The sequence below is a fragment of the Callospermophilus lateralis genome, chromosome 3 (assembly GCF_048772815.1).
Source record: "Callospermophilus lateralis isolate mCalLat2 chromosome 3, mCalLat2.hap1, whole genome shotgun sequence".
Classification (NCBI taxonomy): Eukaryota; Metazoa; Chordata; class Mammalia; order Rodentia; family Sciuridae; genus Callospermophilus; species Callospermophilus lateralis.
In genome coordinates this window covers 115,673,016-115,745,104 of record NC_135307.1, presented here as the reverse complement: position 1 = coordinate 115,745,104, position 72,089 = coordinate 115,673,016, and the positions used below count along the sequence as shown (strand labels likewise).

Sequence of the window (72,089 nt, the reverse complement as noted above, 5' to 3'; positions counted from 1 at the left end):
ATCCTTTCACATCATGTGGTTATTTCCTTAGGATAAGTTCCAAGAAGTGGAACTGCTGGGTGAAACAGTCATTGAAGATTTTTAAAGCAGATCTTTGAAAAGATGGGGCTACCGCAGCAACCCTGGCCTACTGCCAGAGAGTTCTGTGGTTGCTCAGGTTCCAGGTATTTGGTCCTATGGCCACAGGATTCTGGGCTGCCTCATTCTGGGCAGAGATTCTCACTTAGGAGGTCTGCAATGGAATCCAGGAACATTAATTTTTAAACAGACTTCCAGCTAATTCTGATACAGGTGGGTCACGTTGCCATTGGTAAATGAACATTTGTCAACACTGGGTCCTCATCAGTGTCTCCTCAGAAGCTCTGAAAATACTCAATCCTGGCTATAACCCTGGAAAATTTCTTTTTCAGTGCATCTGAGACAGGGTTGGTATGTGCATATTCTGAACAGGTGAATGCAAACATGAGATTATATCATAACACATTCCTGTATTTTTCCTTTGTTCAGTTTTACACTCCGTCCTCATTTTCTGTCTTCATATGTCCCCCTTCCTCTTTCTCTCTTCTGCATCTTCACCTCAACTCCATCCCAGTCAACCTCATTATTAAATTTAATAATTAATGTGCAAGGTAATTTAATATATGCAAGAATACTATGCATTACATATGTGAATCAGCCAGGGTTCTTAGCAAGCAGCAGAAAACAACTCTAGTTGTTTTAAACAGAAAAGAAGATCTTAAAAAGATATTAAGTAGATGACAGATTCTCTGTGTGGTTAGAGAAACCGCCTGAAGGTTCTCCTCCACTGCCTTAGTTGTGCCCAGAGAAGATGGTGTGAATACAGCGTGGTTGCAGTGTACCCTATGGTCCTGACACTAAAAAGGAAAGGGCTACCTACCCCAGCAGATACTCCCACAAGCCTTCTTGGAAGAGTAGAAAGATATTGGGTGCTCTTCCTCTTTCTATTCTATTTGGCTGTAAATCTGATGGCATTTTAACTCAATTCTATGAACCGTTGCTGGCCTCCCTCAAATAAGTGGGCACTACCCTCTTCCATTTGTGTTTTTATCTTTATCTCTCATGTTGTGCTACTCTGTGATCTTTGGCTAATGGAGATCAGAATTTTAAGGCTGATTGGGAAGGCCACCCTCTCCCAACCCTATGTGGCTCCTAAGATGTGGCACATATCTGCTATGGGCTCTATAAGGGACTGGTGATACTTTGAGGGATTCTACCCTGAGCCTTTGTGTTCTGGGAAGAGCAGGTCTGTTTGACAGCTATAAGATCTGGGAGAAGGAACAAGCTAGCAGGTGCCAAAATCCAGAGCTCTCCTGGCTCCAAATTCTCAGCTTATTTGGATTTAGCCATACTTTTCTACAGAGCCCCTCCATGTTCTGCTTTGAAGCATCCAAATATCCACAGTTGTTAGATCTTCATTCTATTAGCTGGGTTCTCTCAATCTAGAAGCAACAGAGAGCCTGGGCATTGACCTGGCCACTGTTGGCCTTTTTAGAATCAGTGCTGGGGGTGAGGCAGGGGCAGTATCAGGCTTAATAGAAGGAAATTTCAGGAAACAACGATTAGAAGAGGAGTATTATAGTATGAAAAGGTATTTATTTTGTTCATGAGACTACTTGGGGGTCCTCTGGGGTAATAATACCTTGGAATGTGGGATATTTCTTTATGAAGAATTTGTACCAAATAAGTCCATGTTTCTTACGGCATGTTCAGGACAGAGAAATCCTGTTAGTCCTCTAGGAGGCATCTATCAAGACAGAAGTGCAAGAGACTTATTAGAGTGATACCTGTGAAGAATTACAGGAGAGAGGGGGCAATAGAAGGCAGGAAAGAGTGCAGACTGCCACGCAGGTCTGACCCTGGTGGAAGGCGAAAGGAGAAGGGAAGGTTGGGTAGGAAGAGCCTTAGAAAGTCTCTGTCAGCCCAGAAGTGAGCTCCAGGACAGAGTGCCCAAGAGGACTTGTGTGGGGGGCAGAAAATGTGGCAACTAGTGCCCTCCATGCTGTCATTGGCTGGCAGCTGCCCAGGAGGAGCATGGGCTTGGTTCAAAGACTGCAGGGGATCCCCAAGGAGCTGCAGCTAAGGCTGCCAGTAACTGCACTCCCCACAGCAGATGTCACCTTCTTTCTTGAAGGGAGATACAAGTGGCACACCTCCATGTCTGCCACAACAGGTTTTAGCAACATTTCCATCAACAAAATCTATAATTTCTTAAAATTAAAGCTATGCATCTGTGCCATAATTACTTTAAACATGTAGAAAAAAATATTTTTAAAATTAAGATTGCTACTATCCACCAGAGATTTTTCTATGGGTAATATATACAAATAAATGTTAGTTTATTTTTAAATGAGATCATGTTTTAAATCTTTTTTACTTAAAATATGAACATATTGATGTCCTCATAATTTATATAAATGTATATATTTTCTAATGACCACACAGTATTCCTCTGTGCAAATGAACCCCACTGTGTAAGTGGTCCCCTGAAGTCTATATTTTGGATGGTTCAGATACTCTAAGTATAGACAGCTTTACAACAACTGTCTTGAGTCTGTGTTCTGTTCTGGGGGGTCTCTAGGGATTCCAGAGCCTTTCTCAGTGACTCTGAAGCTCTATTGTTTTAACCGTAAAGATGTCCCACCCTAGAGTTCCCTTGTCAAGAATGCTGTTAGGGTTTGGATATGAGGTCTTCCCCAAAAGCTCCTGCATTAATGCAGGAATATTCAGAGGTATAATGACAAAATTGTAAGATCCATAATCTAATCAGTTCATCCTAGTTTAATGGACTGACTGGGTGGTAACTATAATCAGATGGTGCATGGCTGGAGAAGGTGGGCTACTGGAGGTATACCCTGAAAGGGTTCATCTTCCCTCAGGCCCCTTTCCACCCTCTGATTCTTTTTTAATTTTTAACATTTATTTTTTAGCTGTAGATGGACACAATACCTTTATTTTATTTTTATGTGGTGCTGAGGATTGAACCCAGGGCCTCACGTGTGCCAGGCGAGCACTCTACCACTGAACGACAGCCCAAGCACCCACCCTCTGCTTCTTGGCCACCTGGAGTGGAGTAGCTTTCCTGCACTATGCCCTTCCATCATGATGTTCTGCTTCACCTTGGGCCCAGGACGGTGGAATCAGCCCACTGTGGACTAAACCTCTGAAATGGAGCCAAAATAAATTTTCCTTCACTAAGTTGTTCTTGTCCAGTATTTTAGTCACAGCAATGTGAAGCTGATTAACACAGATGCAGTGTTGCAAAAAGAAGAACCCCAAGGGCTCAGTGATAGAGCACTTATCTATCATGTGTGAGGCACTGGGTTCCATTCTCAGTACCCCCATAAAAATAAGTAAATAAAATAAAGGCATTGTGTCCATCTGCAACTAAAAAAATATATATATGTATAGATGTATATAAAAAAGAAGGACCCGGAGAGAAAAGCATCTATGCCAGGTAGCTCTGAGTGTCCTGGCATAACAAAGATCTTGTCTCATGGCTTAGGGAAGAATCATTTTCTCCTGGTGCATTCCTACCAAGAATTATGAACCTTTTGGATAAGTTTTGTTTTGTCATATAACTACCTGCTGCTGTATGAGAATTCCCATGAGGAGAAAGAAATAAGGCGTATGTGTGTGTGTGAGTGGGGGGGCGTGTCTTTACAATTGAGGACCACTGGGAGAATTACATCATTGTAAGAATGGCTTTTCCCAATCTTACCTGGGAACAATCTCCATCTAAGAACAATATGAACACAGTTATCTTCAGTTTCCATGGTGATTTGCAGGACTGCTCCTACAGGGAGCTGGAAGACTGTAATCTATCCCTCAAACCCTCTCTGGTTCCCTTGAGTCTATCCCTCAGTCCCTCTCAGGTACCAGGATGTCACCTAACTGAGCCACAGGCAAAGAGGTTAGCAGTAGAGCATCCCTGAAGCTGGGGATCGGAAACCAAGGCAGCAGGAAAGAGAATACAAACTGGACTCCAGGGTTCTTTGCTTCCCTACAAATGAGTTTAATTTCTATATTAAGAACCATTTTACCAAGTTATGATTTTCATCTGAGTCAATTCAGACGTTTTCCCCCACCCTTCTCCCTGGGTTTGGAGCCGAGTTCTTGGGGATTCCATAGTGTCAAGTAAGAGAGTTCTTACTGGTCCTCAGTCTTTGTTGTATGTCCCCTGACATCTGCTGAGCTGAATATGATCCCTGCTGACCCAGCACAGATGTCCACCATGACATGTACACTCCCCATCTGCCAGGCAGGCCACCATCTATGCTGGTCACTCGGCAGCCTTCCATTCCTGTGCTTGCTCAATTTTCTTTAAATATGTAGCAATTTTGAAATAAGGAAAAAAGTTATTAAAATATTGTCATTAAGGGATTGTGTTTAGTAATGTTGGGTGTTGCTGTTCTGTCTTTAAAGGAATGGTTAGAAAGAACCCACGTGGGGTGGGAAACGCTCTGGATAAAAGTCGTAACTTGAGAACAAAACTAGAACAATTCAACCTGTTACAGATGCAAGACAAACCCATCAGAAGATGTGAATATTGACTTGCTGGAGATTCTTGCAGGATGCTTTGGCTTCATGGAGGAGTCCTGGATTTGTGTGCAAGAAGGGGAAGGGGACTGGAATGTGACTGAAAGCAAGCAAAGCTGTCCTGCCCTGCCCTGTGATTGTTACAGGGCAAAGAACCAAATTCAGGCTGGATCCGAGGAGGATAATACTGCTTGGCCTGCCTTCTGGGAAAACCCTGATTACAATGCAAATATACAATTGCACTTCCTCCTTCTATTCCTTTGAAACAGATACCCAGTTGGAGATTATGATTACTGTAGCTAAAACCTACTTTTGTGCTGTGTCTCTGACATTGCCCAGAGCAATGGATGACCTGACATGCCTGCATAAATGTTCCGGTTCCCTTGATCAGCCCTGGCTGAGGATGGGGCCCTAGCCTGATAAAGTTTGATGATACTGTACATTAAGATAAGGCGACCTATTATAAACCTTTCTAGAAAGCAATTTGTCAGCTTGTGTCAAAAGCCTTTAAAAAGTCCATACACTTTGATCTAGTAGCTCCTCTTCTAATCAGAGTCAGAAACTCAAACACAAATTTATACATACTGGTGTACATTGTTGTATTCCTCCAAATGGTAAAAAATGAAATCAACCTCAGTGTCAATAATAGGGGAGTAGGTTAACTAAATCATGTATGTATGTATGTGTATAATATATATATATATCAGCCTAGTAAGGAGCCATCTTACTGGTAATGAGAAATATTCACAGTATAAGTTTAAGAATTAGGATTCAGAACTGTGCAGACAGTAGTATTTTGATTTTATAAGATTAGTACTTTCAGATTCCTAAGTAAAGCATTAAAATGAAATATATCAATTTATGTGCATATGTGTACATGGACACACACACACACACACACACACACAAGAGTGGAGATCAAACCCAGTGGTTTGTATATACCGGGCGAGTACTCTACCACTGAACTATCTCCCCATACGTCACTCCTTTGTGACTGGCGATTTTAATTCTTGTCTTTGTATTTCCCACTAGAGAGGAGTATTTTTGTTTGGTATAAAGTTGTTAATTCTGTTTTTTAATAAGAATAGTTGAATATATTTGCTATTTTAACATACTGTTGCATATTGCAGGATTTTATTTAGTTTTAAGGCTGAATAATCTTTGGTTAGGTGTATATTTCATTTTTTCTTTCCCACTCCTATTTTAATTTTACCATTAGGAAACAATAATAAGAACATAAATCTATTGCCATTATATTTTTCATTATGAATTAATTGAGTGGCCTGATGATTGTGGTTTTCTAAAGTACATGTTTCAAAAAGAAGGAAAATCCCTGTCCTTGAGAAGATGGAGTGTGATGAGGAGAGGTTTTAAAAAGAATGCAAATATTCTTAACTACTATTTTCATCTGTCTCCCTATCAAGAAGAAATGCCATCAAACCAGAATGGAGGAAATCCAAGTTCAAGATAAAAACAGACAATGGAAAACAACTTTAGCTGAATATACAAATTGGACTCTGCCTCCCCTTTGGCTGCAACATGAAAAGTAACATTCCATTGGAAGCCACTGTTCAAATATTTCATAAGTGTCTTTGAATGGCTTTCAAATTCTTTTAAACCCTTAAAACCACAACGAGCGACTTAAGGGTCAGGGAGTGGAGGTAGGAGAGGGTGGAGGGGGAAGAGGCCTCTGGAGAGAATGGGTGGCAAGCTATGGGGTACTTCCCGTGTGTGTGTGTGTGTGTGTGTGTGTGTGTGTGTGTGTGAGAGAGAGAGAGAGAGAGAGAGAGAGAGAGAGAGAGAGACTTCAAAGAGAACAAAGAGAGTGGTTGAGGGGGAAAGAGATGGGACACAGTAAATAATGGTCTGATTCTCACCTGAAAGATCAAAATTAAGAAGGCTTTGAACACTTGTGAAGCCCAGGAAGTGAAGAACTGTTTCTGGAAGTGCCAAAGAAGGGCTTTCCTCCTCCTGGGCCTCACAGCACACCACACACACCTAGAGAAGTCGGCATGGCAGGTTTGCAAGCTGCTGTAGGAGGGAGAGGCAAACACAAAAGACCAAATGCACACCTTTCCATTAGCTGCAAGCCTCTTGCTTGCAGCAGCCCAGGCTGATGAGAAAAAGTTAACTTGAAACAAAACTTACAGTTTTGCTTGTTATATAAGAGGAGAATTTTAATCTAAATTGAGACTGTATTTGACAACTTAAAGTGATAATAGACCTTTTATTTATCATGAGTGATGTAATCAGAAAAGTCACTGGGCTAATGAATTTTCATTCATAGATGGGGAAAACTATGCCCTGCTGAACAGATTTTAAGGAGCAATAGAAATCAAAATAAAATTCCTTCTGGGGCTAGGGTTGTGGCTCAGTGGTAGAGCACTCGCCTAGCAAGTACAAGGCCCTGAGTTCAATCCTCAGCACCACATAAAAATAAATAAATAAGTAAAATAAATGTATTGTGATGAACTACAACTAAAATTTTTTTAAATCAATAATTAAAATTCCTTCTGCCTACATCCCAGCATATACATACTACATAGCTTGATTAAGTGAGTTTAAGTCAGTCAATACACAAAGAGGACTTCCCAAAGGGCAGCAAGAGTCACCTGTGAAATCTTTGAGAAAACTGGGAAAATCAGAGAGAGAAAGAGAAGCCAAAAGGGTGAAAATGAAACCGTTGTCCTGATTTTTAAACAGGGTGATAGATGAAATTTATAATTTGATTGACGAGTACCACCAGTGCCAACCAAACTCTACAAGGGATTATTAAACAGATGGTTTTCTGAGTATTTTAACAAGAAAGCAATGTTTGCCAGGAACTAGTATGGACTCACTAAGAACCAGTCTAATCTCATTTTTTCTTTTTTTTTAATTTTCTCTTCTTTCTTTCTTTTCTTTTTCTTTTCTTTTTTTTTTCTTTTTTTGTAAATTGTTTGATTAGTGGATTGGGAGGATTTCTTGAACTCTGTAGCTTGATTTCTGTGATGTTTTTTCCTACATCCTCAAGATTATCTTGTGCAAAGGTGGATGTGTGTCAGGTGGGACAAGAGGTAGACTTATAGTCAGTTGACAGTGGTTCTTGGGAAGTATTGATTAATAAGTCACTGTCACCTGGAGTGGGAGTCTCTGATGGCATTCCCTTGTGCTTCAATCTGGTTCTGTCCAGGTTAATCTTTATTTTTTAATGGACACACAAAAGTTGTACATATTTATGGGTACCATGGAATATTTCCATACATGTATGTATACTCTGTGTAACGTTGAAATCAGAATAAAACACACAAATCTCCTTAAACATTTATAATTTCTCTGGAATGAAAACTTTTAAAACCCTTTCTTCTAGCTTCTAAGAAATAGATAGGACATTATCATTATCTGTAATAACTTGGAAAATGACATAGGAACCAATTTTACCAAATGTGTGGAAGACACTAAGACAGAAGGGATAGTGAACACATTTGAATGACTATAAATCTTTTAAAATCTGTGATCACATGTACTGACACATCTTGGCAATGAAGGTTGAAATATCTGCAGCCAGGACCAAGCCTGCTGAGGGCTTATTCAAGCACAGATTTTTACCTCAGACAAATGCTAGCTTGCAGAACCCACTAACCTTGGGCCCTCTTGGTATGTGGATCTCATTGCCACCACCCCAGGGTCAGTGTCTGCCTTAATCTCCTCATTCATTGCACCGCACCCCTTGCTCCTCCCCACAAACTGCTCCCACCATTACCAGGCTGAAACTTCCCCGCCACTTGGACTCCTCAGGACCACCTTCCCCACCCCTGCTCTGGGGCCCCTGCTGTGACTCCACCAGGTTTTAATGCCCTGGGCATCCTGCCAGCTCAGGGCCCATTATCAGTGTCTCCAGAGCTCCAGGAATTCCTTTCCCTCCTTCTACCAAGTGTCTACTTGTTCCAACATCCTAATCCCATATATCCCTGTGCATAAATATACATGAACTTCCCATTGGTATGAAATCTTCTAGGGATGAATGTCAACTCTGCATTGTTTAAAAATTCAATTGCTCTAGTACAGAGTGGGGGAGACCTGTCTCAACAAGAGTCTATGTGGAGTCTTTGGACCAATTCTCCTAAGACCTATTTGCCTAAAATGAATTTGCTTAAAGTCTCAGCTAGTAAAAACACATATCCTAAGAGTACGTTTGTGGCATTTTACATAGAATAAAATTACTTTTTACACTTATAAGGCACTTTGAATGTTGGGCAATTCTTCCTATTTTACCTATTTTTAAAAATATAAATTATAAAGCAAACTTAAGGAATTTCTACCTTTATTTCACATTTCTATAAGTTATTTTAAAATTTACCATATATTACTTGGCAGTTTCTAATAAAGTTCTTTGCACCCTACAGAAACCAGTGTATTTTTATACAAAGATATTGTAACAGAAACAAAAAGTTCATACCCAGTCTTATTTTTAATAACCAAACACTGGAAATAAAGCAACTGTCTACTAACAGATGAATGGATAAATAAATTGTCTGTATTCATACAATGGATTACTATTCAGCAATAGAAAGGAATTAACTATGGATAGCTTTAATGACATGAATTAATCTCAAATATATTACCCTGAGTAAAAAAAGCCAGAGAATGCATAGTATCATTCCATTTAAAGTTTAAAGATGGTCATAAATTATAGTGAAAGAATTGGTACAGTTCTTATCCAGGGGTGAGGATTCACTAGGAATGAGCACAGAGGAATTTGCAAAGTGAGATGTTCTATTTTGTGATCTGGGAAGTTGCCATATATGCGAAAAAACATACATACAAAGTTAGAGTTCTACTCTTAAATTTGTATGTATAGCACAGCATGGTGGCAAATACCTGTAATCTTGACAGCTCGGGAGGCTGGGGCAGGAGGATCACAAGTTCAAGGCCAGCCTCAGCAACTAAGTGAGGCCCTAAGCAACGTAGTGAGACCCTGTATCAAAATTTAAAAATTAAAAAAAGGTTTGGGGATGTGGATCAATGGAAAAGCACCCTGGATTCAATCCCCAGTACATCCCCTTCCCTCCCCACCCCCGACCCCCCAAAAAAGATTTGTGCATTTTACTATATATAAATGAATACCTCGCCAAATTAGTGCTTAAAAATCTTTGTTTCATACAAGTTTAATCTCAGAAACACACCAAGTTTGCAGATTTTTTACCTCTGGTTTTCAGCTTAGTTCAGTCAGGTTTTTACATACTCGTGTTGTGCCACACAGATTTTTAGGGAGAATTAGCACACATATTTGGGGTGGCACCTACTTAGTGACCTCACTTCATTTGAATAGTAGCAGTGCGCTCCATCCCTCAGGCATAGTCAACTCCTTCACAGTTTAAGTTTCATAACTTCTGTTGGTGAATTCATGCTGGGTGATGAAACTGAGCCACACACTGCTTTGGAACACAGTGTCCTGATTTTAGGTAATTGGGAGTGTTTGCATCTGGGCCTGAGCCACAAGCAATTTTATCCAGGTTTCCTCAGTCCTCAAGGCCTCCACCCACATCCCGTGCTGATCCTAATGGAGGCTGGCCCGCACCAGCTCGTATCCTGCGCCCATCTTCCTGCTCTCTTGGAGAAACGCCAACTCACTGGGCACGCTTTGAGTAAGCATAACTTCCTTGAGGTTGCCAGAGCGATGCGGAGGTCAAAACTCTCAGTCTGTCTCAGGTTGGCTTGATTTGCTCCCTTGCTTGGAAAGGCCAGAGAGTAGGCTCTTCAGGGCCCACCTGGCTGTCCGTTTAGATTGCCCTCCTCCTGGGATGAGAGTACCCTGTGAAAGCAAAAGTCCGTTGGTCAGTCTTCCTGCCGTAACCATAATGCCAAACACAAGCCACACGTGAGGACAGTCAAACTCTTCCTCTGAGAGTGTTCACCTGATGTCTTATTAATATGTGTATAGTGTTGCTCAGGGCAATGCCTGGTAAAATCCCCAGCTGCAGCCTTGACCTCTGACTCTACCCAGGTAACATTCCTTGCTTATGAGAAGGAAAGGTATTGACCGATTATGACTATTCTTAAGTAAGGTAGGCTAAGTCCTGGTGCTTTTTTTTTTTTTTTTTTTTTGGTATTATATCAGCCTGGTAGCACTGAGGAGAAAGAGCATTACCCACTAATCCCTTGGTTAGAGACCCTTTTGTTAAGGAATCCTGCTTGCTTGCTCCTTTGCTCCATAAATAGATTAAGAAGAACTGTGCTCCTTTGTGTACCAAATAAGGCAAAAGGAAATTATAAACAGATTGCATGTTGGCCCTAATATTTGTCCTGGGAAGAAGAAAGAGAAAGAAGGACTTCTCCTTTTATCAGTTCAGGTGGAGGGTTAAAGGTAGCGTGGATAAATACTTTTATTCATTTATTTTACTTTATTTTTATTTTTTATTTTTTGAGAGAGAGAGAATGTTAATATTTATTTTTTTAGTTATTGGCGGACACAACATCTTTGTTTGTATGTGGTGCTGAGGATCAAACCCGGGCTGCACTCATGCCAGGCAAGCACACTACCGCTTGAGCCACATCCCCAGACCTATTTTTATTTTTTATGCTAAGTTGCATACAGGTTAGAGGGCTTTGGCTAGTCTCTCCAAACTTCCCCTGGGTGCAAGGAAGAAAGTCCCCACATTCGGCAGGCCTTGAAACAGAGGTCTGTAGCACTTTAGCCAATACCATGAGGCCCTGAGTAAGCAAGATGGCTCATTATCAAGGTTAGAAACATGATGTCTAGAGTTATACTGGCCCAAGATTGAATCCTGACAAGTCAGTTTACTAATTTAAGCCTCAGTTTCCTCATCTGCAAATTGAAGTTAAAAACTGCTTCACCAAGCTGGTATGATAATGCACTCCTATAATCCCAGCTACTTGAGAGGTTGAGACAGGAGGATCATAAATTTAAGGCTTGGCAGCTTAGCAAGACCCTTTCTCAAAATAAAAATGTTTTTAAAGGCTAGGGGTGTAGCTCAGGGGTAGAACATTTCCCTACCATTCATGAGGCCCTGGATTTGATCCCCATTATTACACAAACAAACAAACAAAAATCATGAAAGTTAAATGAGCTAATATGTGTAAAGAGTTGGGCACATAAAAAGTCTCAATATTATTGTCTTTAAATATGAGGAACAGTTGAGGAAACCAGGGATAATTTGCTGGAAGAGAAAGAATTGTCAGATATTCAAAGAACTACCCTGTATTCACACAGGGACTAAAAAGCCCTGTGCTAGATGGTTCCTTTCAACACTAAATGAAACTCCAGGCCCCTAAAGGGCTCTGTCTTAAAGGCAACAAGATTGGGGAATAAAGATGCTGACTCAGGATTGGTAGCTAGTGACATCCAAGGTCCTGGTTGAAGGGTGCAGAAGCAGACTCAAGCCTGCCCCTCCAGCTGAGCCCAAAGCACCTGGAACCCAGAACAGCCCAAGGAGGCTGGGGTGGCCGTGCGGGTGCTCTTACAAGTAGTGGTTTATCCCGATAGCAGCCTTTTAGACAGATCCTAATGCTATTCCTAGTACTTTGTCCACTTTTGGCGAGGCCATCTCAGGTCACAGGAGCATTCCTGCTGGGTGGAGTGGAGTTTGTTTCCTTGTGGTCTGGCCAGGAAGCACCAAGCCCGGTGGCCGAGAGGCTGGCTGCCTTGGCTGGAAGGCCAAATGACTGGCCAACTGGTGCATCTCCAGAAAGCAGACTGACCCTCCTTGACTGGCCAGTTCTTTTGCCACTGTTGCTGCCTACAGAACATCCCCCTCCAGCCAGCTGATTTCCTCATCACTAGACTTGTAAATAGTGTGATTTATGACTGTGCTCATCCCATGCTGGTCCCTGGGTATACATGCTTTCCCTTCCAGGCTAGGAAGTGCATAATGAATTAATCGCCCTGCCTTGGGTTCAATACAGAGCTGAGTGTTTGCAGATCTTTATTGTACTGTGCAAGCCAAGTCGAACTGCTTAATTTATACTCCTAATTCATTTGAGTTTGAGCAATTCTGCCTGTTCCTGGGGAGCTGCAGGCTCGTGGCTGCATGGTCTCTGAGGTAGCTTCACCTCCCCCTCCCCAACCCATTCTCTCCTATGAAGAGTGAATGCCAAAGATGTCTGGGTGCTCAGAGAAGCCACATTACTTCCTCACAGACTTCTTTCTGGGATATCTTTCTGGGATACCTGCTTGGTGCTGTTTAGGGCATTTCTCAGCATCCAGAGACACTAGCCTGTGTGTGCCTTGCACAGAGAAACCACACGGAAGATGTTTGTTGAATGAATGGTCACAGTTTCACCAACATGGAGGTTTTTTTCAAAACCAGTAGTTCATAGTTCTCTCTTCCCTTGTTCTGGTTCTGTAGGACTTTAGGGTAGAGTTTTACTAGGTCTCAATGCTGATGAGACCCAAGTGATGAGATAGGACAAATTATTCCTCAAGTTCACTGGGAAGCAGTGAGAGGTAAAGATTTGTGGTTTTACAAGGTTGGTTTGGCCATTTTTCTTCATGTTTCAGAAATCAAAGATATAAGCATGTACCTTTCACCCAATGCTTGAATATGAAAAGCAGGTGGGCCTTAGTGTTCTAGCGGGAGCAGAGCTAACACAAGCATCATCCTGAGGGACTCTAAGAAGTGGGCACATTTAGTCTGGGACATATGCTCCCAGATGGAGTGCAGCTCCATCGTGGCCTTGTCCATCTTAATCACCCAGTGGAGCAGGAATAGGGGAGAAATAATGCTGATGACAGGCCTTCCTCCTGCAAACTGCTACTCCCACAGAACACTGCAGGAGACAGGAGCAGTCCTGGCAACAGTGCATAGAGGGGTGTGGAGCTTTTCATGCATGCATCATAGAAGATCAAGTGGCTGCATCTTATGAAATCCAGCTAGACGGGGAACACTGTGCCTGTCCACCTGTTACCATGTGAAGCCAAATCGGTTGTAGAATGAAGCCTATGCAGAACTTCTGAGTTAAAATATTAGCAGAATATTAGTGATATAAGAATCAGAAAAAAAAATTAGAAAATCACATGGTATCCCTAACTGGATGTAAGAAGACATGATCTCTATAAAACTACAGCAGAAAAACATAAGCCAAGAAAGCACCAATTTTTATAAAATGCAATGGCCTGTGAAAAATTCAAATTGGAGTCAGAAAAAAAGGAGAACTGACCCAGAGAGGCCCAAATAGTGATATCAAAGACAAATTTGAGAAACTTTCCAAAAGGAAAGAAGGAGATATATGGGGAGAATAAAAAATGAAAAATAGAGATCTGCCTTAAGTAATATAGATATTTCTGGGTAAGAAAGCAGAGCATCTTGAGATGAGGAATAATTGAAGACTCATTAAGCAAAACACCCCTAATGGTAAAAAGTCTGGAGTCTTCATATTGAAAAATTTTATTACATCCAAAAGGCTATTCACGAAAGCAACATCAGGCACATCTTGACAACATTCCTGAATTATGATGTAAAGGAAGATATGCTTTAAGTTTATAGGTCTACAAAATCAGTTATCTACAGAGACAAAAAAAAAAATAGGTGGACTCAGACTTCACTCAATAATATTAAATACCAGAGAACACTGGAGTGACATTCACAAATATTTGAGGGAAAACTTTGTGACTCAAGGTCATTAAGTCTGGCCATTGTGACTTGTGTGGGTAAAAAAAAATCCATAGAAAGATATATATTATTAGAACATGTGTAATCCACCTCTCCTTCTTTACATATCTTTCTTTTAGAAATTACTTATAGATGTGCCCCTTGGAGACTACAAGATAGACCAAACCAAAACCTCAAAAACCAATGAGAGGGGGCTGGGGGCTGGGATTGTGGCTCAGCGGTAGAGCGCTTGCTTAGTATGGGCGGGACTGGGTTCGATTCTCAACACCGCATAAAAATAAAATGCATTGTGTTATGTCCATCTACAAAGAAAAGATATTCTCTCTCTCTCTCTCTCTCTCTCTCTCTCTCTCTCTCTCTCTCTCTCTCCTTAAAAAAAAAACAACAAAACAATGAGAGAAGACAGTTTGGCAGTTTCTTACAACACTAAACATAAATCTAACAATTACAGCTTTTGGTATTTACCTGAGTGAGTTGAACTTATATCCACACAAAAACATGCACACAAATGTTTATAGTTGCTTTATGCAAAAACTTGGCAGCCAAGATGCTCTTCGGTAGGTGTGTGGATAAATAGTCTAGTAGACATCCAGATAATAAAATATTACTCAGCAATAAAAAGAATCTACCTAGCAAGCCATGAAAAAACATGGAGAAACTTTAAATGCATATTACTATGTGAAAAAAGCCAATCTGAAAAAGTCCCATATTATGTGACTCCAACTACGTGGTTTTCTGGAAAAGGCAAAACTATGACAGTGGTTGTAGGAGATTCTGGGGAAAGAAGGGAGAGAAGGATGAAGAGGTGGTACACAGAAAATGTTTAAGGCAGTGAAACTATTCTGGATTTTACCATTATAATGGATACGTGATCTTTCATATTTATCAAAACCTGGAATGAACAATACAAAGAGGAAATCCTATTGTAAACTATGGACTTTAATTAATAATAATATATTACCATTGGTTTATCAATTGTAATAAATATACCATGTTGCAGAATTTTCTGCAAAATGGCCTCGGATGATTATTTCATGGTGAAGCCCTCGGCTGACAAGCCCTTTCTACTGGCCTGAAGGTACGCAGCTCTATAGAGTCCTATTCCTTTGAATAGACAGAACTTGAAGAAACAACATCATTTATTATCAAGAAAATACAAAGCCGTATCATAATGAGGTAAAAATATACATCCACTAGAATGACTAAAATTTAAAAGACTTATGATACCAAGTATTGATGAAAATGCAGAGCAATTAGAACGCTAATACATTGCTGATGGGCAAGTAAAAATGGCACACCATTTTGGAAATCATTCAGCAATGTCTTACAAAGTTAAAAAATAGTGTTTCCATAATACACAGCAATTCCATGACTTAGTATTTACCAACTGAAAACACTTGTCCATAGACACTGTACACATATCTTCATATAGCTTTATGAAAAATAGCTCCAAACTGGAAACAAGCCAAATGTCCATCAATAAAGAGTGGATAAGCAAATTGTAGTAGCAATAAAGAAACTGAACTATGGATTAATGTATCATTGATGAATTTCAAAACATCCCATATACACCCATATATGAAATTCTAGAGAAAGAAAAATTTATCTATAGTGGCACAAAGCAAATCAGTAGTTGCTAGGGGTTGAGGAGGGGGGCAGCCAGGAAGGGAGACTGACAGTTAAGGGACATTAGGGTGATGGAAATGTTCTGTATCTTAATTGTGGTGTTGTTGGTTACATTTTATTTTTCACATACCTGCCAATACATGTTAAAACATATTGAACTTTACATTAAAATTGTATAGTTATTGTATATAAATTATACCACTGGGATGAAAATATAAATTATAGCTCTGTGAAGTTGACTTTGAAAATAATTCACCAAACAACCAAGGATCACTGAATGTTTGAGGAAAGCATTTAACTTGGGAGAGATAGGCCAAGGGGAAAAGAATGGAAGAGGAGAGCTGAAGAAATCAGTCTATTCATGGACAAAAAAATGTCAAAAAATGAAAATTCATCATTAATACCTTCACAGGTTTTCTTCAAAAAGTATATCTGCAAACAGAAAGGTTGTTATAATGGGGGGCTGGGGTTGTGGCTCAGTGGTAGAGCGTTTGCCTAGCATGCGTGAGGCACTGGGTTCAGTTCCCAGCAGTACATACAAATAAATAAAATAAAGGTCCATTAACAACTAAAAAATATTTTTAAAAAATACAATAGCAAAAAAATTAAAAATGATGAAAAATATTGCAATACTGGTAAAATCTTACATAAAAGTAGGAGGAGAAAATACTAAAGAGATGAAAAATAGAAGACAAAAGGAAATTTAGTCCAAGATAAGATTTATAGGTATTCCACAAAGAGGGTAGAAAGAAATCAACAAAGAAATAATTCAAGAAAATTTTTTAATACTACAGGATAAGTGTTTCCAAATTGAGTGGGTAGCAGGTGAAAACAGACACAAACCAAGGTACAACATGAGGAAATTTCAGAAACTAAAGACAAAGAGAAATGGAGGGGGAAAAGTTTTCACACAAATGGTTAAGAATTAAAATTGCTTTACATTTCTTGATTATAGGCTTATAAGTTAAAATACAGAGAGTAATTCCTTCAAAGTTCTGAGAAAAAAAAAGTGCATCTGACCTAGACTTTTAAATCAAGCCAAATTGTCAATTAATAGTGTGTGTGGTGGCGGGGGTATAACAAAGATATTTTCAAACATGCAAGGTTTAAAAAATGTACTTCCCATGATACGGGGAAGCCCAAGACAACCTACATGTCACAGCCAGCTCAAACTGGAATAGGTCAGAAGGATACAGGACAAGCACTACAAGAAAATGAAGTTGAGTAAATATCTAACAGATCTGGAGATACTGTCAGTGGCTTTAAAGAATCAACAGAGGATTTGGGGTTGAATTAGCAAAAATAATGCACACAACATACACATGCACATGCAAAACCCACTAAGCAAGTGGGAAAATTAAGACAGTTCATTCCAGGGAAAATAAAACCTTATGAAGGGAAGGAAAAAGAATCTTAATCATAGGACACTCATCCTTCAGCTATGAATAGTATTTACATCATCATGTAAACATTGAATACCAATGTTACCACATATGACATAAGTGAATTGAGAACACAGGGAAATGGGAAATATGCATGCTTGTGAAAAATCCAGAGGTAGCAGAAAAAGCATGTTATTTAGTAATTCAAAGGTCAATGGGATCATTTAGTGGTTGCCTTAGGGAAGTCAGAAATTAAGGGAAAAGGAGACAACTGTGCAGCATTTGTAATAGGCCATTGCAGAACTCTTCAAACCAACGACTTGGGAGATGGCCGATTCCAGGGTCAGGACAGGTGAGCACAAGATGAGCTAAGAACAGATGATTATGTCAGGAAGGGCTCAGGGAATGCTGAGTGCATGGGACAGGACCGGAATCAGCCAGAAGGGCACCCGGCCACATCAGAACACCCAAGTACACAATGTGTTATAAATGGGTTATTTTGAGGAAGAAAAAAAAATCTGTGCACTTATACTAAAATTTGGTAAATAAATAATAAATAAATACATAAGTTGGGGAGAAGGGAGGTCGTTTAAAAAATGGCAAAAATCAGCTAGTGAATGTGGAAGGAGTGCTGGAGTTAGAAAAATCACCATTTTGAAGTCATTGTCATAAAGACCAGATCAGGTAAGGCCCATAAGAGGAATTTTTACAAGGCTGCATTAGTTGCAAGAGAGGGGAAAAGGGTGGGCTGGGGCTGTCGCTCAGTGGCAGAGTGCTTGCCTAGCACATGTGAGGCACTGGGTTCAATCCTTAGCACCACATAAAAATAAACAAATAAAATAAAGTAAATAAAATAAAATAAAGGTATCGTTCACCTACAACTACAAATATAAAAAAAAGGGGGGGGCAAGGATCCACTTGTGTAGTGAAAGAAATAGAGCAACACCTTGATAGTGTGATCATAATTAGCAGCTGTGAGGGCTGGTGAACAGTATGTGCTTCCAAATGTGACACCCTGAAAAAGACAACATTTCCAGTACCGTGTCTGGCCATGAAGCCTAACTGCCATTCACTCAAAATGAGACATTTGAGTCAGTGAGAAATATTCTAGTTAAAAAGATATGTGGGAGGGATTGTATCCTTTAAAAAAAAAAATCTATAGTCATTGTCCTAAAAGTCAAAGAAAGAAAGGCTGTGGAAATGTTCTAGATTAAAAGAGGTTAAAGAGACATGACAGGTAAACACAATAACTGACCCTAGACAGGATTCTGTGCTGGAGGAAATGCTATAAAAAACATTATGAGATCAACTGACAAGTTTAGACTATTGACAGCAGCTTATATCAACGCAAGTTGAAAATGTATGAAATGATTACTGTAGTTAGGCAAGAACATATCTCTATTCCCAGGAAATACCAAAGTATTTAAAAGTAAAGGACAATCATATATATCATGTATAGAATATGTATTCATATATAATATAAACATATATAATGATTCAGAAAAAATTATTATCACATGAAGAGAGGGAGAGAGAAAAAGAGAACATGATTTTTTTAAAAATGGGTTTAAAACATTAACAATAAGTAAATCTTGCCATTTGGGTGTTCCTCATTCTATTTTTATTTTGATAAGTTTGAAATTATTGCCTGATAAATAGTTTAAAAGAAACTAAGCACCTTTTTATAACCCTTAATTTTTAAATGAGAAATACAAAGAATACTGTGTATCTACTTTATATTTTTTTAATACTTTATTAAAGAGAGAGAATTTTTTTTAATATTTATTTTTCAGTTTTTTGGTGGACACAACATCTTTGTTTGTATGTGGTGCTGAGGATTGAACCTGGGCCGCAAGCATGCCAGGTGAGCACGCTACCCCTTGAGCCACATCCCCAGCCCTACTGTGTATCTACTTTAAATAAAATGTCACTAACACAATTTTTTAAAATCACCTCCAGCAACCTGGGTACTGGATATGTTGCTGGGGAAAGACTAACAAGCCACAGGTTCCACAGATACAGACATAGATAATTTATAGATTAGAGGGCTGGGGGTGTGGTTCAAGCGGTATGCTGTGCAGCCACGTACAAACAAAGATGTTGTGTCCGCCTATAACTAAAAAATAAATACTAAAGTTCTCTCTCTTTCTCTCTCTCTTTAAAAAAAAAACACAGTTTTTTAAAAAAATGTATAGATTAGATATACATACAGATATATTTCTGTGTCCCTCTTTATGTTTTCTTCAACTTAGAATCGGTTAATATGTATTCACAGTGCTTAAAGTTCAGCATGTACTTTATGGTTTTAGTGATTTTAAAAACACAAGAGCATACATACAAAATTACATTGCATTATTACTATAAGGAAATATGTAAAATTGGGTGAATTTCATTTTCTGCTTCATAAATATATTTATTTTTCAAACTTTCCCTAATGAGCATGTATTACGTTTATTACCAAAATAGATGCAATTTAAAAAGCCAGCCTATATAATTTGGCACATATCATGTGATCACAATTATGTAAAATTACAGACAACAAAAGAATGAAAAGGAAGGGGTGTGAGAATGTGATGTTTTTCATCTTTTAATGCTTTCATATTTTCCTAATTACTGCTGTAATGATAAGACATTAGTTTTCTTTTTTTTAACCAATGAGAGAGTTGCAGATTATTTTGAAATGAGATCTTCATCTCACTCCACGCACCATAATTAATTCCAGTGATCTTAATTTTTTAAATTGTAGCAAATTAGGAGATATTAATCAAATATTAATTAAACATGAAACCTCTCGAAGGGAGTGGTTCTCTAAGCTTAGGAATACTGAGAGAAATCCCCCCAAAAAATATAATATCTAAAAATTCTGTAATGACCAAAGTCAGAATAGCACCTCAAGTTCTAAGGATGAAACTCCACATTTTGAAAGAAGCACTGACCTAAGTTTCCTCAGGCCTTTACCCATTGGACTATTCTATTCTCCCTCCATTCCTCAGTGGTCCATGCTGGTCCCCGATTCTTCATTCCCTTGACTCCCCTGTGAGACAACCTGACAGGTCCTGGTGCCACAGGCACCCTTCTTGACCTTGACATGGAGCGATTGTAATTCTTCCTACTCCCCAACCGCCTCTTTGCTTCCTGACTCTCCTAAGAATGAAAGCCACTATCCCTCCCTTATCCTACTTCCTGGCAGAAGGCGAGAGGCTTCTCTTCCCAGTTTGGCCCAGGCCTCCTGCAGAAGGGCCAGCACTGCTGTCCTCCTCTCTCCAGGATGGCGTCTTTGTCTAAGATTGCTGCTCGTCTCCGGCAGCGAGGCGGGCCATCTGCTGATGCCTACCACCAGCTGCTGTCTCGTCTTAGCTTTCTCGTCTCTCCTGAGAATTCCCTGGCTTTTGGAAATGGGGTATTCTCTTTTGCCCTTGCTCAGCCTGGGTCCTTATCTTTTGGGAGATTTCACAGTCTCCCTGCTCCTTCAGTTCAGCCCTAGTTTCCCCCTTGGGGACTGAGATCTGTAGCTCTCCCCAAGTGAGTCCCCTACTGTCATATATGACATCACATGGGAGTATAGAAAACAAAGTACATCCTGGAAAGTATTTGAGAGCACTCACAAGGGACATGCAGCATCCACCAGGAGGAAAACAGATCCTGGGTCTCAAAATCCCAAGGGATCTTGGTTTCATGTCCCCATATGTGAATCGCACGCCAGGTTGGAAATTTACTTTGCTATGGTTTTGCAGGGGGAAATCCAAAAACCTAAAAGGAGCACATTCATTTACATCAGCCTCTTTTTCTACCTAGTAAGCTCTTCCCTATGTTTCCACATTTTAAAATAGACACACCAGTCGGGGGCCAGAATAAATGTTATCTCCCTTCGGGAAATCTATGTTCATCAGGTAAATGAAATCTTTCCTCTTTCTTAAATCCCCTAGTCTTGCACTCAGACAAACCCTGTAAAGAACAGAGGCTGCCCCAACCCTGCTATGATGTTTATTCCCTCCCATTCTCAACCTGCTGCTCAGGCCCATGCACCTATTTGGTCAAGTTACAGCATGAAGCAAATTGACCCAGCAAAGTTGCTTACAGGTTCAGAGCGATCACAGTTACAATTCTCTGTGAATGGCTGTTGAACCGGTGGAGGGAGAAAATGTCTACCCAGACCATGTGACTCTCTTCTGCTGTATCTCGACCTCCTGCTGTCTCCATCATTGCCTGGTTCCTGCCAGTCCCAGGACTTGTGAGCCTGGAACGGTTCTCTTAGCACTAATGAGTTACCCCCACGGCTTGTTTCTCTTCTTTCCTATATTTTAGGGAACTGAGCCTGAGATGGGGTTTGTAAGCAAGAGATGTGTTGGGAAGTGTTCTTTAGAGAAACCTGTGGGAGAGTGAGAGAAGCAGAGTGAGATGGATAGGGAACTTGTCAGGGAGAATCTAGCCACAGCCTGATTTCACAGTGAGCTCTGGAGCATGTAGTATACTGTTGAGGTCGTACTGCCCAGAGGCAAGGAGGCCGGACTGGAAGACCCCAATTCCTTAACCACCGATGCCTTCAGAGGCAAGGAAGGAGGGCTTGAAACTTTCCACACTACACTTCCAGATTCTATCAGCCAAGGGCCAGCCTCCGGGAAAAAAAGTGCAGGTGTGAACAATTAATACCCAACACCCACAGCAGCTAGGACGTGGGTGCCTTGACATGGTAAAGGGTACCTGGGTGATACCAACAACATCTGCTACATCCCCCTTACTTTTCTCTAAACCATACATACATAAATCCTTAGTAGTTGGACATGAACACAACCAACTAATTTCAGTCTTAATCAAAAATATGAAATCCCACATTTCTTACTTCCCTGGATTAGACAAGGAGTCATTTGGAATTTTCATCACAGAATTTTAGATTTCGTCTAGTGTTGTCTCTTCATTTCAGGGAGGAAACAAGCACAGAGATAATTGTCTCATCCAGCAAATTTTGTAGCAAGAACCAAGCCTGAGACCATTTAAGTGTCAGATAAATGCTATTCTACTGTACTGCTGTTTCTGTTGTGTCATTGAATTCCAACGATTTTGTTAAGATTTTCTATTGAATCATTATTGAAAATGATTGTTAAATTCAATCCTTTGAAAAAAGTTGCATGCCAGGAATAGTATTCCACCCTGTGATTTATATCTTTGATGAGGACATGGAGTTAAGCCAGATATAGAACCTACTTAAAACCTTACAAAGTTTTAAAACCAAACTTGAACCTTCTGGAGTTCATTTATTTATTCTTGGCAACTTGCAGCTTCCTGGTTCTTGGAAAGTTGCTGGCTCATTTAGAAGAAAAACTCATGAGACTTCTTGTGCATTGAGGAGCTCTTACAGAACAATCTTTTGAAGTGTAAAGTGTAAATGAATAAGAAGCAGAAGACGGAAGTTCTCCTAAAACACACATGGATATAATCATTGAGGGAACAAGCACTCTAGGCAAAATACAGAATTATTTCTTATGCCCTGAACACTGAGGAAATTGTCTGGTGCCCCAAAAATCCCAAACGTAGTAGAGTTTTCCCTTTGTCTGAGACTCTCTCTAACTATGTGCATGGCTTAGGTTAATGCCAAAGGGTACCCAAGGAACACGGCTAGGCCTAGACCATTCCACACTAACTTCTATGCATTTCTCTTGTAATTCACTCCATCCACAAAGGTTCTTTATTCTTCCTAATCCAAACTGACCAGAACTATCCACCATGAATTTCAAGAGTCTTTAAGTCATAAAAGTGTGATCATCTAGTTTCATGACCATCATGGGTCAAATAGGACTATAGCATTTCTTTTTAATTGAAAGGCCAAACACTCTGAATTCAACTGCCAGGAAAAAAAAGGGTCTCCCTAGAACACAGATTATTTCTTATGACACAAATAGAACCTTTTTTTTTTTTTTTGCCACAAACTTGATGTTTTAGTCAGCTTTTTGCTGCTATGACCAAAGGACCCAATCAGCACAACTGCAGAGGAAGAAAAGTTTGTCTGGGAGCTCACGGTTTCAGAAGTTTCAATCCATAGACAGCAGGCTCCGTTCCTCAGGGCTCGAGGTAAGGCTGCCCATCATGGTGGAAAAGTGTGGCAGAGAGAAGCTGTTCACTTGGTGATTAGGCAACAGAAGGAGAGGTATCCACTTGCCAGATACAAATATATACCCCATAGCCATGCCCCCAAGAACCACTTTCTCCAGCCTCACCTACCTGTCTCCAGTTCCCACTCAGTTAATCCCATCAAGGATTAATTCACTGATTATATTAAGGTTATAACCCAATAATTTCTCCTCCAAACCTTCTTGCATTGTCTCACACGTGAGCTTTTGATAGACACTTTATATTCAAACCATAATATCAAGTGTTGTGGTCGAGATGTGAGGTGTCCCCCAAAAAGCTCACATGTGAGAAAACACAAGAAGGCTTAGAGTGAATTAATCCCCTGATAGGGATTAACTGAGTGGTAACTGAAGGCAGGTGGGGAGTTGCTGGAAGAGGTGGGTCAGTGGAGGCATGCCTTTGGGGTAAATATTTTGTATCTGGTAAGTGAAGTCTTTCCCTGCTTCCTGATGTAATCCTGAGCTGCTTTCCTATGCCACACTCTTCTGCCATGATGTTCAGTCTCACCTTGAGCCCTGAGGAATGGAGCCCGTTGTCCATGGTCTCACTCTGAGACCATGAGCTCACAAATAAACTTTTCCTCCTCTAAAATTTTTCTGGTCAGGATTTTTAGTCACAGCAGCTAAAAAAAACTGACCTTCAGTCATATAGAAGGGCAGCCGGTGTCTTCCCTGGCCCACACTTCAACTGTCTCCTAGCACAAATTCAGCTCAAATCTTATTAAGATAGCTTGACCAGTTCTCTGTGTTGTATTAAGATGACTCTTTTCTGTAATAGTTGGTTATCTCAAGCAAAGAGCATATGTAAGCAATTGTCTAATACCTAGAAACTTAGTTTTGCTTATTCCGGTCTGGTCAACTGATTTCCAATTTACCACCAACATTGCTCTATAATGTGATCCAAGGGGAATATTTTAAATTGCCCCTCCACTCTTTGATTAATATGAACCATGCTGTGGTTTGAATATGGTTTGTCCCACAAAATTTCACATGCTGGAAGCTTAATCCCCAGTGTGGCAGTGTTGAGATGGTGGAACCTTCAAGAGATGGGGCCTGGTGGAAAGTAACTAGTTCATGAAGTCTCAGTCCTCATGAATGAATCAATGCCAGTCTTGTGGAGGGGTTGGGTCTCTCAGAAGTGAGTCTTTACAACAGCAGGGTGTTACAAGGTGAGGCCACCCCACGCTTGGTTTTTCTGGGAACCACCATTTCCCTTTCCTTTCTCCAACATGTTGGCACAGCCAAAGCGACCCTTTTCAAGATGGCAGGACCATGCTGTTTGTACCTTCTAGCTACCAGAATTCTAAGCCAAATAAACTTTTTATAATGCGCAGCCTCAGGAATCGTTGCTCCTTATTTGTTATTTTTCCACACTTTGAATGGAAATGGGGGAATATGTTGAAGCATTAGCTCTTTTTTCCCCTCCTATCTCTATCTCTGATGTAAACAAATAAATAACAACAAACAAAAAACAAACAAAAGCCAACAATGGCTGTTGTATGATCTAGGTGCCTCCAGAGCGACATCTGAAAATGTGGACATAGAGTTTGTGAACAGAGCAAAAGATGAAGATATAGATTTGACCTGGGCTGTTAGTTGGAACTTTAGGGAAGATTCTGAGGTGCTAATCAAGCTCATGTGCTCAAAGAGCTAATAGATCACATGTAATATGTAATGTGGTCTACTATGTAATAGCCAAGGGAACTGAAAAAAAAAAAAAGTGAGGGAAGAGCACATTTTAGAGAATGTTAAAACACATTGTAAAGCTAGTCTAAAAAAAATAACACTACTACAATGCCTGATGAAACAAGATAATCACACTATAGTATGCACACAACAACTGAATATGTGATCAGTAAATGGCTCCAGGTCATGATATTGGTTACTAGTTATTTTTAAATTTGATTAGGTCTTGAGGCAGAGATAGTGCTTACTAAATGTTTTATGGGATCGCTGACAGAAAATAAAAATCTTCAGTATTGTAGAATTGTAGATAGAAGCCCCCTGGGTCTCTGAGTCACCACCAAGAGGGGCATCATCCAAGGGCCACCCAACCATTGCTGGGGTTGAAACCTAACACATTGTTGTGTTAAGGCATTGAGATTTCGGAAGGATCTGACTGATGCAGCAGTTAGTGTTAATTATCTAAAATACCAACACCTTCATATCTCATACTGTATATTAAGATCAAAATAAATCCCAGCTAGAATAAGACAAAATGTTGAAAACTGGGAGAAAATAAAGGTAAATGCGTATTCAATCCCTGGGTGGGGTTTTTCTTGGTCTAAAATCAGTAGAAGAAATTACAAAAGAAAGCTACATAGTTTACAAGCAAATTTTAAAATTCTGTTCAAAACATATTTGAATTAAAAACAGAATTAAAAATGGGGAGATTACATTTGCAGTAAATGTGAGGAGGAAGTGTTAATATTCTCAATGTTTCAAAAGCTCATAAAAATGGAGGCCAGGGAGAGAGAAAAGATTATCTGAGGCAAAGCTTTAATCATAGCTGGCTTGTTCTGATACCTAAAATGTTTCTGAGTTCCCCATTTCTGCCAATTGGTTTGCATTCTGTACATGCAAACTGTATTTAACATTGGCTCAAATCCAACCTAATTAGTAAAGTCAATCTGCCGCAAAGAAAAGATCATTATAATGCTTCATGCAGCCAAATGTCCATGATGTTTCTAGTATGTGCTATTGGAAGTTCTCCACTTGACTGCTCCCCTCTCTTGTCACAAGAACTGGTTATTCCCCCTTTCCAGGAGCTCAGGAGTACTAGAACTGTCCCCAGGAACAGAGCAGAAGAAAACAATGAAAAAATTTTAGGCCATTTAAAAAACTAATCCTTCTAGTACTCATTTGGTCATGAAGTCATTGAAATGCACAGTATGGATCCCATCAGCTGGCACTAATCACTTCCGATGCATTTCTTCATTTAATCCTCACAGCAACCCTAAGTTAGGTATCCTTTCCCCTGCTGTTCAAATAAGGAAACTGAGGCTCAAGTTGAAGAAATAATTCAACCAAGGTTATACAAGGAACTAGCAGAGCTGAGATCTGAACCTCACTATGTTTGACTTCAATAGTATGGACCTAAGCACTGCCCACATTATCTCCTACTGAACTAAAAAGAAAGTTTCCAAATAGATGACCTCTCTTGGAAATATCAGGATTTGAAGGCATGAGAGGATGGATAAAGAGGGAGCAAGGTGCTAAAATCTGGATCTTAGTGTCCCCCCCAAAGGCCCATGTGTTAAAAGCTTGGTCCCCAGGGTGGTGCTATTGGGAGCTAGTGCGAACTTTTTATTATAAGAGATAGGGTCTACAGGAAAAAGTTAGGTCACTGGATGTGTGTCCTGAAAAGGGTTATTGGGACCCCAGTTCCTTCCATTTTCTTTCTTTGTGCTTCCTAGAAGTGAAATGAATGATTTTACAATGCCACATGCTCCCACCATGATGTGCCACCTCCCCACAGGCCCCAAAAGCACTGGGGCTGATTGATAATGGGCTGGAAACCCCAAAACTGTGCCTCAAAATAAACATTTTCTTTTTATAAGTTGGTTATCTCAAATATTTCATTATAGTGATGGAAAATAACACACAAAGGTACAACTTCTACTACCAACTCTCTTCTAGCCTGAAACAACAAGAAAAAATCTATGAAACATTGGTGTTTAAGATATTGCAATATCAGGAAGAGAAGGACGGTAATACTGGAGAGATGGGCCATGTTGTCCAGCAGCTTCCTTGAATTGAAGAGATGGAGGTGGGATGCCAAGGTAGCCAGAATTCACAGACCAGGAATGTAGAAGGCTACAGAGATAAAAAGCTTTGGAGACCTGTACTCCTGAAGTCTTCAGTTACTTTCAGTCAGTACATATGAGCAGACAATCTAAGACCAGGAAAGACTGAAAATTAGAGGGAAAATTCCTGGAGCCCACTTGAGACTGAAAGTGGTTCTCCTTTACTGTAGATTGGAAAACCTCAAAATGCATGAGGCATTGGGTCAAGTTCCCAGAAAGGTTTTATCTAATTTGTGGGACAAAATTAATCCTAGAATAAATTCTTTTCTGGTTCAGTCTAACAATGCTTAAAATAAGAACTGAAAAAAAAAATCAACCTGTTTCCAAGTAATTTAACTGCATCCCAGAATAAATTTCAAGTTTTATAGGAATAAAAAAAAAAGTATCTGGGACCCAACAAGGTAAAATTCACAATGTCTGACACCTAATTAAAAAACCAGGAATGAAAAGAAGTTGGAGAATAAGAAGCTTAATGAGGAAAACTGACACTGAAACTGTCCCAGAAATGGCACAGATGGTTGAATTAATAGACAAAGATAGTAAAACAGTTATGATAACTGTATTCCAAGAAAGTAAAGATTGATCATGTTTAGAGAAATAGAAGATATTTTTTAAAAGATCAAAATCATGTCCAAAGATAAAAAGCTACAGTGTTGAAATGAATAATAAATTGATTTTGATTAAGCACCACAGAGAAAAGCATAGTGAACTGGAAGACACAGAATCAGAAATTATCCAAAATAAGTACTATTAGAAAAAAACACTAAAAGGATAAACAGAGCACCAGTAAGATATGAGACACCTATAAGGGCCTAATACATATACAAATGCTGTTCCCAAAGGAGTAAAAAACAAAAACAAGGAAGAAGAAGAAGAAATAATAATGGCTGGAAATTTTTCAAACTTGATGGAGTCTATATACCCACATATCCAAAAAGTTCAACAAAATCCAAGCACATAAAATATGAGAAAATTTTCACTGACATACATTATCAGCAATTGTTTAAAAGCTGTAAGACAACATCTTAAAAGTATACATTGTACCCTTAGACATACAGGAACTAAGATAACAATGTCAGATTCCCCTCAGACACAATGTGAGCCATAAGAGTAGAGCAACATTTTTTAAATACTGAATGGAAAAAAAAAAAAACACCCTGGACTTTTATACCCAGCAAAAATATTTTTTGAAAACAAAGATAAATAAAAACTTTGAAAATCATATGAAAACTGGAAAAAATTCACAAATAGGTGGCAGGAAATGTTAAAAATAAAAATGATATCAGACACAGATGTGAATGTTACAGTTTGGGAATAAGGTGTCCCCTAAAAGCTCATGTGTGAAATGATACAGGAACATTCAGAGGTGCAATTATTAGATCATGAGAGTTGTAACCTAAATAGATCAATCCACTGATACAGATTAACTGGGTGGTAACTATAGGCAGGTAGGGTGTGACTAGAAGAGGTAGGTCACTGAGGCAATGCCTGGTGAGTGGAGCAACCTGTGTTTCCTAGTTGTCATGTTCTGAGCTGTTTTCCTCTGCCACACCCTTTCTCCATGATATTTGCCTCACCTTGAACCCAGAACTATGGAGTAAGCAACAGTGAACTGAACTTCTGAAATCATGAGCCAAAACAAACTTTTCCTCCTCTACATTGTTCTTGTCAGGTACAGTGGTCAGCAACCATGCAAAAGCTAACTAAAAGAGAATTGGTAACATAAATGGAGTCATTGCTAGGACTAACCTGAACATGTGGTTCAGAAACCTTTGGAGATGATTTGCTTGGGGAAAAATTTTGAGAAATTTAGAGATGCAGGCCAGAGAAGCTTTAAAATGTTATAAGCAGAACTTAACGGATGATTCTCACAGGAGCTCAGAAGACCCAAATAGGACTGTGGACAGTAATGACTGGGTTCATAAGGTTTCAGTGGAAAAGGAAGACTCTATTGGAAATTGGACTAGAGGCCATTCGTGTTATACTATAGCAAAGAAGTTGGCTACATTTTGCCCATGTCCTAATACTTTCTGTGAGGCTAAATTTAAAGGTGATGGACTAATTAATCTGGTAGAAGAAATTTCAAGACAGCACAGCATTTGAGTGTGGCATGGATATTGCTGGAGGCTTTTAGCCATGTTTACTGTGAAAATAAGAATTAGAAAAATTTTAAAAACTTACAGTTTCATCAATGAGAACAAAATTTCGGCTAAGGCAGTTGTAGTTGTTAAAGATATTATAGCCACTAAAGATATGCTAAGTACTTTACACTGAAATAATAGGAAAGATAGCTTGAAGGCATCTCAGGAAATGGCAATACCAAACACTTCTCAGGTTCAAGGGTGTAATAGTAACAATTTCTTTGATAAGAGACCATGGGCACCCTGCTTGCACAGGGGGTCCTAGGAAGTTTTTTCACCATGCTTGTCTGCCTAGTCACTCATAGGCCACAGCAGCCATAGTCCTAGGAAACTTGGCTACTGCTCAAGATAGTGGAAGACCTTGATGTCAACCACATCATGTTAGTTCTGCAGAACACAGGGTACTAGAATTAGGGGTCATGAGACTTCCACCAAGATTTCAAAGAAAGGCCTGGGAGTTCAGACAAAGTGTAGCAGGACTGGAGTCCCTCCAGGATGTCCCTGAGTGGTTGACACATGGATAAGGAAGAGGGAATCTGCAGCTGCAGTGAAGATCCCTAAGATTAAGAAATGCCAATAATGTGGAATGTCTGCTAAGGAAAGCTGCAGGAATTGAGCTGAGAAGCCATGTGGACTGCAACTAGCAAGGCCACATTGGCAGAGCTACACAAGCCATTTGGAGAGAACATCACAATGCTCCAAGTATCTCCAGATGCCAGATGTGGAGCTACATGACTTGTTTGCCCAGCTGGATTTTGGTCTTACTTTGATCCCATCCCTTTTTTTCTATGCCATTATTTATCCCTTGGGGAATGGATATGTTTACTCTGTGCTATTATATATTGGATATTTGTAACTTGCCTTTGATCTTTACAGGAGAAAACTCCATGAGTTTGCTTTGAGCCTCAGATAAGATTTTACAGTTGGACTTTTGGGTCATGCTGTAACTGCTAAGAAAACAGAGACTCTTGGAAATGGACTAAATGTATTTTGCACTGTGAGATAAGCATGAGCTTTTGGAAGTCAGGGCAGAATGTTAAGATTTAGATATGAGATGTCCCCCAAAAGCTCATGTGGATGCAGAAACAATCAGAGGTAAAATAATTAGATTATGAGAGTTGTGACCTAACTGTTGGATTAGTCCACTGATATGAATTAACTGGGTGATAACTGTAGGCAGGTTGTGGGCAGCTGGAGGAGGTAGGACTGGAAGTGTACCTTTGGGGTTTATACTTTGTCCCTGGTAAGCAGAGCTCTCTTTGCTTTCTGTTTTCTCATTCTGAGCTGCTTTTCTATTCTACACTCTTCCAACATGATGTTCTGCCTCGCCAGGGGCTCAAAGCTATGGAATCAGCCAAGTGTGAACTGAACCTCTAAAACCCATGAGCCAAAATAAACTTTTCTGTCTCTTCTTTATTCTTGTCATGAATATTGGTCACAACAACATAAAAGCTAATTAAAACAGTGGCTCTACCAAAAGGTATGAAGAGTATTGGGAAAGATAACTGTGTATGTTCATATATGACTTTTCTTATGTAATCTCTTTAAATGATTATTTACTATTTAAGGCAAAATGATAGCAATGTATTTGGGAGCATAAATGGAAGTATACTGTAAGGTTTCTATACTGTACATGAAATGGCACAATATCATTCAAAGGTAGAATGTGATAGTTAAAAATATGTGCCATACACCCTGAAGCAGCCACTAAAATAAAAGAACAGCTAAGAATTCCACAAATAGCATAACAAGGAAAAGTACCAAATTAATTCAATAGAGGACAAAAGAAAAACAAGAACACAGAAAACAAATATCAAGTTGTTAAATTAAACCCAACCATGTAAAAAAAATCCATTAAATGTACATGGTCTAACCTCCCAAGACAAAGGCAGCAGTTGTCAGAAAGGATAAATAAAGCAAGCTACTGCCATAGGCCACCTACAAGAAACTCACTTTAAATATAAAAACACAAATAGGTTAAAAGGAAAGGGATGGTGTGATGGTTAATTTCAGGTGCCCACTTGATTGAATTAAATGATACCTGGAAAAGGTAAAGCATTGTTTTGGGGTGTGTCTGTGAGGATGTTTCTGGATGACCAGCATTTGAATCACTGGACTGAGTAAGGGAAGATCCATCCACTGTGGATCTTCCAATGAGCTGAGGTTAGGATAGAATAAAAAAGCAGAGAGAAGGTGAATGTACTTTCTATCTTTCCTCTGGGGCTAGCACACCCTTCTTCTTCTACCACTGGATATCAGAACTCTAAGTTCTCTGGCCTTCAGATTGTGGGACTTGCACTGGACAAACAGGTCTTGGGCCTTTGGCCTCAAATTGAGAGTGGCACCATCAGTCTCCCTGTCCCTCCAAAACGTATATGTTGAAATCCCTACCCTCAAGATTAAGAGGTGGAGTCTTTGGAACAAACTCACATAGTGATCTGATCCTTGGCAAAGGTGCCAAAAATAGGGTTGTAGATGTGGCTCAGAAGTAGAGCACTTGCCTAGCATGTGTGAGGAACTGAGTTCAATTCTCAGTACCTCAAAAACAAAGGTGCCCTGTCTTCTAACTTCTAACAAAGGATGCTGGGAAAACTTGTTACTTCCCATATATGGAAGAATGAGAAAAGATCCCTATCTCTCACCCTGCAACTTCTAGAAGAAAATGCAAGGTCAATTTTCCAACATATAGGCATAGGCAATGACTTCCTCAATAGGACTCCTAAAGCTCAGGAAATAATAACAAGAATTAATAAATGGGGCCTGGTGCAGTGGCGCATGCCTGTAATCCTGGCAGCTCGGGAGGCTGAAGCAGGAGAATTGCAAGTTCAAAGCCAACCTCAGCAACAGTGAGGTGCTAAGCAACTCAGTGAGACCCTGTCTATAAATAGAATACAAAATAGGGCTTGGGATGTGGTCGAGTGCCCCTGAGTTCAGTCCCTGGCACTAAAATAAATGAATAACTAAATAAATAATAAATGAGATGGCATCAAATTTTAAAAGTTTCTGCACAGCAAAGAAAACAATTAAGAATGTGACATGAGAACCTACTGAATGGGAGAGATAATATTTTTTAAAAAATCTCATAAAGACATACCCACAATTTATAATAATAAGCAATAAGAAGTAATAAGAAAAAATACAACTCAATTTTTTAAATAGGCAAAATAATTTGAGGAGATGCTTCACCAAAGAAGATATATGGATAGTGCAAGAAAACATGCTCAACACCATTAATAATCAGGAAATGCAAATTTAAACAACTACATCTCATTGGAATGTCTATAATTAAACAGACTGATCATACCAAGCTTTAGCAAAGGAGAGAAGTAATTTTAAATCTCATATAGTGCTGGTAGGAATGTAAATCATGAATCTACTTTAGAAAACAGTCTGGCAGTTTCTTAAAAACCTTAAACTTGTACCTGCTACTAATCTGGTTTTCATTCCTATGTGTTTATCCAAAAGAAATGAAAGCTTATGTTCATAATCAAAATGTAAATGTTCAGAGTAGCTTTATTCAAACTAGCCAAAACCAAGAAGCAGCCCAAACATCAGCCAAAACAGGTATTTGAGTTAAAAAAATTATATATATATATATATATGCGCAATGGAGTAGTCCCCAACAATAAAAAGGAATGAACCACTAATACTATTGATTATTGATTGATACATATATCAGTGCGGAATAATCTCAACTAGACTAAGCGAAATAAGCCAGAAACAAAATATATGTACCATATTGACATGAAATACTACAAAACACAACTTACAATGGCAGAAAATAAATCAGTGATGGTCTAAGATCTGGGAATTCAGGTAAGTTATGAAAGGAAAGGAAGAATTACAAAGGGGAATTTAGGGGCATGATAGATAGTTTTGTTATCTTGATTATAGTGATGATTTTCTGAGTATGTACATATGTCAAAACATTTCAAACTTGCTCTCTCATACATAGGTTATTGTTTATCAGTATGACATACAGACATACTGACCAGAAGAACTGGGAAAGGAGGGCCTGAAATGTTTGGGGAATGTCACTGGAGAATACTTTGAGATTTATGACCTTTGAAGATGAAGGATCTGATTGGCAATGATAGAAATAGTTATAATTATAACTAATGATTATTGCTTTCTTACTCTTTTATTATTTCATACAAGGGGAAACTGAAGCTCAGGGAAGCTAAGCAACTCATCCAAGATCACAGAGCTAGTGAGTGGTACAAGGGACTTGGGTCTCACAGAGTTAGCCAGATCACTGGGAGCTTCCAGAACAGACCACAGGGAGCCCTGGATTTCCTAATGCATTGGAGAGATTCTGGCACAAGTCCAGCTGCCCTGACCCCCAGTCCTCCAGACTCTGCAGGCCCTCTCCAGTCTCCATAAGCCCTTCCTCCCCTACGTTACTGCTGATCCTCTGAGGCCAGGCAGGCAAAGCCATTGCTGACAAGTTTTGACTTAGTAGCATTGGTCACATGAATTCCAAGCCAAGAGGCTGGGAGCCAGTGCTCCAAGAGACATTTGAGAACATGTAGACGGAAGCCGCTGGGAAAAGTGACGCACAAGGAAATGCTTGGAATATCTACAGATTCAGCCGCTTCTCTGAATCTTCCAGAAGGAGGAGAGGGGAGCACAGGGCCCCATTATGACAGGTGCCCCAGGATGTTTCATTAGTCCTGGAAGAACCAGAAGAGGAGGAGGCAGACACCAAGAAGCCCTAAGGGTCCTTTGCCAGACAATATCCAAGGCGAAGGCTTCATTACATCAGTGTGGCAGGCACAGCCACTCCTGCCACCACAGCTGGCTCTCCCTGCAGAGAGAAAGGAATCCCAGGTACCCTGGTACTCCACCACCATGTCAGGAACCCCCAGACGCTGCTGCAATCAAAAAGTCTAAGATGCCACACTCCAGACATAGGAAGGAGGGTGTCCTCTCAGGGATTTTTGACATTAAAATTGTGCTAGAAGATTATTACCACCATATTACCTTCTCCTTCAGCTGCCATTGGTGGCTCAGACCTGAATGTCATCAGCAGCCCCCTTTAGGGCAGCCTCCCTGGGAAAGCCAAAGAAAATCCCTACCAGCTCTCCCCTCTCCAGTCCCCCCCTTCCACGTATGTTGGCTTGTCATTGCTGCTGTAAAAAATTATTACACACTTAGAGGCTTAAAACAACACGAATTAACTACCTCACAGCTCCGAGGTCAGAAGTCACAGGGTCCACATCAAGTGCTGGCAGGGCTGCTGTCCCCGCCAGAGGCGCTCATGGCTTGTGCCTCTCTCCCATCCTCAAAGCCAGAAATGGCCCATTAAGAAGCCTTTCTCACATCACCTCCCTCTTTCTCGTATGAAGATCCTTGTGATGACCTTGGGCTCACTTAGAGAATCCAGGATCATTTCCCCATTTTAAGGTTAGCTAATTAGCAACCTTAATTCCATCTAAAACATGAATGACCCTCTACAATATTGCCACATACATTCACAGGTCCCAAGGCTTAGGACATGAACATCTCCGGGGAGCTATCATTCTGTGTACTACAAACCCCTGAGAGAGAGAGAATTGACTAAGGGGATGGACTAGGGTGATGCTGTTGGGTAGCCTTGAATAACATAAATAGTGCTGTTAACTATGTTGATTTAAAAAAAAATAAGGAAATTGTGTATTTTCAAGAAGTTTTAAAGAAAAAAAAAAAAAAGGTGAGTCAGCAGAGTCTCCCCAAATAAGCTTTAGTGAAGAAGGTTGATGAGCAGGAGAAATTCTGCTATACCTCCTGTCATAAAACATCATGAGTGACACCCCGCTGTTTTTTCCCTGCTGAAAAGATCTTGGAAGTCACCCAGGTGAACGCTTGTTTTTATAAAGATACTTGCAAGCCTCTGTATCCAGGAAAGGAAGGATGCCAAATTCCCCGGGGCCTCACCCAGTCTGACAGTATGAAGAGCTACTAACAAAGGGATTTTAGAAGATTCTTGCCAGCCAAAGACACTGCCATTTCTTAATCCTGAAAATGTCACCCACCTTGGGCAGTCAATCGGTTGCCTGTTTCCAAGCAGCCGTCTTGGTCTGTTGTAGCTGTGGTTTCCTCTGTTAAAGCAGCTGAAGAGGGAGACCTAGAATCAAATGCTCATTAGAGCCCCTTTCTAGAATCCAATCCTGAGGTTTGCCAGTTACAGAGCTGTGCTGAGCATCTGTGGGTACCAAAATAATTTATCACAAAACAGGTGGCTTAAAACAACCAAGATTGATTTTCTCATAGTTCCAGAGGTCAGAATTCCACAAATCGAGACGTCAGTAGAGCAGGTTCCTTCTGTAGGCTGTGCAGGAGACCCACCCATGCATCTCTTCCAGGCTCCCGGTGGCTGTTCACCGTTCTTGGTTTTCCTTGGCTTGTGGTTACATCACTCCAATCTCTGCCTCCATCCTCATATGAATTTCTTCCCTGTGTTTCTCCTCCTTTCTGTGTGTCTTCTCCACTTCTTATGAGGACGTTTGTCATTGGATTAGGGCCTACCAAAGATTAGTTCAGAATGCTCTCATTTTAAGAAACTTAATTACGTCTGCAAAAACTTTTTCCAAACCAGGTCATGTTCATAGGTACTATGAGTTATCACTTAGTCATCTTCTTTTGGCCAGGGGCGGGGAATATAACCCACTATAGAGTGAAATATGAAATGGCATTTGGTAGAGTCCTTTCGAACCTCTCTCTCCAGGCATCGCATACTATTTATGCTCTTCAAGGCCACCCACAGCATCACCACACTCCTCCCCCTTAGTCAATGTCCACAATCTTTTCTAGCAGCAATGCCCTCTCATCTCCCTGGAAAATACCTGATTGTCCTCCACAATCTATCTCAAGTATCTCTTTCTTTGTAAGGTCTTCTTTCACCCAATTCTACGAGTGACCCAAATGAAACATTTAAGTGTTTGTGTTCATCCAGCAAATTCTACATGTTCAATGACCACTTCAAAAATCTGTTCTCCTAGTAGACTGGGAATAACCTAAGGATTCAAAGATCCATGTGCCCTCATGTAATCTATTCATTCCACCAGGAGAAGCCATACAATTAAGAGATCTGAGAACATGGGGACCCAACCTAACCATGGGCCTAGAGGAGACAGTGTCCTCTGAGCTGAGGGCTGAAGAATAAGAAGGAATTCACTAGAAAGAGGAGGGGAAAGTATTACAGGCCTGGGGAATTGCCTGGGCAAAGTCCCTTGGTGAGTGGAAGCCTAGAAAGTTCAAGGGCCTGGAAGGGGTCAAGTGTGGCTGGTGTAGGGCAGAGGCGTTCCTGTGGTTGCAAAATGAGGCTGGGAGTACAGGTCAGGGGCAGTGCCCACAGGACCTGTAGGCTTTGTCAGGACATCTGGCCATTATTCATTTTTATGTTCTTGTTTAATCAATGTTGAATGAACGAATATAAATTGACCATCATCCTCTGAGATGACAACAGAATACTGGTTTTTACCTTGGTGAAAACAAGTAAAAAATACATTGATCCTTTCACAACAAATTTCTTTATAATAGTAGCTATTCCAATTCAGAGTTGGAAGGCTAGTTTTAAATGAAAAGAACCCAAATGGTAAGTAAGTGTCCTTTAAAACTTACTGCTATACTAAGATCTATACCAAATATGGGCGGGGGGGGGGGGGGGGGGCGGGATTTGGTTCAAGTCAAAGGTGTTTCTAACCTATAAAGGAAAAAGTCCAAAATAAAGAGTTTAACGAAGAATTTAAAATACTCACCCTAAGAAATGGAGGTCAGGCTCCAGCAAGATAGATTGTTCAGGTCATGGATAGTGAGCCACCATCTGTCACCTGGGTAGTAATTTAAAATACAGCTTGTTAAAAATGCAGAATTTCAGATCCCACCCCAGACCCAGATAAAAGCCTTCCAAGGGTGAGACTCAGGCCACCACTAAGTTTCTAATAAGCAACTTCCAAGCACACCAACACTTCAAGATCATCAATACAGTGCATTTTTTTCCTTTATGGTAAAATACATCCAGTGATTTTTTTTAATAATGGACTGTTAGTGATGTTACTTTAGTGAAGCTAGAAAGAGCATTGGCAAGAAGACAAATGAGAAAGGACAATGGTGGATCTGAGAAAGGTCGAAGGTAGAAAAGGCAGTGATACAGGGAGGTGAAAGTGACGGTCCCCAAATAAACAACTCAGAAGAGACTGATTGGTCCCTCATCACTGGATCTCCCCTGGTGGGGAAGATGTTTTGGTGACTGGGTTAACTTGAGGTTCTTATTCCCTTAGCCCTGGACCTCTTAGGTACAGCCTTGACACTTCTCCTTCCTCTTGATCACAAAATGTGTTCCCACCACTGAGGTCTGAGACCACAGGTCACAGCCCCAATAGGGAGAACCCAAGCGCCAGGGAAGGAAGCCAACCCAGGAGCCAGCACTGCCCCAGCCCTCCAAGGACCTGGGGTAGAGTAAGCATCAGCACTGTGGGACAAACACCACTTCTTCTGGGGGCAGATGGTGTCTGTGGCCATGGATTTAGTCCTGAATAATGTCCGTAGATTGCTCTACATCCTGCAGATTTGCCATGTGATTGTGAAAACTAATAAACTCTTCTGAAGAGTAGAAAGTGAATGGAAAGGTACATACAGAAACAGCCCAGGGAGCGGTCCCTGCAGGGTCCCTAGGTCTCAGCCAGCCCCTGGTGAAATTATTTAATATTTCCAAACAGATCTCAAAATTATACATATATATATATATATATATATATATATATATATATATATATATAAAATTTTTTACGATGTTATGAAACTTTATTCATTTATTTATATGCAGTGCTGAGAATCGAACCCAGTGCCTCACACATGCTAGGCAAGCACTCTACCACTGAGCCACAACCCTAGCCCCCCAAATTATATTTTTAAACATATTAAAAATATTAATAAACAAATGTGAATACTTTCTTAGAACCTGGGCTCCCTGACCAAGGAAAAGAGTCTGAAGTCCATTTGAAGTCCTGTCTTTGGAATACTCTGCACATCAATGCTTATTTCCTGTTGCTGGTTAATGGAGAAGGCTTTGGATAAAAGCTGAGGTCTGCAGCGGTATGAGGAAGAAGGGGGAGCGTGATAGCAGATACAGACCTAATTCCTCACCCTTTCCTATGTTCAAATATCCCCAGAGGGGTTTCAGTTCACAGATCAGCCTCCCTTAGGAGAAGTTATGTAGACAAGTTCAAGTAACGGAAACCTTAACTGTCAACAAGGAAGAGACCTGAGCTTTTCTCTTGAACCCTAGGTTTCTCCTCCACCCTGACGTTAGAAGATCTAACTTTGTGGAAGGAGAAGGAAAAGGGTACACAGATAAAGCTTCCAGGCCACATTATGATGTCCCCCAAAGATGTCTACACTCCAACCCCCAGAGCCTGTGAATATGTTATACTACATGGCAAAGGGAATTTGCAGGTGTGGTTAAGGTTACCAGTCTTCAGACAGGAAGAGTTTCTGGGATTATCCAAGTGGCTCAATCCAATCACTTAAGCCCTTAAGAGATGAGAACCTTTTCCCACTGAACTCAGAGATGGCAGGGAAGATTTAAAGTGGAGGCAACTCAACCCATCATCGCTGGCTTTTAAGAGGGCCACAAACCAAGGAACGGTGGCAATCTAGAGGTTGAGAATTGCTCTCAGATGATATCCAACAAAGAAACAGTAACCTCAGTTCTACAAATGCAAGAAAATAAATTCTACCAAGAAGTTGAATGATCCAAGAAATAGATTCTCCCCTGTCACCTCCAGAGAAGAATGTAGCCTGCAGACATCTTGATTTCTACCCAATGAGGTCATACTGGATGTCTGACCTACAAAACTGTGAACAATAAGCACATGTTGTCTTAAGCTGCAGAATTTACAGTCTTTTGTTATAGCAACAATAGAAAATGAGAACAGGTCAATGGATGCTGGGAACTGAGCAGGAGCCAGTGTGAGCCTCACAGGATCATAGGTGACTGGAGTACATTGGGTGAAATTCTGTACCCTAGAAAGTAGGGGTTGGCGAGGCAAGGTCAGAGTAGAATCCAAAGATGATCATGAACTTTATTTCCTGTCCCAAACCGAGGGTCAAAAGGGTCCAGGAATGTCTCCTTATTCCATATTGGTCAGGTGGTCTTCCCCCTCCTTGCTGGCCCAAGTGCATCTTCGCAGGCTACTGAGTGCTGACAGCACTTCTCCATCTCCCTAGGTGTATGCTGAAGGACCTGAGAGAGGACTGTTCCCAGTATACCAAAGGCCTTGGCCAAGCTCTAGGGGTCCAGTGAGCCCATGAGCCAGGAGCAACCCCACTCTTGGAGGGCACAACCTCCCAGGGCCAGCTCAGGCTACCAGCCTCCTCCAGAGTGGACAACCCGTGCAGTGACTTAGTGAACAGGGTGAAGGGCTGCACAGACGCATGACACCAAGTGGAAAGATCTGTGAGAAGATGGTCAGGACTCCACCACCCCTTTCTAAGCTCTATGAAAGCTGCACAATCTTGAACCTTCTTACGCTATCCCCAACCTCCCTCCCAGCCATTCTTTTGCCACTTCCCTGTCACACTTGATCACTTCCCCCAATGTGTCATGCACACTAGGTCTCTCTGACATTACTTACAAATGACCCTTGTTCAACTGGCACCCTCCCTGGGAGGATTCTCCAAATTTTCACTCCGTACTGCAATTTGAGCAGAGTTGCTACTTCACTATTAAGAATGGTATGTGTGTGGTGGGGAGGTTTACAGGGATTGAACTCAGGGGCACGCGACCACTGAGCCACATCCCCAGCCCTGTTTTATATTTTATTTAGAAACAAGGTCTCACTGAGTTGCTTAGCGCCTCGCTTTTGGTGAAACTAGCTTTGAACTCACAACCCTCCTGCCTCAGCCTCCTGAGCCACTGGGATTACAGGCGTGCACCACCACACTTGGCTACTATTAAGAATATTTTTATTGCTGGCCACAGACCTCTATGTGTACACTTGTTGCAAGGTAATATTTGAAATATTAACCAATGAATTCTACTCCCATCCTCATACTTTCTTTTATCCTGGCTTCTCCTTCTGAAGCAGGAGAATCATCATTCATGGCCTCAGGAAGAGGCTGACATAGCAGAATACTGAGTCAATTCTCAGCCTCTGAATTTCAAAAGACTAGAAACAGTCTAGCTGCTAGAGTGATTTGGAACAAGCCACATTTCTCAGAATTTAAAACTATCCTGCCATTCCTTCCATTCCATTCCCTTCAGAGACTAGACCAGAGCCTAGACCAGCATTGGAGCCTCACAATATCAGTCTGGTGCCCCTAGAGTTGTGCAACACACAACCTACATGACTTCCACAGAGGCCTTAGAACCAGAACCTTCCCTTATTGACACTAATTTTTTTTCCCTATTGATCATCCTTTGCCTGGATGCCCTTCTCTTCATTCTTGTTTCCACACTGTTGCAGAACAGCTGCTGCACCCTAGGCTTTATAGTCATGAGCCAGACAGAACAAGAGAAAAGCAAACAGCCCGTAGTGGAGAATTTTATTCAGGAAAGGAAGCCCCTTCTATGGACGTCTGCCTTGATCTCATTGGCCAGAACTGTGCTATGTCCTGCACCCACAAGGATAGCTGGAAAACAGGGTCCTTTCGTTTTCCATCCTGTATAACTAGAAGGCAAGGGAGATTTCGAGCAGCAGCAATTCACAAGGAGAGAACATTCCATGAGGGAGGAATGTGCCTGTGCAAAGACTCTGGAGCAAGAGCAAGAGCATCTCTGCTTCATCCGCAGGGCCAACAACAGGGCTGGGACATAGCAGGCACTCACCAGTCCCGTGATGGATAAATGAACACATGGATGTGGTATGAGAATACGATGGTAGGAAATCTACAAGAAGTTCGGAGTGGTTGAATTGCAGCCTGCATTAAAATCAGCCAGAAGAGCCTAAAAGGGAGAACCAGAGCATCAGGAGCCTCGCATTTAGGCTTTACCCTGAGAGCAATACCTTTCTTTTGAAAAATTGTTGGCAGGGTATAACTTGATTAGATTCGAGCTTCAGAAAGATCATACTGGCCTCAGGAAGGTACACATTTTGGAAGTAGACATAACAAAAAAGTACGGGGTCCATTTGGAGACTATAATGATATCCAAGCTAGAGAAGAAGACAACCTTGAACAGTCCTATGGGAAAAAGATGGAAAGTAGGGTTCAGTGTGCAGAGACATTGCGGAGGCCTAACCAACCGCACTTGACAGTTAAACCTGGGGGGGAAAAACCAGAAAATTCAAGAACAACTCTGAAGTTTCTGGCTCAAGTCAAGGAGTTCATGATGCTACCATTATTGAATTAGAAAGCTCAGAAATAGCAGGTTTGGGTTTGAAGTAGAGTGATAATGAATGCAGTTTGGACATTATACCAGGCCTGTTACTTATACACCCCAAGATTTGCTCATCCCTACCTAACCACCAGGCCTTAGTCACCAGTCCAATAAGGACACCTGGCTGTAATCATGAGTACACGCTTGTCTCATCCCATGTCAGGCTGGTCTTGGAGCAATGCCCTTTAGCTATGTAAAATGCTTCTCGCTCAGTCATAACAAGGACACTGGCTCTTCATGCAGTAGTCAGGTGATGAACTTGGGTGGCTGTGCCACCAAGCCTACCATCTGTCCACTGGGCAGCCATTGCACATGGCTAATTCTGCTCCACCCTAGGTTCTGCTGCTTGTCCAGCAGCTCCCTGATGAAGCTCATCTCTATAGTTGTTTATATGCCATAAGGCACTTCAGCTTCACTGCCTCATCTCACGCAGTATTAACAGCTTCTTCAGGTCTAGGGTGGCTTCAAAACAATAGAGACTTATTCTCTTGCTACTTCCAAATGCTCTAGGAATAAGAGCTGAGAGAATAAACTTGGATATATAATTTTGAATTTGGAAATCAAGGTTTCAATAGGAAGCTTGCTACTTTCAAATGTTCTAGGAGAGAATCATTCCTTGTCATTTCCAACATCTGGTGGCCCCAGGTCCTCCTTGCCTGTGGCAGCGGACTCCAGTCTCTGCCTGTGTCTTCACATGGCCTTCTCTCCCTCACCTGCATCCCTGTGTGTCCTTTCCTCTTCTCATAAGGGCCCTCTCTAATCCAATTAGAGACCCTCTTAATTTAACTAATTTCATCTACAATGACCTCATATCCATTTAAAGTCACATTCATGATGCCATTTATATAGTGAGGACTTTTGGTTGTAAATTATAGAAAACTAGTTCACACTAGCTCAAGCAAAAATAAAGAACCGCATCAAAGCATGTAGCTTTGCAAGAGCAGAAGAGACGGGGGAAGACTCCCTGAGAGCAGCAATACTCAAATATGGAGAAGAGGAAACAAGAGACCACTAATGACACAGAAAGATTATTAGACCTGTGGCAGGATTCTTTGATCAGGAAGTTATAATGGCTCCAGTGCACGTGGCCAGGCAAGACTCTGGAGCGGTACTCAGCTGTGCCAGCTGGTGGGGATGTTTTAGGACCCTAGGACAAGGCTCTTGGAAAACTAGGTAAGGAGAGAAGGAAAGAAGGCTGAGAGAGTGGCTCAAAGAAGATTTTGAGGGCTTCAAAGTCCCTGGGAGGCTGAAGATGAGTGAGGAGGGCATGTGTCTACACACAGATGGCTCATGTAGCCCCTGCCTGATATTCCCAGAGACTCACCACCTGTCCCACTGCCACCTGCAACCAGTCTCTCTTCGCAGCTGTCTCCAACCCCTACCTCCAACTTCTTCTGCCCCCACAGGCTATGCCACTCCCATCTGTTTCCTTCCTTCCTCCCCCTACATTCCTTGTCCTTCCTGCCTCTGAGCCTTTTCCCGTGACCTCCACCTGCCTGGTATGGCCTCTCACACCCACATATACATGCACTTTTTGCCCATTCAAATTCTTCCCATCCTCCAAGGCTCAGATCAATCCTGTGTCTTTAATGAAGCTTTTACCAGCTTTTCTGAATCCCCGTGGCATTTATAAAAGGTTTCCAGGCATAACCTTATGAAAGTCTCATGGTAGCTGTTAATTGTTTCATTTGTGATTTTGGTTTTAGACTGTGAATTCCTTGACATGCAGAGCCATTTGGTCATTGATGACACAGATGATGAAGATAGGTGAGTGCATAGACAAGAGATGGGTAAAAAAAAAAAAAAATAGACAATAGGTCATTATATAGGGAACTGCAGAGTGCAGTTCTCTGGGGACACATACTGAGGCTAGTGTAATGATTCACCACAAACTCCAGCCCCACCTGGCTTCCTCTGCAGTCAGTGCCTGGTGCCAACAAGATCCTTTTGACCATGAGCCTGCAACCCATGTTCTGGGGACTGAAGCAGCAGGCCCCATAGAGGAGACAGGCAAGGGTCAACCGCTGAGCCTGCTGCCTAGGACCTGACTATAGGAAGCACAATCCAAGGTTAGTCCATCTAGACTATTCTGTTCGTCACCCAGTCTGTGCTGCTCATTTTCCCAAAGGAGAGTCTTGGGGCTTGACAAAAGGGCTCCAATTCCCCACCCCCTTTTTTTCCCCCACAGAAAGTAGGGCTGAGGCAAGAATTCTGAGAAAGCACAGAAGCAAAATGCCTGCAGATGTCCCAGGTCATCTCTTTTAAGACATTAGACCCAGTGCAAGGCAGGTACCTCTGGGTGAGCACTGAGAGAAAGGAGAAGGGAGCACAGGCTGTCTCTGTGGGTCAGCACCCCACTCCCTTCCCCTCAGCTAAGGATACTGGATTGTGATCCTGCTAACAAATCTGCCTGCTTAGAGGCCTCTAAGAATCAGCCCCACCCAGTCCCCTTGACAGTTCAAGTGGCAGTTATGCCTTGGAAACAACACCCAGAGTAGGGCACTGTGCACCCTTGGCCAGAAGAGGCTTCCTTCCAGAGCCTCAAGGAGATGGGACCAAGCGAGTGAAGAGACCAGTGCTCCTACTCCCAGCTAACTGCCAGCCTGGGAGGGGTCTTTGCTGCAACTGGTGCCCTGGGAGAGGGCTCCTGGTGGAGAACAGTTCTTTTATCCCTTCCACTGTTGGTTGTAGACTATTCCAGTGGGTGAGACACATAGTAACAAACTAAAAATGAGTGTCAAATTCCAGTTACAGAAACACACACACACACACACACACACACAGAGGCACAGAGGGCTGTGAGAGTATTTAACCAGGGGAATGAGGGCTCACTGGGGGACGTGAGGATTAAAAGGTGAGTTAGTCTGAGGGAGAACCAGGAGGGGTTGGCGGGGGTGGAGGGGAGGGAAAAGCAGGAGGAAGCACACCAAAAGAACAGTATCACATACATACGAGGGCAGCGAGTGTACGGCAGAGAGCCCGCGGGTGCACGTTGATATGTGTTCTGCATCTGTGTTTACCCTGGGCCACTGAGTTTCTTAGGCAAGACACTGCTAGTGCATTTAGAATCTAAAGAGTGGGAGGGGGTGGCAAGGAGATCTGAATCTGAGCAGCACTCTCTGAACCTTCAGAATTATATTTCTTCCCCCTCCTGCCTACTCTCCCACCTTCCTGATTCCCTCTCTGTCAGGTTTCTTTGGGGAGTCATATATGTCCTCATAAAAAGCAAAAATCTGCTGATGCAGCCTAATGTATCATCCGGAAAAGCAGAGCTGTCTGCAAGGGCTGGCTCTGCACTCACCCCAGCCTGGGAGGCTCCATTCTGCAAAACAGCATCTCCCTTGTTAAAGAGATGGTCTATTGATTGAGGCCAGAGTGACTTTTTATGGGGCTCTGGGTCCAGAGACAGGAAAGAGACTGAGAGGATGCCAGAAGACAGGGACCCCTGTTGGTGGGAGTTGGGGGGAAGCCCAGCAGCCAGTGGGAAGGTCAGAGAGAGGGGAGTCTAAGGGAGCCAACCCCTGGCCAGAACAAGGCTCCTCTAAGTGTCAGGGGAGCCAAGTTTAGAAGAGGCTGGGACTGAGGCAGGATGCTATGTGACATGTGGCCCAGCCTGATGAATGCCATGCACTACCTGGGTATGTGGAGACAACCCAGGCCTGCTCAAAGCAGTAAACACATGTGGTCCCTTTTCCCAAGCACCCAAGAAAGAGGCCCTCCATCCTTCCAGCTGCACAATGAGGAGCTATGCAAGCAGACTGTGCATCTGGAATCCTGGTCCAACTCCTTAGCTAAGGACCAAGGATTGATTCATCTATTTGCTCATTAAAATGGTTTTCTAGCTGGGTGCAGTGGCACATTCCTGTAATCCCCATGGCTCAGGAGTCTGAGGCAGGAGGATTGCGAGTTCAAAGCCAGCCGCAGCAATTTAGCAAGGCCCTAAGCAACTCAGTGAGACCATGTCTCTAAATAAAACACACACACAAAAAAAAAAAAAGGCTGGGGATGTGGCTCAGTGGTTAAGTGCCCCTGGGTTCAAACCCCAGTTTAAAAAAAAAAAAATGGTTTTCTATACTTAAGGGCCAAGAACTGGATTAACCCCTGGGGCTACAGACATGGTTCCTGCCCTTGTGGGCCTTCGTCTCTAGATACAAAATAATCATTGAACAATTTCTCCACATCACTATATAATAATAGTTGTGCAAGTTGTATAAAGGAAAATAAAATGGGGACCTAACATGGTTTTGAAGACATTATAGAACCAGGGAAGGGGCTCCTGGTTCATGCACTGTCCTCTGTATCTTGTTGAGCCCTGTGAAGGTAACCAGGCCCACATAGGGGCCAGCTTTGGCCTCCACTCCACTTCTGCAACAATATCCACTGTTGGTGTGATTTGTGGTCCATTTTCCCAGAAGATTACGTCTACACTGGCCTACTGATTATTTTTGCTCTCACTGGCTCAGTTAGTCCTCTGAGACTGATCCCATCTCCCCCCTGCACTGGCTTGGAGTTGTCCTTCAGGGTTCCCCTGCCCCACAACACAACAGTCCCCATTACCAGCTATCTGCATGGCCTTTCTCTAGGGCCCAGGAACATTTTCTTATACCTTTCACAAACCTCCGGAAGTGAAAGGGTCTTGGGGTAAGGTGGAATGAGAAACCAACTCAATTATTCCTGTCTAAATGTCCCACCATGTTATGGTCTGGATGTGAGGTGTCCTTCAGAAGCTCCCGTGTGAGACAATGCAAGAAGGTTTGGAGGGGAAATGATTGGGTTGTAAGAATCTTAACCCAATCAGTGATTTACTCCTGATAGGGATTAACTGAGTGGTAACTGAAGTAGTAGGGTGTGGCTGGAGGAGGTGGGAATTGGGGTATATATTTTGTATCTGGAGTGTGGACTCTTTCTCTCTGCTTCCTAATCTTCTTGTGGGCTGCTTCCCTCTGCCGCACTCTTCCACCATGATGTCCTGCCTCACCTTGAGCCCTGAGGAATAGAGCCCACTGTCTATGGATTGAAAGCTCTGAAATCGTGAGCCCTCTAATGAACCTTTCCTCCTCTACAATTGTGCTGGTTGGGTCATTCAGTCATAGCAGGAAAAAAAAAATCTGACTGAAACATCATTTATATTTGTGGGATTCTAGAAAAAATGAGACAAAAGCCTCTTCTTCCTTTATGCCCTCAGCCCATCCACAGCCTGAGCCATAATATGGAGACTGAAATCAGTCTCTACCATGTCCTTGCTGGTCCTTCTCTCTTGCCACCCAGTTACATTGTTGCCTTCCTCTGTCATGGGCTCCTTTCTTCCCTGATCAGACACCCAGTCACCAAGATTGGAGAATCTTCAGAGCCCACAAATGCTTTTTTCTCCCCCACAAAGTCTAGATTTTGCAAGAGTCTTGCTTTTTTGACCATTGTAATCTCCATTGCTTTAAAGCTGTAGTTCTTAACCTCGGGTGAACTTTGTAGGGAATCTGAACAGTTCCCATCCCCAGAACTTCTGATTGCATGAGTCCTGGACTAGCCTCAGCATAGAGGCTCTTAAAGCTCCCAGATGATTCTAACATGCATCCAGGGCCAAGAACCACTGCTCCAAATAGTTCCCTTTAAGAATAGCAATGATCCTGCCCTCCAGATGATCCTGCCCTCCCTGTGAAGGAACCCAAGCCTCAGTAGCAAGTATCCATTTAACACAAGCTAGTTGAGCCCCTTTCATGTACCAGGCACTGCTCTAGATGCTTGGAAACCATGAACAAACACACAGAAGTCCCTGCCCTTATAGACTGGCATTCTAACCTGGAGGGGCAGATGAAAACCAATAACATGTAATAGATTTTAGGCTATTCACAAGTGATAGGTGCAAATAGATTTTTTTTTTTCTAACAGGGTAAAGGGGATCAGGGACAGGGGAAAGCTGTCAGTTTAAAAGGTGATCAGGTTAGACATAATGGAAAAGTTTATTGCTATGGTTTGGCCAGAGTGTCCCCCAAGGGTTCACGTCCTAGAAACTTGGTCCCCATTCTACAATGTAGAGAGATGGCAGAAACTTTAAGAGGTAAAGCTTTGTAGGAGGTGAAGGTCATTGTGTACACTGTTCTGAGAAGTAGTTCATGCTGGTCTCACAGAGTTCCTACAGGAATGGGTTGTTATAAGAGTAAAACTGGCTCCTCCCCAGTCTCTCTGGTTTCCTATCTTACTATGTGATCTCTCCTTGCTAGTACTCCTGCCACTGTGATGCCATCTGCCATGAGGTCCTTACCAGAGTTAAGCCAATACCAACACCAAACCTTTCAACCTGCAAAACTGTGAGCTAAATAAACATCTTTTCTTCATACATTATCCAACCTCACATATTTTGTTATGGCAAGAGAAAACAGACTAATACAGTATATTTGATGAAAGATATAAAGGAAATGAGAAAGTGAGCCAACTCAGAATTTCTAGAATAAAACCCATAGCAGATATTTCTCCATATTATCCTGCAGCATGTATTTGGGAGAAAGAATATATAGGACATGGTGATTAGAAGTTGGGAACAGGGGCAAAAATCTCAACTCAAAGTGGATCAAGGACCTAGGCATTAGACCAAAGATCCTGCACCTATTGGAAGAAAATGTAGACCCAAATCTTCATCATGTCGGCTTAGGAACCAACTTCCTCATCAAGACTCCTAAAGCACAAGAAGTAAAATCACGAATCAATAAATGGGATTATATCAAACTAAAAAGCTTCTTCACAGCAAAGGAAACAATCAAGAACATGAAGAGAGAGCCTACAGAATGGGAGAAGATCTTTACCACCTGCACCTCTGATAGAGCATTATTCTCCAGGATATATAAAAACTTAATGTTAAAAATAAATAAATAGGGCTGGGGTTGTGGCTCAGTGGTAGAGGGCTTGCTTCACATGTGTGAAGCCCTGGGTTCAATCCTCAGCACCACATTAAAAAAATTAATTAAATAAATAAAGCTATTGTGTCCATCTACAACTTAAAAAAAAATAAATAATAACCCAATCAATAATGGGCAAAAGAACAGGCCCATTTCACAGAAGAAATATGAATGGTCAACAAATATGTTAAAAAAAAAAGGGCTGGGGTTGTGGTTCAGTGATAGAGTGCTTGCCTCATATGTGTGAGACACTGGGCTCAATTCTCAGCATTGCATATAAATAAATGAATAAAATAAAGATCCACCAACAACCAAAAAGATACATAATAATAATTTTTTTAAAAGTTCAACATCACTAGCAATTAGAGAAATGCAAATTAAAACTACACTGAGATTTCATCTCCAGTAGAATGGAAATTATCAAAAATACAAGCAACAATAAATGTTGGCAAGAATGTGGGGAAAAGGTACACTCATACCATTACTGGTGGGATTGCAAATTGGTGCAACCACTCTGGAAAGCAGTATGGAGATTCCTTAGAAAACCTGGAAGTAAACCACCATTTAACCCAGTTATCTCATTCTTTGGCATATACCCAAAGGACTTAAAATCAGAATACTACAGTGATGCAGCCACATCATAGCAGCTCAATTCACATTAGCTAAGCTATGGAACCAACCTAGGTACCCCTCAACAGATGAATGGATAAATATACACAATGGAATATTACTCAGCCATAAGGAAGAATGATATTATGGCATTTGCCAATACATGGATGGAAATGGAGATTCTCATGCTAAGTGAAATAAGCCAATATGCAAAAACCAAAGGCCAAATGTTCTCTCTGATATGGGATACTGACTCACAATAGTCAGGGGGATTGGGGGTTCACCCTTTTGGACTGTGGGGAGTGGGGGAAAGAGGAAGGATGGGAATGGGAAAGACAGTAGAATGAATCAGTCATAACTTTCCTATGTTCATATATGAATATATGGCCAGTGTAATTCCACATCATATACAACCACAAGAATGGGAAGTTATACTCCATGTATATATAATATGTCAAAATATACTCTCGTGTATAACTAAAAAGAATTTTTTAAAAATTTAAAAAGTCTAGAAGGCAAGATTAAAAAGTTACTAGGGTGATAAAATTTTTTTTTAAAGTTGGGAACAAGGAGGGGCTAAAAGAAGATCCACTAAGGATGACTCTCAGATTTCCTGTATCAAGCAGCTGTGTGTGTTGGAAATGTCCTTCCTCGACTGGGAATACTGAGATCTGGAGGTAGAAGTCCAGTTAGATTCTGACCCTGATGTGTGAGATATCTACAAAACAATCAAGTGAACAGATTAGGATGCAAGAAACAACAGTCTGTGGACCACATCTGGCCTGCCACCTGGTTTTTCCACATTTAAATGATTAAAAAAAATCAAAAGGAGAAAAATGTTTTCTGACGTGAAAAAAATATAAAATTTAAAAATGTTAATGTTTGGAAAAAGTTAGAATATCAACATTATTTCCTGAAATAGAAAAATCGAATAAAATTCTACTTTTAAATTGGTTAGAAAAATCAAAAGAGAATAATATTTCCTGACACACACATGAAAATTCTATAAAATTCTAATTTCAATGTCCATAAACAAAGTTTTATTGAAACACAGCCACGCTCACTTGTTCTCATATTGTCCATGGTTGAGTTTGCCACAGAATGGCAGAACTGAGTAACTGCAAAACATTGAACCCACAAATCCTAAATTATAGTCTTCCTTGATTCCAGAACCTCCATAGATACCAAAATCCATGGGTGCTTAAGTCCTTTATGTAAAATGGTGGAATATGTGCATATAACCTATGCACATCCTCCCATGTACCTTAAATCATCTAGAGATTACTTATCACACCTAATACAATGCAAATGCTATCTAAACTGTTGTTATACAGCATGGTAGGGAATAGTGACAAGAAAAAGGTATGTTCGCGTTCAGTACAAATGCAGGTTTTGTTTTCTAATGTTTTCAATTAGTGTTTGTTGAATCTGCTGATGTGGAACCCACAGCTATGGAAGACCAGCAGTATACATTATCTGGTCGATTTCAGGGGGAGAAAATTGCCAACCCCTTGCCTAGACCAATAGATCCTCGGATTTGGAGATCAGAAGGATCATCCAGGCTGAAGACACATATTTGAAGGCATTTAAGCCTGTACAATGAGAAGGGAAGAGGCTGAGACCAGACCCTGAAAATTTGGACATCTGAAGGTTAATTAGAGGAGATGACAAGAAGTAGCCAAGAGGTCAGAGGAAAATCCAGAGAATATATTTTGATGAAAGAAATGGAAAAGAAGGCATGAAGAGGGGCTGAAATTTCCACAGGTTGATGCTGCTGAGCAGTCAAATAATATGAGAATGCAGTCGAATGCACTTAGCAACAAGGAGGACATAAATGGCCATCGTCCTGCAACTGCAGTCGAGCAGTGAGGAGGAAGCCATGTTGGAATGGTGTAAAGACAGGGCGGTGAGAATATGGGACATGGCATTAGGAACTCAGAATATATCCATCCATAGAGAATATGGTGGCTAGATTTTATGTTTTGTCACTGTTGTTAGTTTTCACGTCAGAACCATCAGAAGGTATTTGGTTGGTAAAGGGAGAGAATGAAGATGTGGCCCTGTAGAAGCTCACTGGCAGAAGCCACAGAGCCCCACTTCCTGCCTGGCCCCTCAGCCACTGCTGCTACCCCCAGAAGTCATGGAAATAAGGCCTGAGAAGGGGAGTCCCCCGCCTTGCCTTCCTCTGGCAGCAGGTGCAGTGGGAAAGGAAGGCCCTCTGGAGCCAGACAGCATAGCTTGAAATTCTGCCTGGCCTCTTACTAGCTGTCTGACCTTAGCAGATGACCACCTCTCACTCTCAGTTTCCTTGTCTGTGAAGTGGGTGATAAGCCTCCCAAGTTCACAAGACTTGTGAGGATCAAATGCAATGACATTCATACACCAGCCACAGTGTCTAACACCTCAGAGGCCCTCAACAAATGTTAGAATCTCTCCTCCCCATCCCAAACCACTCCCAGCCCAGCTACTTCCCAGACTTTGTCTTGGAAAAAGAAAAAAAGAATCTTGGACACAAACTTGACCTACATTCCATGCCAAGTCTCTTGTCTTTCAGGCAGGGAAGAGAGGCAATTCCAGGGACACACTCAGCCAGCTGGCTTGGACTCAGCCAGATGCATTGCTTTGGAAGCTCCCAGCTAAGGAAGAATTCTGAGGTTCCCTCTTCCAATCAGATTTTGGCATGAGCCCTCTGGTCACCTGAACTCTGGAAATTCTGGTCAAAACAGAAAGTCCTGGCTTATTTTGTCAGGATTCTGGTTTTGCAGGCTTTGTGTGTGTGTGTGTGTGTGTGTGTGTGTGTGTGTGTGTGTGTGTGTTATGGTGTTCTGAGATTATACAAGATTGTTATCAGGACAGCAATTTTTTACCTCTGGAGATTTTGAAGGGGACAAGGTAAGCAGTAGAAGATAATTTCTCTTTTCACTGCAGAAAGCCCACCAAGATTGACAGCTCAGCACAAAGGAAGGTGTGGCCAAGACCAGGAGACATGACCAATTGGGCAAGGGAGGCTGAGGTAGTGCCTACAGTTGACACACCTGTGGGGCACAGAGCCCCTGCCTCCTCTGGTCAACCTCTCAGGCTGTGACTCCAAGCATCGTGTCCTAAACTTCATCTCCCCAACCTGTTGTTTATGAAAGATAAAATGGATGTATTTCCCTAGCATTTCCATTTCAAAGCTGGCAAAGTGACTGCAGCCCCTGCTCTGTACTCAGTTGGGGAAGCATTTCATCATTTTCTAGGATAAAAATTCTGTTAAAGGGACAGACCAGGTTGGTCTTTCATCATGAGAGATCAACTCAGCAGGCCAGGAAGGGAGGGAAACCTTTTGTTCTGAGAAGAGAATCAAAGTATCAAAGTCGCCTCCTGCAATTATTTAAATGAAATATTATGTTTCAGTGAATGTAAGATGTATAATTAATAAAGGTCCCCCACCCTTTTCACAGTCTTACTGAGCTGCAAAGAGACCATTACCAGAACAAATCTCTCCCACAGCTTGCAGGATGACGGGTGTGCCAGTTGGTGTGCACCTATGTGTGTGCCTGAGACTTTCTAACAACTTGTGCCTTAGCAGTCACTTGAATGCAGTAAACTTGCCCAAGCCAGCTTAAGTAAAAGAGGATTTATTATAAGAAACCAGGAACATCTCATTACTACAGATAAGATGGTCAGTTTCCCTGCTCTGCATTCACCAAGTGGATCAGACCCTCCCCCTCACTGACAGCCACAGCCCATGGAATTAGGACATCTGACCCACGCCGAGTCAGTTAGTTCCTGGTCCTATAACCAGAGGGCATGTCTCAAAGACATATGCCAATGTTTGAATTATGTACCACCTTAACACAGGGGTTCTCCAAATTCCACATGCCAAAGGATCACCTAGGGCATTTGTTAAAAATGTAGTTTCCTTGGCTTTATCCCCAAAGACTCAGGGCTCTGAATTTTAATAAATGCTCCAAGTGATTTGAATGCAGATATTTCTGTAAGACAGAGGTGCAGTGTGGTGTGGGCTTAGGAGAACTTTACTGCCCTAGAGAATTAAAAAAAAAAAAAAAAAAGACAGACCTGCTCCCAGCTAAGGAAGAAAGATGGCTTCCAGTTTTCAGCTCCAATTCCTTGGAAGGCCTTTCCTGTGTTTCTGCCTTCATGTTCTGTGGATACCTGATTCCTAGGAAGCTGTAAGTTCATTGTTGCTTTCTGCCAACCAGTGAATCTCTAAAAGCATTCATGTTTATGAAGCCAAGGGTAAGTGATCATCTGGCTCAATTAGCCATGGCCAGTGGAAGAGAGGGGCAGGACCCCCTGCTACAGACATGGACACCATAATCCACCTCTTCAGCAGGTGCAGGGGCAGGTCCTTTCTAAGAAAGGGGTGTTGTCTGTGAAGATGCCCCAAATGCATCTATTACAGTGGACATTTCTGTATGTGTGGGTATCTTTGGGCATTTGAGTGCCTGTGTGTGTTTGCATGTGCACCATTCTGGGTCTGCTGCCTTGTGAGGCCTGGGGATGGTATTTTCTCAGAGAACAAAATTATAATTGTGAGTGGGTGTGTGTTACTGAATCAGATGGTGCATGTAGTGGGAGAGAACCCAGCCAAGCTGCATTCGAGGATATAATTGTCCACACCAGAGACTCATTAACTGTATCACTGCATTCTCTAACATATATCAGGACTGTATTTAAAAATGAGCTTCTTAGAGAGTAAGAAAGCCTTGTTATTCAAGAAGGGAACAGGGAGGGGATGTTCCAGACCATCTGGAAAAGAAAAGGTGTTAAGCCAAACATGTCACTCAGGATGACCTGGGGTCTAGGCAGAGACAGACAGGGTCCGCCCCAGACATCCTAAGCAGGGAACAGGTTCAGTCTCCATGATGTGGAAAGCAAAGTCAGAGCATGAGGAATGTGATCCCAGAGCCAGGAGATGATAAGGACTCAACATCCCTTGTACAAAGTCCCTAGGGAGTTGAGATCCCCATCAGTGATCAGAGGAAGAATTCTAGTCCTTTGTCAACAGGAGGAGTTTTAGACCTCTACCTTCATGGGACTTTTGCAGCATCTCAGGGCACTTCTACATATCTGACAGTTGCCATAATAAATTTCTCATCACAAGCCAGAGAAAAAAAAAGAAACCTCTCCTTCCCAGACACTATGCCCTGCCCCGCAGCACTGCCCTGTATGTCTCTGATCCCACGCATTACTTTCTACCTCCTGCCTTACCCTGTGATGTCTATGGGAGAAATCCACAATCCCTCCCCCACCTGTGCATTCTTTGGTGGATACCTTCAGTCCCCTACCCAGATTCTCCTTGCATCCCCTTTCCTGGGGCAGGTTCCCACCCTGCAGCTTCTCAGGGCTTTCCTACTAATCGTTTGCAGCTGCAACCTTCTCCAGGCACTTGTACTTGGGCTCCTGGAGCTGCTGCACACATATCCACATATTCAGAGTTGGCATCTAGAAATGCCTACAAGTTTAACCCCCACCATTTCCATCCTCCAGCAATAACAGACTGGTACAGGAGTAAGAAGCCCAACCTCCCTTCCCACGTAGGTGGAAACTCTCAGAGGCAGTTTATACACCAGAGTTCTCCAAGGGATCAAGCAGAGATTCAGACTGTCTGAATTTCCTCCCTGCATTGGCTTCTCCCTTCCTCTTCTGACACTGAATTCCCCCCTTCATTTCATTGCACCTCTCTCTTCCCCTTCGGACACTGGTTTTCCCCCTGCCCTTCCAAGAATTTCTCCTTGGAATACTTCACTTATAACTCACCTGCACTCAATTCTTTGGCTCAGAGGCTGCTTCTGGGAGAATCCTCGTGCGGTGTCCCAACCGTGAAACTGCAGCCCCAGAGAAGGCAGCTGAGTGTACCAGGGGACGTCACCTCCCTTTGCCAGAGCTGATCCATGCAGGGTGCAGGCCTACCTCATGAAAAGCCAATTAAATTCTTCTCTGGGAATATAGAATAATGACATAGAGACCATTAGTAAACCATGGTCAATGGACCTTGAAGGTCATGAGGACCCAGGAGCTTAGACCACCATTTTGTGGTAGCCATGATATAAATGAATAAGCAAGCCAAACAGACTAGAAAAACTGATGCACTGAAAGAAGCAAAGATTTCAAGGAGGGGGAGAGAGAGAGAGGGTGAGCTGATTGACAGCTCTGAAGCCTAGCTACAACCCTCACAGTTACCTGAGTCAAAATGAAATAGATAATCTGAAGACATACAAAGGTATTGAATTAGTAACTATAAAACTTACAGAAAAGCCCAAGCCTAGATGGCTTCAGGGGTAAATTCCACTAAATATTTAAAGAAGAATTAAATGAATCCTTTACAAACCCTTCTAAAAAATAGAAGAGAGAGAAATACTTCCTAACTGTTTTACATAGCCAATATTATCCTGATACCAAAACCAAAGACAGGATACTGAAAGCAAATCATAGACCAAAATTCCCTATGAACATAGATGCAAAATTCTCAACAAAATACTAGTAAACTGAACCTAACAACATATAAAGAAAATACCATTGCTAAGTTGAATTTATTTCTGGAATGCAAGCGTGGTTTAATATTAGAAAATGTAATCTGCTACATTAATATAATAAAGGATAAAAATTCCATGATCTGCTCAGTAGACTGAGAGAATGCATGTAACAAAATCCTGCACACTTTCAGGATAAAACCACTCAAAAAATTAGGAACAGAAGAAGACTTCCTCAACAAATAAAGAATGTTTGCAAGAATCCCACAGTTAACCTACCTTAGAAGAAGAAACACTGAACATGTACCCCTAATATCAGGAAAAGACAAGGGTTCTGAAAAAATCCCATCATGAGATCCCCACTCTCATGATGTCATGCAAACCTACTAATCTCTCCAAAACCTCACCTCCTAGTACAATCACAGTGTGTTAGGTCTCTGAGATAGAATTTCAGGAGAACACAAGTCAAAGTAGATAAGACACTAAAGACATAAGTGCTAAAACAATGTTTTTTAAATGTCGTGTTGAATGCTTGGTCACCAGCCTATGGCACTACTGGGAGGTGAGGAAACCTTTAGGAGGTGGAGCCTAGTGGAATAAAGTCAGTGGTGGTAGGTCATTGAGGGGCTCAAGGGGGTGTTGGGACCCAGCCCCTTCCTTTCTCTCTTTTCTTCCCATGAGCCATGGAGTAAACAGCTTCCTTTGCCACACACTCCTGCTGTGAGGTATTGCCTCCCCATAGGCCTCACCATGGGGCCAATTCATCATGAACTAGAACCCTTGAGCCAAAATAAACCTTTCCCTTTATGAAGTGGACTATCTCAGGCATTTTGTCATGGTGACGGGCAGCTGACCAACACACTCTTCCTCTCCTCTCCCTGACTGGGATTTGTCCATTTTCCATGACTTTTATCTTCCGCTTAGAGGGCTACATTTCCCAGGTTCATGTGTTAAGTGGTTTCTGACTATATTTGATCACTGGGGATCATGAGCAGGAAATTGGGGGTGAAAGGGAACCAGGCTATTTCTCCCTGCCCCCTGCTTTAACAGAATTTTTGGTGGTTGCTGTGTCTTTTCTATTTCTTCAGTTCCTTCCAGGCAAGTCTGCTGTGGTTCCAGCTCTCTGGATAATCCTCCGGTCTAGGGGTGATGCTGTTTCCTGCTGCTGTCAATCATTTTGGTTGTCCCACTGTCCTCTGATTCCTTGACCCTTCTTTCACATGGTTCACAGACTCGCTACATGAAAGTCCCTTTGTTTTAAATGTTCAAGAGGTTTCTGTTTCCAGTTACACCCTGACTGATTCAATTCAGAATCAGAAAAGGTTTCACGATAGGGTGAAGGAGACAGGAGTCTGAAGCCTGTGAGCCTAGGAAAGAAATCTGGATTCTAGATGAATTTGGAGAATCATTGACACAGAGGTGGTGGATAAAACCTGAGCCCAGGGAAGGATAGAACCTCAGGAGCAGCAAGACTGATCACACAGCAGGTAGGAAGCCCATTGCCTCATGAAGCACCCCATCCCAAATCAGTGGAAAACACTTTTTTAGAAGGAATTGAACTCCACCTTACTGTCCTGTGCACCAACAGTGACTACACATTGAATCTAACATTTTTCCATGTGCCAGCCCTTTAACTTTTCAATGAGACATATCTTGCACCCTCCTATATTCTCTCTAATAAAACATCTCTACACTATGTTTGACAGGGCAAGGTTTCTGGAGCCCTTGCTCTCCTGACCCAGTTATTTTATCCTAACACGCTCTCACTGTTCATGACAGACAGGCTCCTAGGGCAGAGCACAAGTCTCAAGATATCACATCTCCCTTGCTGCATTTGCTACACCACTGTTGATACATCCAAGACTGAATTCCATTTTGGAATTGTGAGCCAACTCATGGATTTGCAGACATGTCACAGAATGGGAGGAAGGACAGGTCTATTTGAGCTAAACTTGCCGTTCCTATTGTGGTTATTGGTGGGTAATCCAACACGTATTCCAATGTCTTGCACTTTGCCCATCTCCACTCCAGAGGCTGTGAAATGAATTTTCCCCACTTCCCAGTAGCTGGGGATGAGAGGTATATATCACAGTTCTGACCAATTAAATATGAATGTAAATCTGTCGGGTGCTTCTGGGAAGGGTTTTTCCTAATAACAGAGACATGTCTCTGGAGCTATCCTTTCCTGGTCCCATCTGCCTTTAACACAGTCATTTACTGTGAGAGGAATGCCCACAGAATCTCAGAGGGACACGCCTGACATAGTTAGGCCACTGAGTCAATATGGGCCACTCCCATCTGTGGGTTTCCTGTTGTGTTAGAGAAAAAGTCTGAACCAATCCACTGGGGAAAGATAGTTTCCATTTATATTACAAAGAGTTAATATCCCTAATATTTTAAAGGTCCCAAAATAGGGAACACAACTATATAGAAAAATAAGCATGGGGGGCTGGGATTGTGCCTCAGCGATAGATCGCTCGCCTAGAACGGGCAGGACCCGGGTTCGATCCTCAGCACCACATAAAAATAGAGGCATTGTGTTGTGACCATCTACATCTAAAAAATAAATATTAAAAAAAATTTTAAAAAAGAAGGAAAAATAAGCATGGAATATGAACAGAATATTAACTGAAAAAATGCAAATGACTGTTCACCATAAGAAAAGATGCTCAGCTTTGCTCATAAGAGAAATACAACTGAAAACTGAGATTTCATTCTTACAAGACTTCGTTCCTACAAGAATGGCAAAAATTAAAAATTCAAAACATATGTGTGAATATGCCACAATGAAACCCACCACTGTGCATAATTGAGATGCACCAATAAAAAATTCAAAAATTTAACATCATACTCTGTTGCTGAAGCTCTGGGGAATAGATGCTCTCATACTTTGGTGGTAGGAATACAAAGTTGAACAATCTCTGTGGAAAGGAATTTGGCAATATTATCTCTACACTCATTCTTTGACTCAGCAATCTTACTTTTAGAAAAATATCCCAAATATATGATGGCAAAAACACAAAAAGATATCTTGCAAGTTTACTCATTACAGAATCATTACAGTGCAAAAGCCCCCACTCACCCACCTAACAATAGGGGATTTTTCAATAACAATGGCATATCTATATAGTGGAAATCTATGAAATTATTTAAAAAACTAGAATCACTTCTATATACTACAAAAAAGGGGGGTTTCCAAGATATATATTTTAAGAAAAAGACAGGAAACATGTACACAGTCATCCTTTTGGTATCTACAGGGGATTAGTTCCAGGACCCTTATGAATACCAAAATCCAAAATTCAAGTCCCTATAAAAAATGAGGCAATATTCCCATATAACATACACTCATTCTCTCATACACTTTATATCATTATAATACCTAATATGATGTAAATAGCCATTAGACTATACTATTTAAGAAATAAAGACAAGAAAAAGTCTGTACACATTTGGTACAGATGCAATTATTTTTTTTCTCAAAATTGTTTTTATTTCCCAATGTTGAACCCATAAATGCAGAAACTACAGATAGAGTACTGACTATATGGTATACTATCATTTGTTTTAAAAGCAGTGGGGTAAAATTATATTTTTAATGGAAAGATAGATTACAACTTTTTGTTGTTGTTAAAAAAAATGATTACCTGTTGGGCATGGTGGGGCATACCTGTATTCCCAGTGGCTCAGGAGGCTGGGGCAGGAGATCAAGAATTCAAAGCCAGCCTCCGCAACTTAGCAAGCCCCTAACTTAGCAAGGCCCTAAGTAACTCAGCAAGACCCTGTCTCAAAATAAAATTTAAAAAAGGACTGGGGATGTGGCTAGGTGGTTTAGCACCTCTGGGTTCAATCTCCAGTTCCTCCCCCTGCCAAAAAATTACCTAAAGAGAAGAGGGAAGAAAAATAATGGAGGAGACAAGAAAACTAGGCTTTATTCTTCATAATTATAAAATTTAATTTTAAAATCAATCCTTAAAATGTCAAAACTGAAATGAAACAAGTAAGACAAAAATAAATCTCTGCCTCATTAAAAGGATTTCTAATATGGGGTCAATTTTGCAATCCTGAGATAAATCCAATCCAATCATAACATATTATCTCTTTTATCCACTATGCAATTCTCTTTGCTACTATTTCATTTAGGGTTTCCATTTTGTTATTCGTTAGAGATTAGCCTTTTTTTTTCTTTTTCACACTATCTTGTCTTTTTCTTCTTCCTTTAATAAAGGTTATACAGTCTTATAAGCATTGTCTAAGTGTTCTATTTCTTTACCATGGAGGAATTTACATATTATTGGAATTTTTGTTATTTTAATGTTTGGTAGAATTTAGCCACATAAAACAACCAAAAGCAACATAAAAAAATATGTAAAACAATGGCTTTCAAGAAACTGGACATCAAGTATGTGAGACAACTGTAAACAAAGTAAATCAACCAATTTCCCCAGGTTCCAGGACTTAAAATAGGAAGGGAGGACTCAGGCGGAGCCTGGTACACACCCCAAATTGAGTAGAAGAGCTGAGAGTCTGAGAAGATCAAAAGTATTTCGAATGGAATGAAAATAAAACAGATAATTTCAAAATGTGTGGATACAGATAAAGCAGTGCTTTGAGAGAAATTTAAGCACAGACCCCTGTATTAGAAAAGAAATGATCACACCTTCTACCTTAAGAGGCCTATTACACCCAAAGAAGACAGAAAAAAAAAAAAAAACCCGAAAATCAGGAGACATATCAAAGAAATAAAAAAACACAAAAACAATAGAAAAATCAATGAAACCAAAAATGATTTCTTCAGAAGATAATAAGTCAATATAACTCCATCCAGGCTACTTAGAAAAAAAGGAGAAAAGACAGAATTTACCAACAGGAATGAGAGAAATAATACTACTAATAACACAAAAAAGATAATAAGGAGTATTGTGAAAAACTTTGTATTATGACAACTTAGATAAAATAGACAAATTCCTTGAGACACAAAATACCAAAATTCACTCAAGAGGAATAGCTCATATCTATAAAAGAAATTGAACTTGTAGTTTAAAAATTCTGACAAAGAAAATTCCAGCCCACAAGATATTATAGGAGAAAAAAAATCTATCAAACATTAAAGAGAAAAGCAACAACTTCTGCTCCAACTCTCAAAAAATTAAAGAGGAGGACATATTTCTAATGCCTTCTGTGAGTCTAACATTATTATCCTGACACCAAAACCAGACATCACAAAAACTACCGGCCAACATCCATAATGAGTATAAATGCATGAATCCCAAATAAAACTTTAGCAAATCAAATACAACAATATATATTTTTTAAAAAAATGATAGTACATTGGGCTGGGGATGTGGCTCAAGCAGTAGCGCGCTCACCTGGCATGCGTGCGGCCCGGGTTTGATCCTCAACACCACATACAAACAAAGATGTTGTGTCCGCCGAAAACTAAAAAATAAATATTAAAAAAAAATTCTCTCTCTCTCACTCTCTCTTTAAAAAAAAAAATGATAGTACATCATGATCAATTGGAATTTATCCAAGGAATGAATGTTTGGTGTAATTTCACAAAATTAGTATAATTCACCATATTGGCAAACTAAAAAAGTAAAACCCTGTGATCATTACAATGGATGCAGAAAAAAACATTTGCCGAAATCCAATATCCTTTTATCTTATTTATTTATTTCTGTTGTTCTTTTATCTTGTTTTTGCAGTTCTGGAGATTGAACCGAGGCCCTCACACATATTAGGCAAGTGCTATTCTGATGAGCAATACCCCCAAACCCCAATATCCTTTTATGATTTAAAATAAAATCTCTTAGCAAAGTAGGAAGTAAAGAGATGTCTTCAGCTTCATAACAAAATCTACAAAAAAATCTACAGCTAAAAAAAAATAAAAATAAAAATTTTTTTAAAAACCCTCACACTTAAAAAACCCTCACACTTAATGATGCTAAATAGAATGCTTTTCTTCTAAGATCAGGGGCAAAGCAAGAATGCCTGTTCTCACAATTTCTGTTCAACAGTGTGTTGGAGGTCCTAGCCAGTGCAATTAGGCCGGGAGAAGAAATAAAAGGCATCCAGTATTTATTTGTAGGTGGTATGATCTCCTATATAGAAAATTTAATGGAATCTACAAGAAAACTACCAGAATCAATAATAAGTTAGCAGAGTTGCAGGATTATGAGATCAATATAAAAAATCAATTATACCTCTAGATACCAGCAATGATCAGAAGTTGACATTTTAAAAAATACCACTTACAGTAGCATAAATAAATATGAAGTGCTTAAGAATAAATCTGACAAAATATATGAAAGACTACAATGCTGAAAACTATAGAACATTGCTGAGAAAAATTAAAGTGGACCTAAATAAATTAAGTGATACTCTATGTTCATGGGTTGGGAGACTCACTAAAATGTTAGAACTCTCCCCAAATTGATGTATGGGTTCAATGCAATCCCACCCCAAATTCTAGTAGGCTTTTTTTTCCCTTAGAAATAGGCAAGCTCATTCTAAAATTCATATTGACATACAAAAGACCCAGAAAAGCCATAATGAGTTTGTAAAAGAACAAAGTTGAAGGAATAACACTACATGATCTTAAAATTTGTTATGAAGGTACAGTTATTAAGATATGCTTTATTTATATAAAGATAGACAAACAGATCAATGAAACAGAAAATGGAATCTAGAATTAGATTCCCACATATATGAAAACTGATTTCAGCAACAATGCAAAGGCAACTCAATGGAGAAAAGACAATCCTCTTGACAAATAATGTGTGACAAATTGACTATCCATACACAATTCATACCTTGCACCATTTTTAAAATTAACTCAAAATGAATCTTAAGTCTAAATGCAAACATTAAAACTGTAAAACTTTTCAAAGAAAACACAGGAGAAAATCTTTATGAACTTGGATTAGATAAAGATTTCTTATACATGGTACAATTGGTAAAAGAAAATTTGACAAGTTAGACTCTATCAAAATTAAGAATTTCTGCTTCTTTTTGAGAGCAACGCTGTTGCAGGTACACCGTGCTGCCCACTTCTGCTCCTGACTCACCGCTGTTCTCCCTTGCCAAAGAACGAGTGGGTCAGGAACCCGCACCGTGGCGTTTAAAAACACCAGAAAGACACCTGTGGAACCAGAGGAGGCAATTCATCGAATTAGAATTCCACAATGTGGAATCGCTCAAGAAAGTGTGTGCTGACTTGATCAGAGGCACAAAGGGAAAGAATCTCAAAGTGAGAGGACCTGTTGGCTTGCCTAGCAAGAGAATCACTACAAGAAAAACACCTTGTGGTGAAGGTTCCAAGACATGGGATCCATTTCCAGGTGAGAATCCACAAGCGACTCATTGACTTGCACAGCCCTTCTGAGGTTGTTAAGCAGATTACTTCCATCAGGATTGAGCAGGAGAGGAGGTCAAAGTTACCAAGGCAGATGCCTAAGCCAACTGTTTTAATAAATCAATTATCAGTTGTTAACAAAAAAATAAAAAATAAAAATTTCTGCTCTTTGAAAGACTGTTGAGAGAGTAAAACCAGATGGGGTAGTTCTAACTTATGATCTCAGCTACTTAGGAAGGTGGCCAAAACAGGAGGATCAAGTTCAAGGCTAGCCTCAGCAACTTAGCAAGGCCCTCAACAATTTAATGAGACCTTGACTCAAAACAAAAAAAATAAAAATAAAAAAGACTGAGGATATGGTTCAGTGGTACATCACTCTGGGCTGAGAGAGAGAGAGAGAGAAAAGCAGAGAGTAAATGAAACACAGGCTTCAAACTGAACAAAAAAGTCTGTGAATCACATATCTAAAGAACTCTAAAAACCAAAAAATATGAAAACAAACAACTAAATTAAAAATGGGTAAAAGACTTGCACAGATACTTCACCAAAGAAGATATATATGTAGCAAATAAACACATGGTGATTTTCAATGTCATTAATCATTAGGGAAAAAAATTAAAACCACAATGAGACATCGCTATACAACTCTAATGGCTAAAGTTTTAAAAACTGACCATACAGGGCTGGGATTGTAGCTCAGTGGCTGAGCTCTCACCTCACATGCATGAGGCACTGGGTTCAATCCTCAGCAACACATACAATAATAAATAAATAAAACAAAGATATTGTGTCCATCTACAACTAAAAAAAATTTAACAAGAAAAAAAAAAAAAAAACTGACCACACAAAGTGTTTACAATGGTGGGGAGAAACTGGAACTCTCACACACTGCTGGTGGTAATGTAAAATAGTGCAACCACTTTGGAAAATTATGTTGGTTTCTTTAAAATAGTAAATAAAAGCCTACTCTATGTTCCAACCTTTCCAATTCTACATATTTACCCAAAAGAAATGAAAGCATATGTCCATGCAAACACTTATAGATCAATATTGAAAAGAGATTTATTTGTAACAACCAAAAACTAAAATTGACTCAAATGTCCACCAACAAATGAATGAATAAAGAAATTGTGGTATAACCATACAATGAAATACTACTCAGCAATTAAAAGAATGAACCATTGATGAATACAACAACATAAATGAAACAGTATAATATACTGAGTGAAAGAAGACAGACAAAAAAAGAATACTACTGTATGATTCCACTTACTTAAAATTCTAGAAAACAAAAACTACTCTAAAGTGACAGAAAGCAATCAATGGTTGCCTGGTATGGTAGGCAACCTTTCAAATGGCTTCCTAAGATTGCCACCTCCTGGTGTATCTCCTTCCCCTTGTGAGTGGGCTGGATTTTGGAGTGATTCATTCCCAACAAACAGAAAGTGGTAAACATGATGAGATGTAATTTTTAAGATTAAGAAATAGTGACTTTCATCTTCCTGGCTGATGTACTGTACTGTCCCCACCCTCTCTCCCCACTCCTCCCATCCTCTTTGAAGAGATCGACTTCTATGTTGTGAGTTGCACTAAGAAGAGGTCCATGTGGCAAGTAACTGAGTGAGGACTGTGGCCAATAACTAGTGAGAAGCTGAAGCCTTCAGTTCAACAGCTTGTGAGGAACTAAATCCCTCCTTGAAAGAACTATCTCCCCAATCAAGCTGTCAGATGAGATCACAGCCCTGGCCAATGCCTGGATCACAACCTTGAGGCAGAGGCCCTCATGTCAGTTAGACCCACATTCTTGACCCAGAGAAATTGATAAATGATAATTTTTTGTTGCTTTAAGCTTATTTGTTACACAACAATAATAAATAATTAATACATCTCTAAATGGAGAAAGTATAAGAGGCAAGAGAGAGGGATTGCAAATGTATCTTTTGGAGATAATGGATATGTTCATCACATTGATTGATATGATGGTTTCATGGTTGTACTCATAGTCAAACTTAGTAATTTATCACTTTAAATATGTGCATTTTATTGTTTAGTGATGATACCTCAATGAAGCTGTTATATAAAAGATTGCTACAAGATCAAGAAGAAGACTAAGAATACATGAACGGACTCAGTAACATGGAGGACATTGGTCAAGCATGATCTGCAGTCTGGATTTTCCCAGGACTGAGGTAGTTCTTGGAATACAAGACTTTCAGTTTTAAAACCCAGGAAAGCCCAGACAAACAGGGATGAGCTGGTTACTGTATTGATAACACTAACAAGAATTACAGGAGCGTCCACTAAGGAAGTCAATGACAACTGGACAAATGTCGTTTGCGTGGAATGCTAAAAGGAACAAAACCTTGTAGAATAGGTCAAGACAGAATGGGAGAAGAATTGTGGACACTGAATACAGTTATCCCTCTGTATCCATGGGTGACTGGTTCCAGAACCCTCTTGGATACCAAAATCCATGGCTGCTAAAATCCCTTATATAAAATGGAATAGTATTTGCATATGACCTAAGCCCACTCTCCAACATACTTTATTTCCAGATTGCATAGAATACCTAATACTATGTAAATGGTGTTATACTGTATTGCTTAGGGAATAATGACAAGAAATAAGTCTGGCCAGGCATGGTGGCATACCGCCTGTAATCCCAGTGGCTCAGGAGGCTGAGGCAGGAAGATCACAAGTTCAAGTCCAGTCTCAACAACTTAACAAGGCCCTAAGCAACTTAGTGAGATCCTGTCTCTAAATTTAAAAAAATACAAAAAAGGTTTGAGGATGTGGCTCAGTGGTTAAGCACCCATGGGTTCAATCCCCAGCACCAAAAAAAAAAAAAAAAAGAAAGAAAAAAGAAAAAGAAAGAAAGAAAATAAAAGAAATAAGTCATGCATGTTATGTATAGTTTTAATTTTTTTTCAAATATTTCTTTTTTTAAGAGAAAATTCTTTTTTTTTTTCCTGAGTATATGCAGTTGGTTAAATCCGGGGATGTGGAACTCACATACAGGGAGAGCAACTGTATAAACAACTCTTTTAAGAAGTTTTTTTTTGCAGAAACAAGGAGAGAATTGTGGTCATGGCTGGAGGGGATGTGAAGTAAGTTTTAAGATGGAAATCAATACAGCCTGTTTTGAGTGCTAATGGAAATAATCCAGTAGAGAGAAAGGTTGATAATGCTGCAGTATGCAGAGAAGAGATAATCACACACCAGCCCTGCAGTAGAGGAGACCTACTTATCAAATCAGTTTCCACATGTGGCCTGAGGCTCTCTGCCAGGCCACAGAAGCTCCCCATGGGCCACGTGACACAAACAAAATTGTAAGTCCTTCCTTTAATTCTTAACAGGCAAGTGACTCATGCTTCTATCAACTCACATTTTTGGTTTACTAAAGGTTACTTACCAGGAACCTCATGCGTGAGTCATGGAAGGTTACTAACATGCACTGTTCATGTACTAAAATTACCCAAGACTCCAATTGTGTCTGATTGCTAAGAAACCTGGCTGCCACACAGCTCGGAGCAATGTTGTCAAATTCCTACCTTCAAGCACACTTGCAGATGGCTAGAATTTCACAATGTTGGTGAAAAGCACACGGTCAATACTTCATCAGCGCTGTCCTGAACTGGCCATGGTGTTTTTCATTATCGATGGCCTTGTTATTAGTCTCTTTTAGTTTAGCTTTAACATTATTTATGTAGCTTTTTGTAGGTTGTTAGGGTAGTTTCACAGTCTATAGTGATCCAGATTTGCATCAGTGATATTTGGCCTATATGTTTCTTATATCAGGTCTCAAAAGACTCTGTGAGTTCCGCATTCAAATATGAATCACTCATATCCTTATTGCCTATAAAGGAACGTGTCATGTGTGCTTGCAAATATCAGCTACTTTGATAAATAAAACAGGCTGGGCACAGGGCTGCACACCTGTAATTCCAACTACTTGGGAGTTTGAGGCAGGAGGATCATGAGTTTGAGGCCAGCCTGGGCAACGCAGCGAGAGCTGTCTCAATATAAACAGTGAAATTGGTGATTTATTTTTAAATTTATGGGGAATTATTTCATGGTATAAACTCCCTTAGTACATTCATATTCTACTACAATAACTAGTTAAGTGAATCATTTATATTGCTCGCAGCACCATAAATCTAACTGGTTTTATTTCTTTCCATCTTTCATAATCCTTGAGTTTTCCCTAGAGAAACTAGCATGAAAGGGAGGGCACAAAGTCACATCCTGTCTATGAGGGACACAATCAAAAGGTTCAGGAGCCCTGATCTAGAAGAGGTTTTTAGGCCTTCGTACCAGCCCAGGCAGAGTGGACACCTCCCTCACATCGTGCCAGCTGCAGTTTTCCTGATTCCAGCTGGCCCCCACCAGTGCCCACAGCCACCCTTCCTTCTTAGGGATCAGCCCAGCATAATGAGCTGACTTTGCAACTCATGGATTATATAAAGTCTGGGGTGACTTCTCTCTCTCTTTCTTTCTTTTCTTTCTTTCTTTCCTTCCTTCCTTTTCTCCTGTGGCTCCTCTTTTTCCCTTCCCAAGATATTTACGACTCTAAATATAGCTTCCAACAGGTGTACACTGGAGCAGGGAGGCTGCGCTCCAGCTGTCCCCAGACACGTGACTTCTCTCCAACCAGCTGGCTGGAATCTGGGGCCCTGGGCACACTCACTGGGTGAGAATGGCCCTGCTGGCTGATGGCAGGAGAGGAGGATGGAGGGACAGCTTCTCACTCCTGAAGCAAAGCTGAGCCCAGGAGAGTGCGAGGTAGCCCCAGGGACGACTCTGGTTCGTCAGGGAAGAAGGAAGCAGGTACTATTTTCCCATTCGTGGGAGAGACTGCCAGATGTCTACTCTCTATCACCTTTTCCTTCTTTCTTATTAATGTCACCCTCATTGCTGGCAGGAGGAGCCTAGAAAAGAGAGAGCAAAACAAAAAAGCCTTCCTCAAAATAAACTAAACTAAAATCTTACATTTCCCAGCTTGTTCTGGCCAATAAGATGTAAGTTTTCCAAGAAAAAGCTACTTTCCTCTCTTCCTGCCTAGATCATGAGTAGAACTATAGCAGCTATCTCGTGACCAAGAGGGAAATGCCCAGAGAAACAGACCATAGACCCAACATCCTTGCACCCCCAACCACCACCACTACCTCACTCTCTTTTGTGTGGTGTAAAACAGTCATAATCCTCACCAGTTCCATTTCTGCCATTCTCAACTGAACAAAAGTCCCAATTCATCAACCCACCCTTGACCTGGGGCCCGGGGCTGTGGTTTATGACTGAGGCCAGTCCTGTTTGATGCCCTCCTCCCTCCCTCACTTCTTTCATGTCTTCCTCTCTCCTGTTCTCCCTTTCTTCCTTCCCTATTGAGCTTCTTCTGACTTCTGGGCCATGAGCAAGGAAAGCGGGATGGAACTTGGGGTGGCTTGGGGAGAGCCTGACACCTGTTTTGTGGGGTTGATCTTATCCTCGGAGCTAAGCCTGGGCTTCCTAGGTGCTGTATAAGGCCCTCACTCTGCCTGTGGTTCTTTCTTTTCTCAGTGGGGCAGGAGGTGGGCGAGGGAAAAGGGTAAAACTCTGACTCTGAGTCACACAGACTGGTGCGAGGCAGGGGGCTTTGCCCCTGTTGGCTGGGGAAGTCGGCTCAATTGCTCAGTGTCTATATGAGCTCTTCCACACAGTGAAGAATGAAGAGATTTAGCAATAGGTCACTTTTAGTGGGCACCTGCTCTGAGAAGGTGGCTTTCAGGCGCTATTTTGGATCTTCAGAGCCAGTGCTTTTCAAACTTGAATGTGCAGAGTCACGAGAAGTCAGTTAAATTGCAGGTTTGGGTTCAGGAAGTCTAGGGTTTTGATGGAAGATTTCCTCACCATCCACCGTGGTTAGTACTTGAGTCCAAAGGGAAACCTGTCATTCATGCTGGGGGAATGTGGGTGTTAACAAGGAGATAGGGGCACCATGATGAGGCTGTTTCTGGAAAAAAAAATATACCCATATTGATCAACACCAAAGTTTTGCTTATGACCCATGGTTCGGTGACCCCATTCAATTAGTATTTTAGTCATGTTCAAATAGACTTCCGGTTTGGGGCTCACCACCCTGGGCTCCTTTAGTAGCTAAAGCAAGTGCGGTCTTGATGACATTGTAATCTACGTTAAGTCATATGTTATCTCCTCAATTACAGAACGAAAGTATGGGAATACAGAGCACACACAGCCTCACACCCATCCTTATCCTCTCTGATGTTTTCTTCTTAAGAAACAAACACATGGCTTCATTACCAACAAGCTCAGAATAAATTAATAGAAGCTGAAATCCGTGAAATTAGATTCACTTTTCTAATTAGCAGGAGGGTTCACAGATACCGGGCGGTCTTTATCACGGGTTCTCTTCTCGGGAAGGGGATTGCCATTCATGATCTCAGAAAATTAAGCCCTCCCCTTCTTACAGTCTACAAAGGAGTTTCTGATTGAAGTGTAAATGTGAATTTCCTTTGGCCACCTGGAAGATCATTTTGAAGTTGTGAATTTTGAGCAAATTCCTCATTAATTCCACCGGGTGGTTGGGAGATTGTGTGATACAGCAATTTCCATTTTCAAAGGAATTGTCTTTTCACTAATAACATCCTCAGATTAGTTGGCACCCTCTGCCATGGAGTTCAAAGTGATTTCGAGATTTTTTTTCATCTTTAAATCCCATATCTCAGAGAGAGGAAACAGGGGCCAGAAGAGAAGGCAACTGCCATCCAGACACTCAAGTGAATGAAGGAGGCTGAGGACTGGAGCCAGGGGCCAAGCAGAAATGAAGCAAGATGATCTGGCACATCAGTGGCAGCCCCCTCAGCGACCCAACACATCCCACCTCATATTTTGTTCCTTACCTCCAGCCAACCAGCCAATTATTTCCCAAAAATCTGAAATTTTCAGACCCACAGGATTCAAAGCAAAGACTGACCCTGCCTCTTCTAACGATTCACTAAATGACTTAAGGAGCAAAATGTTCCCAGTAAGAGAATGGGTTCCCTGTCCACAACAGCTAAGTGGCCACTTTTCAGAAGTTCCTTCACTCATGAATCTCTTCAGTTATTTGACAAAAGTTTATTGAGCACCTACTATGTGCCAGCTACTGTCCTAGAAATATAGATGTGAATGAAATGGGGGGAAAATTGCCATCACAGGGGTTATTCTAGTGAAAAAGATAAACAATAAAAAAGAAAAAAAATGAATTATAAATTTTTTCAAATGGTGCTAAGTGATAGGGTAAGAATAAAGCAAGAACATAGAATTTTAACTATCAGGGTGCATAAGGAGTTGAAATTTTGGTTGTGGTAATCGGGGAACACTGCACTGAAAGAGTCCAGGAAGAGAAGGAAGATCACAGTGAATGCTAGGGAGGGGAAGAGGGGTGACACAATCTGGGTGGAACATGGGACCAGATGTTTTCTCAGAATCTTTTAAAGTAAATTCACTCTTCTCTGCCTCTGCTTATGCTTCTGTGAAAGTATTCTTCAGAGGACTGACGAGGTTTGAAATGTTTAAATATGTACCCAGTTAAGCAGTATTCCCCTCTAAAATTCATGTTAACCCAGAACTTCAGAATATAACCTTATTTGGAAATAAGGTCCTTGCAGATATAATTAAGTGGATGTCATACCAGTTTAGAGCGGCACCTGAATTTAAGGAGTAATGTCCTTATAAAAAGGCCATGCAGAGGCACAGGAGACATACACCGTGAAGACAGCCATATAAAGATGGAGGCAGAAATTGGAGTGACACAGCTACAAACCAAGGGATGCCTGCAATTGCCAGCCACCAAAAGATAGGAAAGAGGCGTGGAAGAAATTCTCTCTCAAACTCCAGAAGGATCCAACCCTGATGGCACCTTAATTTCAGACTTCTAATCTTCTGAACTGTGAAAGAATAAATTTATATTGTTTTAGCAGCCCTAGGAAAACAATATAGATTTTGTACCAAGAAATGATATTGTAAACCAGGCACGGTGGAGCACACCTGTAATCCCAGCGGCTTGAGAGGCTGAGGCAGGAGGATCTCAAGTTCAAAGCCAGCCTCAGCAAAAAGTGAGGCTTTAAGCAACTCAGTGAGACCCTGTCTCTAAATACAAAATACGTTCAGAGGTTGAGTGTTCCTGAGTTCAATCCCTGGTACAAAAAAAAAAAAAAAAAAAGGAGGAGGAGGAGGAGGAGGAGGAGGAGGAGGAGGAGGGAATGAATGTTGCTATAATAAATGCAGAGATGATTGGTAGAAATATGGACATTAAAGGATATTCTGGTGAAAGTTCTGAAGAAAGCAAAGAGGACAATAGAGAAAACTTCTATCATCTTAGAGAAAACACACGTATTCATGAACAGAATACTGGTAGAAATGTGAACATGAAAGATGTCTCTGGTGATGTCTCAGATGGAAATGAGGAGCATTGCTATTAAAGACTGGAGGAAAGTGACCCTTGTTATAAGGCAGCAGAGAACTTGTCAATGTGCTGTAGTGTGTTGGGTAGGAAATAGAATTTATAGGTTGGCAAACTTGGATATTTCGCTGAGAAGATTTCCAAGCAAAATATGCAAGGTGCAGCCTGGCTTTTCCTTGATGCTTATGGTAAAATGTAAGAGGAAAGAGAAATGTAGAAGGAAATACTAAGCAAAGAGGAAGCAGGAGGACTTGATTATTTGTCAAGTTCTTAGCCTACCCATATTATAAAAGATGCTAAGGCCTGCTCTGGAGAGAACACCTGGGATTTGGCTTGACAGGTGACTCACAGATCTAACCAATCCTCTCCGCAGATGCCAGAAATACAGATGAGGTAATCCAGGAAGGGTCTGTGGAGAACTCTCTCGTCTGATGTCATGGATCCTCTTGACAGATACAGAAGACTCACAAGAAGATTTTGAAAATGTCATACCACCAAAAACCACCAGCTTGGACTGAAGGAAACAGGGACAGAACAAAAATGAAGGCAGGTTCCCAGAACTCTGGGTTTCTACAGGCAGGACACCAGCCAAGAGAGCTCCTCAGTTGTTAAAATGTGTTACCTTGTCAATAAAAGAAAGGATGGTGTTGAAGGTGGCATAGAAACCAGCAAGGCTGCCTGTGCTTCCCCTAAAGAAAGTGGCATCCA

At 41.1% G+C, this 72,089-nt stretch overlaps 1 pseudogene; it reads left to right on the top strand.

Moving 5' to 3' along the window:
• Positions 1–20,444: 20,444 nt before the first annotated feature.
• Positions 20,445–63,043, top strand: LOC143394783 (small ribosomal subunit protein uS10 pseudogene; annotated as a pseudogene).
• Positions 63,044–72,089: the final 9,046 nt, after the last annotated feature.